Here is a 60,948-nt window from a genome sequence, read left to right on the forward strand (position 1 = left end):
TGTTTTCCAGTTTTAATTTCAGGGCAATTGTAGTTCAAGCATAGATTTAACTAAGAGCACTATTTTGACAGATAGTATTGCTCCTGGCACATTAGTGTAATAAAATGAGCTCTTAATGAAACTGGAGACAACTTGGGCAGCAGCTTTGCACTTGATTGAGAAATGGTTTGAAAGTAAGCATAAAAAAAAGTTTTACTAACGATTTGCTGGGAATGTACCCATTTCCATTACCTTATGATTTTAACTCACTTTCAGTGGCACTATCAGCTTCCTTGATGTAATAAATGGTGAAGATTCTACCTAATTACTTCCATGCCAGGGAAAGCTGTGGCACTTCTTACTGATACTGTAAGAAGTGTAGTCACAGTCACGATTTAAATTAGAGCAAAAAGGAATAATCTGTCACCATTATGTGACCCAAAGGGAAAACCTACTGTAACTCACAGGGGGAGCTTTGGTCTCTTCCATTAACCTCAAAGTTTATTTATCATTGACTAAGGTTCACTTTTAAATAAATAAAATAACAGTCCTGAACACAGTGAAACCAATCAACGAGAGGCTCCCTACAGCTAGGTCCACATCCACTTCAATTCAGCTTTATTTTGTAAAGTCACTTAAGTTCTTATTTATTTAAAAAAAAAAAAAAAAAGAAAAAAAAAAGGAAAAAACAGCTCAGGTTAAGAAGAAGCAAATGCTGCTAGGCTCTGAAAACTTGTTAGACTGCGGTGACTATTCATCAGGAAATGAAGATAAATAACAAACTTGTAGCTCAAAAGTCTGAGAATACCTTACTCAGTCCTGCTATAATTAAAATCATTGGGACTAAGACTTCCACATGGCCTAGGTATTTTCTGCAGGTTATTTTACATGGTTTCCTCTTCAGTGCTTTATTTAAATTTTCCATGTAGTCCTTTATATTTGTCTAGACTGTCTCTGTCGAAGACCCGAACTGAAGTGGAATTTAGGTTACAAAGACACTTAGCAAAAGTTTCCATAACACCAAATGATCTATATGGGAATTCTTTCCATTTTGCAACCAGTAAATATACCTCTTTAGCTGCATCTAAACTGACCTGCAAGAAAATGTTGTGTGCGCTCTGTCATTCTGGTCATCAGTTAAAACAGACTGGAGGACCTGTTTTGTCACACTTCAGCTCTTATCTGGATCACATTCCTTGCTTTTCTTTCTGGTCAAAACCTAGGAGAGAGTTGTTTCATGGCCAGATCATGTACTGTTACACAGGCTGAAGCTTATCAAAGCCATCATCAGCTAGACCTTGAAACAAGGATCTGAAGCTAATTTAGAGTTTGTTTCTGCCCTTTGCATGATAAAGCTTGTGATATGCAATTGCAGTTTTGACATGATGAGAATAAAAGTGGCATTCTTCCAGAAAGCTTGCAAAGAAAGATGACATTTATTCTCTATGGACCGGAGACAAAATATGACATAAGGGAATAATTTTGGAAGATCTGTTGGACTTCCTACCCATAGCTTTTGGAACAGGGAAAGATGTTAAAGAAATAATTGTAGGAAGATGTCAGTAGCAATATATCTGAAATAATAAGAAATTCTATAAGAACCTTTTTTTTTTTTTCTGAAAGCTTTGCGTGTCATAACCACCAAATTTGTCCCATGTTGATCATTCGTCATTGAAAATGTGTGAAAGAGACCTGAAAATATAACTTGCAACTTCTTATCTCAGTTCTCTGCTGAATGTAGAAAAATAGAGCAATTAAAAAACATGTTCCATTACTGAATATTCATGATTGGAATTTAAATTGGATTTCAAGATCAGGAGAAATAACGTAATAATGAGTGTTAGTATGCAGAAAGTCATAGAATGTTAATGGACTTTAAAAACTGACACATTGCTCTCTAAGAGCCATTAACACAGTCCTTGGCTTCATGAGAGAAATAACTAAAGGTAGATGCATTGAATTAATTAAAGAAAGGAACTCCCAGCACTGAGATACATATGTAAGGAATGACAATGATTAACTACGAATTAAAAGAAGAAAATAGACTATTATAAAGAAATACTGAATTCAGTCTACTTTGATAAAATTGTAACTCTTCTATTTAAGTTCAGAAGATTTTGACATTTCTTTTGAACACTTTTGAAATTTTCACTTCTGAAATTGACAGATGCAGTAATAAAACTTTAAATTTTTTTTCAGTTATCCCTCAACCTCAATTTTAAAGAAAAAGTAGCACTGTGGTAACATATCTGCATGTTTAATGACAGTGTTGCCCAAACTCAAAAGAATTCAATAATATGGTTGAAAGAGAAAATTACTTAGCTGTAATCTTGCCCTTTAATAGATGTCATTATACTGATTCTAATTATCAAAGCTCAGAATTCTACTGCTGGATCTGGAAAGACCAGACCTGTTCTGTTAACTTAACTGGAGTAAATGGGGCCTGAAAATCAATGGTGTCAGTGTCACCCTGTTGATTTATAGTAAGAAATAGTTTAACCTGATTCAGGACAATTAATGACAAAATTTGAAGTTTTGTAGCTTAGGATTTGCACAACAATAAACAATATATTACACCTGAAAATGTAAGGCAAACTATCAAAATACATCAAAGATACTTGGTAGTTTTTTTTCTCTCAGATTTTTCTTTCTGAAAATGATGGTTATTTTCCTAGTTTTAATAGACCAGAAGAAGAGACAGAAACATAAAAGTAATTTATCAATAATCCTGCAAATAATTTAGTTTTCTCACAGTTTGTTAACTATAAAATTATGTTACATGTATGGAATTTGATATCACAAACTTCAGAATGAGTCATGACACCTGATAAGAGCACAAAATACAACTCTGAATCAGGAAGAATTAAGCAATAATAAAGCAATGAAAAATATCCATAAGATCTATGGATAGAAATAAGATCATCAAAGATTTTAACACATTTTATTTAAACCACAGATAACTTATTTCAGAAAACAGGTGCCCAAACTCACCAGTGCTCCTAGAGAGGGCAGGTCTGGCAAACAGGTTGTGAATAAAGCTTGGCAACTGAATATAGAAAGTGATAAGTGCTGATATCTATAGTTAAAATTGATAAAATGAATAAAATTTCACTATACCTGACAAAATGATAAAAAAGGTTAGATCTTCCCTACAGCTTTCTTACAATTTCTTTTCAATTCTGAGCTTAAGAATCACGACATTACTTTAAAACTTTCTACACCTGGGAGCTATTTCAATTCCTTTGTACAGCTCATAGCCAAACTGGTACACAAGCAGTATTTTTAATTCTTCTCAAGCATTTAGATATCACATGCATGAGAAACAAGCATAGCTATGTTACCAGTATAAAGAGAGATTTGAATGTAAAAAGAATCTGAAACGGTGAGAAATTGCATTATGTTTTTAGTGGTGACTTAGTAATAAACCAGAAAATAATTGAAATAAGGAACAACCTTAAACTGGACATATTCTAAAAGCCAAGGAGTGGGGAATAACTAAATAGCAATTGAATAGAGAGCACACACATGGCTGGAAAACAGGAAAGGCCATGAAATAAATATCCATAATGGAATGAGATGAGCAAAGTCAGCTAAATAACAATTTACTTTTATGAAACCATTCTGCTTGTCAAAATTTCGTCCCTCAACAGGAGAGGTTTCAGATATATGTTACATGGTTTACATAGTCAAAGATCCTGGCACAAACTGTTATGACTTCCTGACTGTTTCAATGACTTTTAAAGAAAATATGCAGTTAGACCAAAGCAGGTATGAAAGTCTGCAGTTGCTCTTAGACAAGAAGCTCAGTGAGAAGAAAAAAGAAAAATTTTCTGCTGCTCTTCTGGAAGAACTTGAAGACAAACTGAAGGCCAAGTCAAAATCACCAGGCAAATCATAATACTTGGTGGCTTCATTAGAACAAATACTACATCTGCGAGTTCCCCATAGCAAGTATGTAAAGGTGCCACTATATGAAATTTTGTCTTTGTGATCTCCACAGAGTGCTATGATAAAAACTGAAGGCACAAATAAAATAATCTAATAAATAATAAATAATAAAATAATCTAAATAAATAATAAAATAATCTAATTTTTAAGACATTTTTAAAGTAACATACCTCTCATACTATCTATCTGTGTTAAATAGTATGAGATGTCATCACAGGCTGGGGTGGAATGTGTGTTTCTCATCTGTTCTGTATCTTCTCCAATATATTCTCTCATTCTTCTGTTATACCCATGCTCTGACTCAGTTCTTCAAGACCAGGGTTTGGTGTGAAAGACTGTCACTACAGCTTTTCTTTCAGGCTGACCCTCAGTAGTATCTATCTCTTGCATTCACAGGAACCTGTTTTGTCCATTTCAGAGTTTTTTATATCCTGCAAAACCTGAGCCTGAATAATCTGATTTTAAGTCTCTTACCAGAAGTGTTAAAAGTAGATTGAGATCTGTGGATTCATTCCTTAAGAAGTTAAGTGTGCCTTCCTTCCGTGGAAATCAGTTAACACTTTGCATTAATGTGGGATACATATAAATCATACAAGAAGTATTGTGTTCATTACTTAATAAAGTTGTAGTATTTCTTATATTTTAAAAACTTTTGTTTTGTCTTCTGTCTTATTTTTACAGGTAGATCCTATTTCTCATTTTAGCTCAGGAATTATACTTTTAGATGTATCTTTCTGTTGCAAACAAAATAAAGATATAGGAATTAAAAAAAAATAAGTACTTTGTTGTCACAAACATAATTGTACTTTATAATTTTGCAAAATATGCATAGTTTGCCAGATTCATTCATTCTCCTGAAGGTACCAGCATTTTGCAAGAATTAAAAGTTCTTATACACATAATTGAGAATACAATTTTCCACACAAGAACATTTCAGAAGTGGAAACCATGACAATCATTCACTTTGCCAAGGAAGGAGCTGGAGGGTCATTCCTACATTCTGTATGACCAGCAACACTCAGGTTGTCCAGAAACAAAACTATGGTATCTATGGTCTATAACAAAGGTATCATGGAAGAAATGCATTAAATAATATTGGTTTTAGTCAAATTTTGTACTTATTTTTGAGGTTTAGCAGCAATAAAAATTATTAAATGTAAGGTTTTTTATCACTACCATAAAGAGAAAGAACTGGCCAACTGTACATATTTCATACAAAATACCCCAAACCAACCAACCAAACAAACCAAACTAGAACAAAATCATTAATGCAATGGTTTAATATGGATTTTGCCTGAAATGTATTTTTTCCATAAAAAGTTTCGGCTAAGAAGGGCTATTTGAAATCTACTATAGCAGAAGTTAGTTAGGAAACCAGGTAATCAGGCTTTATGTTTGGTTTGTTTGGTTTGTTTTTCCTTTTTTAAACAGTGTGTGTAATTTTAAAATAGACTACAAAATTCAACATCATTGCCCATAATTGTGAAAGCTTGGCTACTGTATCTATTGCTTAGTTACACTGGCAATCTACTCTCAATGGCCACATTCACTCCTCACACCAGGAGCCTATGAGAAGGTCAATCATCTATGAAGATGAGATGTGTTCTCACAACAGGAGTACAATCTTTTGGAATAACTGGCAAATCAGCAGATTTTTTTTTGCTCAGCCTTCACAGAGACTCACAACACCAACTCTATTTAACCAGGAGAGTTTAAATTTTCAAACCTCTGCCTCTACAGAAATTGGCCACAGATTGCTCCTAAACTTGGCCAGCAACACAATAACCATTCAGTTCCTGCAACAGTGCACCATTATTATCTTGATTGCCACTTAATGACTAGATATGGTACGGTAATTTTTGATGGTATTTCATTCAAAGAGGTCAAATGGTAAAGTAGTTTGTAACCTTACAATTTTGGAAGGCTGTCACTGGAAAGTCTTTTCTAAGTGTACAATATTTTTTACATAAAGATACTTATAACAGTAACTAAAGGGAAAGAAAACTCCACAAAATCCTATTGGAGACATCGCAAGCATCTTGAATGCCATTATTTGTCATTATTCGCTGTAAATATTATAAGTGCATTGACTTTTTTAAACATTTTTTATTGAAAATGTTACCAAAATATAAAAATAAAACAAAATGTACATATAACTTGAATGAAAACGTAAGATGCTGTTTTTCCTCACCATTTTAATTCATGTTCTGCAAGATATCATAGCAAATGGTTTTTGCCAAGAAGCCAAATTGTAATAATAATTAATGGTCATATAAATCAGACTTGCACAATCTTAAACTGTGGTTTAAACCAGGTTCCACCCAAAGTAGGCTGGGTACAGACAGAAGAAAAGGATCTCCAAAGTCCATTATTTCTAGTGAAAAATGCCTAAAAGCATGAAACAAGTCATTATGTTCCTTCTTAATTTCTAACAGCTAAGTGACTCTGTGACATAAAATCACATTTCAGAGACTGTTTACTAATGGAAATACTCGTTCATGGCTTTCAATAGCAATAATTACAATGATTTTACCAGGTGAAATCATGTCTGAATCATTCTCACTTTGCTCTGACAAGTAACATATGTGATGGGTTGCACACACCCTCAAAAAAGCATCAACAGACTAGAGAGAAATAAGAAGGGTCTTTTAGCTGTGAAAAAGCTGTAATTGTAAAATCTGATATTGTAATGGACTATGTATGCAAAATGTGTGTGCACAATGATGACACCAAATGAAGAGTGTGCAGCTTCTCTTAGGGAGTGTTGAAATACACTGTGAGAAAAGCTGGACAAACAAGACAAGCAGAGGGCAACTGGGAAGAATAACTTTTGCTACTTAAGACGGTGATCTGGGGAAAGAATTCAAAGTAGAGAATCAATCTGCACTGAGATTATCTCTTTGAACTTGTTGGGGGAAAAAACATGAACTACCCTTATTGTTTATATGGCTTCATCTGTTGATTTTACCAGATTTAAGTAATTTCTATGTCTTCAAAGGAATACCATAATCAGCTTTTACTAGATTTGCAGCACATCCAGTTTTTGACACATTAGCCTGAAGTTCAAGTTAGCTGTCTGAATTGGAATGCAGCACAGGCCGTTAAAACCCAACTTGCCTTGCTTGCAGATTGCAAAGTTAGTTTCCCACTAAATTAAACACTAAGAATCATGAAATAATTTGTCTGTATTTAGATTCAGAAAGATTTGGCTGCATGAAAGGCAGACTTCTGAGATTTGTCATGAATGTTGAGTAAAAATCTGAGAATGCCTATTCTTTTGAAAAAAAAATATTGGCTAAAAACTCAAAATTCAAGCTTTGGGACTTGCAGAAATAATCTAATGTTACCATCATTGATGGTAATGATAAAAATATGTAATAAACAAAGCATATGACAGGATATATACTCTGTAGATTCTATTTTAGTAGTTTTTATCTGGAAAGACTAATTTTTATTTAGACTGTTTTTAAAGAACTCATCAGCTTAGGCATCCTTCTGTTGAAGAACAAAGACCATTTAAAATGGTTAAACATTAATAAATGATTTTAAAGAAGATAATTCTCTGGTTAGCTATAATCAATAAAGTTAGAAAATTCAAATTGTAATTTATGGCAATACTAGACTATAACAGAATGAATTGATCATACTTTAGAGTGCTGCAAGACACTTACATGTTAACATCAGAAACCAATACATAATTCCTTTTTGGTAGTAATGCTTATTTTATAGACTTGATTATCTTCCTATGCTCATGTAACTCATGAGTTGTTCTATTAAAAAGAATTTTTTTAACACTGTTAACTTGTTCCAGTTGAAGAAAACAGAAATAGTTTCTCTCAAAAGGGCTATCAGAAAGGTTTACAATAAATAAAAATGGGAATGTGAAGATGTATATCAGTGGATAGTACTAAATGCCAAAAAAAAAAAAGTTTACTCTTGCTCAGAACTTCAGCATTCCCATCATTCTCAGAATTACAGAGCATAAATGAGAAGTGCAGGGCAGTTTAGTTTAACAGCAAATTCTAAGTAAGAATTGCTCCAGAGGTGAATTCCCTCTGGAAAATAAAACTAAGAAACAAACAAACAAATAAATATTACTAAAAAAAAAACACTAATCAATACGAGTAAGCTGACCGATACGAGTAATGAAAAGTAGGAGGAAAGACATGGTACTTTGTTCTTCATGTTGTTCATGTTCCCCAGAAGAAGAAGGGCAGCAGAAGGGTTGCCCTAAGCATTGAGAAACATTTGGAGAATACAAAACTGCTCTTCATCTGAATGGAGGTAAACTGAACTCTTTTTCAAAGAAAGGAGAGAGACTTTGCACAAGCAAATAGTCTGATCTGAGGTATTCCTTTGGGATGTAGAAGATGTGTCTGAATTTCAAATTTCTTATTCCTGTTTTGTTTGATATAAACTTGAATTTGTTCTCATGAGCCCTAGAGAACATACAGACAAGGAAGCTATTGGATAGTTTGATATGTATGAGAGTACCTTTGAGTGTTTTTTTATATATAAATAATGTGGGTTTTTTTGGACAAGTGAGTACTCTGTATACTTTGGTAAGGGCACTCAGTTCAGCTAGTAAAACCTACATTAAATACTATTATCCAGTGCATAGTTACAGCATAGATTGCAACAGGTTTGACAGACCTCTGATCTGCAGTAACTGTTTGTCTAAAAAGAACACCCCCATGGTGAGAAATGCATTATCCAGCCCAGAATCTGAACAGACCTTAAACAAATGTCTTCTGCATGGCTTTTGAATGTTCTGATCTCAAAGCTATTTTCTGTTGCATGACAAGAAATTCTATCCTCGTTGTCTAGATTGACAGAAGTTCTATCATCAAGCTGAAAAAAAAAAAAAAAACGTTTTCACATGTAAGCTTTGCCAAGTCTCCTACACTAAAATAATTTGACAAAAAAATCTTTGTTCTTGACACACTAATGTTTAACAGAAACTAATACTAGGGTTTGCTACAATATTTTTTCAAAAATAGTTGTTAAGATTGATATACAGTTAAACAAGTCTTAGAAGACATCTAAGCTTTGGGTTTCTTTCAGTTCAGACAAGTTGTCTGCTTTATGCATATATAGACAAAAGAAATACAAACTGTCTTATTAAAGGTTATGTCAGTTTAAGTCTCTAGTTTAGAATAAGTGACTATTTTATTACTTAAATTGATCAGATGTAACTGTTTAAAATGCATCCAGAGAAGATAATTAAAATTGTATACTGTCTGTATTTTATTTCTCTCTTATTCAGTGTTATGCCATTAAATTTATTTTGAAGGCTGCTAAGTTTTTTTCATGCTTTGTAAAATATTGTGTATAATGTAGTAAGCTATGTTGAGTTTAAGACAGACTTTCATTATTTTTTTCACATGTATCTAGACCATAAATAAAAAGTTTATATATTCAATTGAATTAATTAATGACTGAATCTGAGGATCTGTCAATCAAATTTTGATGCCACGTCTGCACCTCTAATGCCCTTTTTGTTTTCTATTTATGCAAACAGAAGGCAGAATTTCTCAGACACTGCATTTCTTCCTACAGGACTTATGTATGTCCCTTTTCAGGACATATGTAAAAACTTCTTCAGTTTCTTATTCATCATTTGTAAAGAGTCAGTGTCATCACTTCTGCTTTAAAGTTAGTGAGCATACTGAAATACTCAATCTTTCCCTGGGTGATAGGAGGGTCTCAGTGTGTACAGAGATCTGCTGGGCATATGGCTCACGGTAACTTATTGTGCTTTGCCCTGTGTACAGTTTTCAGCATGTTAGGGAAAATCTGTCTAATATTCTGTCCAACTGTACCTCCAGTTTCATGTAAATATTTTCAGCACATCCACATTTGCTACAGGAATGGGTTTAGTATTACAGGAAGAAGAGAGTTTTAGAGTTAGCATACAGCAGGACATTGTATGGTAAAGGTCTCTTTTGAAAAGAGTACTGTGATGATACTACAAAATAGCTGCTGGGTGTAGTATTGCTTTACACACATAATACTGCTTTGTATTCCTTAAGTTGCACTGTGTCACTGACTGTATATGACCTCTCTTGGATGTAGTGCAAGGGCCAGATGTGCCAGATTAGGTGCTGTATGTTAATTCTGCAAAAATGCTGATATCTTTTGGGTCAAGGCATTCCCATTTGTGAAGAGTAGTGTACACATACTTTATTATAAAAGTGAAACAGCACCCAAAGAGTTGAGCTCACTGGGTAAAAGATTTTGCTTTGCTTTGTCTTCACAGTTTCATCTTTTCTTAATATTATGAAGGAAAAGAAAAAAAAAAAAGAAAGAAAAAAGAAAAAATGTAGTTGCGGGAAAAACTGCACTGTTATTGAAAGTGTTATTCACTGTTCACTAGTATTGAAACTTACAAAACCAATTATTAAATTTTGTACTAAAATTAAATTTAATTCATGCTAACAGCATGAATAACTAAGTTGTTACTAATTGGTCTGAAGCATGATTGACATTAGAGTTGTGTCACCACCTACTTTTTTTCTAAATTGAAGAGAAAGTAGTAGCTGTCATCACACTTTGTAGAGAATCATGATTGTTAGGCAAGCTCTGAAACTATCTACTGGATTTAGTGCTTTGTGTGTTATAGGTAGAGATGGTGGGGTACTAACAAAGGACTTAGTGCTGAGATTTGTCTAAAAAAAAATGAGAGCTTTTTGGTGGTGGTGGTAGGGTGTTTTTTATTTGATTGTTCGTTTTTTGTTTTTCTTTCTTATTTTCCCAGAGGATATTCAAAACAGGTAGTTAGTATGTAGTTCATCCCTTCGTATTAGTGAAAGTGGATAAGGGACCCTTAAGCTTATCTACTGAACCTTGTCCAAATTTAGTTATGCAACTCCAGTCTTGGACAGTGAAATTGTTTAGACATGGCCTTTGGTGATCCTGAAATTATGACTGGGAGAATAAAGTCAGTGATGTAGATTCAAGAGGCCCTTCTGGCTATCTTGATCTGACCCTTGTTGTGTCTGATGCTGTAGCTTTTATCCTTCACCAGTGTTAAGAAAAAGTAGTTACAGAATTGTTTAAATGCAATAGAGACATTTTGCACGTTTTTCATTTGAGAAAATATGAGAACAAAACATGCTATATGTGATGGCAGAATGAAAATCTGAGCGATGCTGCAGAAGTCCACACTGTACCTGGACTAACTATAGAATTAAGTGCACAAAGGAAAGGTCAAAATGTTTTCCCTGCAGAACAGTGAAAATGAAACATAGATGAAACATTTGAGAATGTCGTGTTGTTTTTTTTTGTCATTGTAAAAACTGTGAGTCTCACTGAGATCAGTCTCGAGTACTAATTGTGTTACTGTTATATACTGTTCTTGACAAATTATCTGATATAAGGAAAGAGGCCTGGAGTCCTTGCTTTTAATGGAAAAATATTGCTATATTACCACTCTCAAGTTTCATTTTATTCACTTTCAGACAGACTTGTGTAAACAAGAAGTATAAGCATCAGAGCACAAACTGTTATCTTTTCTTTTTTTTTTTTTACTTTTGTTTTCAGGGGATTTAAAGTCATACACTTTCAGCTGCCTATTAAGAATATGAATAAATGTTCTTCGTGTTTATCATTGTTGTTTTTAAGCACCAGCTGTTTTTTTATGGCTTTCTCTTTTGTGTTGTACACCATAATTGTGCTTCGATTAACAGAAAGTAATACCAAATGTATTACTTGTGTCTTACCTACTCTATCTTAAATTAAAAAGTGCATTAAGAATGCTGATGATCATACAGTTTCAAACCTGATAAATTTGAGGGCTTCCTGGGGTTAGATTGACCTGACTGACTAAGCATATTGATAAGAAAATACATTGTTTTACAGAACTGCTAAGCTGAAAGTAAAGAAATGGTAGAAGCTTTTTTTGTCAGGATATGACAAAAATCTGTAATGCAGTAGAAAAGCCTTTCTGAGACAGCAATTTAGAAACAATACCAAGTTAATACTGAGTCTAATTATTGGACAATGACAATAATAATTGCTGGAAACTGGCAAAAAATGGTTATATGAATTTCCTAGTTTCATTCTGCAGGAGTCATAACAGGCAAGGTGGTGGACATTGGAAGATGGAAGCACTAAAAAACAAAGTGTTTTACTAGGAACTATGGAGAACATGTACCATGTTCATGGTACATCTGGCCCTTGCATGTTAGATCCTTGTACTACAGACAAGCAAGATTATAGACAGACAGTGCAACTTCAGTCAATATAGGTGTAGTAAAGAAATGTATCAGGATATTCTGTATGACAAATATGTGAAACACTGCTGTGAGGCTGCTCCATTGAATTTGCTGGGTTCTAAAAGAGTCATTTTAAGACTGATCAGATTTTTTTTTTTTAATTGGAAACTTTCATTTACTTACTGATCCCCCTATACATATCTAAGAGTTACATGAAGAGAAATGGAAGTACAGGGGAAAGGAACATATATACTTAATATTACTTGCATTTTAAAGAAAAATCAAACATCTGAATAGTTAAACACCTAATATCCAAATCACAAACTACACCTCTTATGAAAATTCCTTAAATATTAATTTTCTGTAACTAACATCTGTAACTAATAAAAATATATTTTGCACTTTATTTAAACTTGACTTTTTAAATAGCCAATGCTCTAATTAAAATTCATTGTCTTTAACTGGATTTTCCTTTTCCAAGTGTAAAAATACCTGCAGATATCAGGTAGTTTCAAACTTTGATAGAAGACAAGCGAATACATGGCTTTTCAGGGCTTTTCAGAACCCCACAAACATCTATCCGGATACTTACAATAAATTATACTTGAGTAAATGTACTGGGTTTACATGGCAGGGTTTTGCTAGCAGGGGGCCTGCAGTACTGGCGTCTGTAAGAACAGACCAGGTGCAACCAGTTTCAGGTGGCTCTAAAATGGACCCACCACAACACACATCTGAGCCTGTCAGTGATAACGTTTAAAAAAGGGGTAAAAAAGCTCTGTGCAGCAGCTGTGAGAGAGAGAAGTGAGAAAAATGTGAGAGAAACAACCTTGTAGACACCAAGGTCAGTGAAGGTGGAGGGCAGGAGATGTGCAGGCGCTGGAGCAGAAGTTCCCCTGTGGCCTGCAGAGAGGACCCTGGTGGATCAGGGTGTCCCCCTGAAGCCCATGGGTACTGCAGTGGAGTAGATTTCCATGCTGCAGCCCACAGAGGAGCCCATGGTGGAGCAGGAGGTCTGGTGGGAGCTGCCACCCATGGGGAATTTGTGCTGGAACAGTCCACTCCTGATGGATGGACCTTGTGGCATAGACCCATATTGGAGCAGTTTTGGAAGAACTGCAGAAGCCACATTGACCATGAAGTCCATGTAAGATCAGTTTGGGAAGGACGGTATCCTGTGTGCAGGACCTCACGTTGGAGCAGGAGAAGAGAGTGAGGATGAAAGAGCAACAGAGAGTATTATGGACTGACTGCAACCCCCATTTCCTGTTCACTTGCACCACGCATTGAGGGGAATGAGGTAAAAGAACTGGGAGTGAAGTTGAGCCTGGGAAGGAGGGGGAATGGAGGAAGGTGGCTTTACTTTTCTCGTTTTTCACTATCCTACTCAATTTTTATTAGACAATAAATTAACCTTCCTCAATTTGAATCTGTTTTGTCCATGAGAGGAACTGATCAGCAAATCTCTGTCGTCTTGACCCACAATGTTTTTCATTTATTTTCTCCCTGTCCGATTTAGGAGAGGAACTGAAAGAGCAGCTGGGCGGGTGTCTCACAGCTGGCCAAGGTTAACCCATGACACAAACTTTTTTAAGAGTTCTACTCTTCACTTCTTTTCTTTACTCCTTTTTTTTTTTTTTTCTTTTTTCCATGGTCCATACAGTCCTCCAGTTTATTCATCTCATGGAGATGAAGTTACTTTCTTCAGGGAAAGGCAAAGAACTGTTCTATACTAAAAATAGAATCTGAGTAACACAAATCTTGGTGCAGAAGTCTGTGTGAAATTTTTGTGACATTTCATCCTAAGTAGTATACTTTGTTATGTTCCTGGGTTGATAGCTGTGATTTAGTGTTAACAGTGGGACTACTAATGGCAGCTTGCTAACAGTACTTATCCTTTGAATGTCAAGCTGCTAGTATGAAAACCAAATAATATTTTTTTTTCCTTCGATATCTGTACCAAAGTAACCTGACTGCTTTACTTGTGTAAATTTCAAAGACCAAGTTTTTGTAATACTGGATAATTGGATAAAATAGTGTTCGTTTGTTGAGGGGAGGGTCTTGTGCAAGAATTAATTTACCAAAGATTTGTACAGGGCATAGAACTGTGCTTTCTTTTTCTAAATAGCTTTTTGTTCTTTTCACATGGACTTAACTTTCTTCTCTTTGAACTGAACTCCAACAGATGTCTTTGTTTCATTGCATAGATATCACTAAGAAACAGTGGCTGATGTGTATACCAACTTCACAATTTTAACTCTATGTGGTACTATATTGGCACTGGCCAAACAGTAGCCAGTGTTTTCTTTAGGTGAGAAGTGAAAAATGCAAAATTTATTAATCAGAGTAATAATCTGACCCAGTGAATTCTTAATTCCCTTAAATTCTTCAAGAACAGAGATGGATTACTCTTCTGAGAGAGATTTTTTAAGTCAAATACAAGTTACTGAGATAACTAAAGATCTGAATAGAATTTGAGTAGCCTTTACAAAGAAAGCTGCACTAGGTTAAAGGTTGAAATGGAAATGAATAATTATGCGTCATAACGAATTATGGTAATATGGTAATGTCTTCAAACAGGGCTTTTTTTTTTTTTTCAGTTGGATTGTTATTTATCTAATCATTTTCATTGCTTGCCAGTAAGCATCTTAAACTTTTAATTCTTCCTAACCAATACTCAGTTAAAACATCTGTAGAAATATTTTCAAAATTTCATTTATACTTCTGTTATCCTCATGTCCTTCATTTTTGTTTCACACAAAACAATATGGCAATCACATATATATATATATATATATTTTTTTTTTTTTTTCATTCACAACATTATTTTAAAGGGAAAATCAGTTTTCACTCTCTGAAAAAATACTTTTTTTTTTCTATATTCTCAAATGGTTAATATTATTTGGCTAACCTGAACAGTTTCTGAATATGCTTTTTACCACTAAATTGATTTTTTTTTTTCTGCATTTCTTCTTACTGTATATATTAATGTTGGAAGATTCTGCTCATACATGAACCTTGATGCTGACTGCAGGATCTCAGAGATAGCACCATGGAATAAGTATTTGTAGATTTTGATGCTTGGATGTTCATTGTATTACTTCAAACGATTTTAAACCAACTGTTCTGTAGTTATATTGGTAGGATCTGGTTTAAAAATGTTATGGTACTCTGGGAAGTGTCATAATATTCAAAATTTTTCTGGTTTTGTCTTAGATTCTTGTAAAGGCACTAAGTACAAGAAGGCATGAATTTAAGAGCTGTTTCAAATGTCTGAAGGTCTTGATTAGGGTAATGAGAGCTGGTATGGCTGCTGAAGGAGGTGGAAACCTCAGCCTGGGATTCATCATATTTTCCAGCAAGTCTATTAATAAATGAAGATCCTTGGTTTTTTTTTTTCACTTTAGGCCATTACAGTTCCTACAATGTTTATATGATCATGTACAGAGAGGTAAGAATAATAAGTAATATAATCTGTAATACATTGTTCTCATGTTCATTGGAATAACTTTGACCACTAAGGTCAACTCCTTTTCCAGGATTTCTTCTTGCGTACTCTATAGTTTCTAAAAATTATGTGCATGTACCAGACTTGCATGTAGAAATTAATTTTTGAATGCTACCTAACTTTAAGCCCCAGCACACATTTGAATTTTTAAAGAAATTTATCTCTATTTCTAGAAATATTCTACACAGTGTTCTGTGGATTTTATTTGGTACAGTGTCACAGACCCAAGTTGCTGTAATTATTAATAGTTATGGTAAGAATGGGATGTGTAAGGAAATAGAGCACTTCTGTATTCATACTTCTCTTGTTCTCACAACAACAAAAAGGCAGTGTGGAATTTTATTAGGAAAAGAATGTAATAACTAATCAGTAAATAATACTGCTAGTAGCATGTATCATATTTTTGGTTTTACTATCTTTTGTGTTAATGCATTTTATCTTATGGTTCTAATAGTAACAAAATATTTCGAAGTATATTAGAAATGTAATAGTTATTTCTGATCATTAAGACCACAATTCACAGTACATTTTGAAGAAAAATATTTTTTCTCTTTTTTTTTTTTGAGACAAATTTCTAAGTAGTTAATTTTCATACCTGTGTATATATACATATGCCTGTAAGCAGCACAGATCAGCTTATGCCAACTAATGGCTTTATCTGGTCCAAAACCTGTAGAGAAATCCATCAGAGTTTGAAATGCAGATGGGAAAAGAGTTTGATTAAACAAAATCACCCTTTTAGGATCTCACAGCTGTCTGACTGGGATTTCTGATTCTTTGCTGGCCTTTGAGATCTGGTGCATGGTATTTTCAGCTATTTAAGTCTTTCCAGTTTAGAACGATGAACTTCTGAACAACCCAACAAAAGTTAATGCAACTTTTCTGACTTACATTGTAGCACTGTTGATTTAAGTGATGGAAATACCACCTGGAACATTTATTTCTTTTGTAAAGGGACTTATCTGCAGCCAAAAACAGTGCACAGGTGGGCATTCAAAGAGATATATGAAAGTTCATACACTCTGTTTACAACTTAGCATGGCATAAATCTGGTCTCCTGTAGCTGCACTGCAGTCCTGACAGCCCTGTGTGATCTGTATAGTATAAAGAATGTGTGGATTAATGCTACAGAATTAGATGCTATCCTTACCTCGGAGCACCTGGAATTCCACTGCTGCTGGAAGGTAATAGTTTTGAGTTTGCTTAGACTTTAGGCCACAAGCATGACTTTAAGATCATTCTTTATGACTTTTTTAAGCTAAATGTAAATTTTTGGCTTAAAAATGTCACATGTCACTGTTTTTTGTCGTTTGGTAGTTAGGTAAAAGATGTAAGCATGAGAATTTAAAGAAATAGCTTTAAACAGTGCTTGGTATTATTATCTCTTCTTTGGGCAAGTCCTCCCTGTCTTGCACTCAAGTCCTTTTACTAAGGTGATTTTTCAGTCTTTCTCAAAAGATTCAACATTTCTCAAAATTAATCCCACATCTGTGATTACTGTATGAGATGATTCTAACAGACATGTACAGCAGAATCCATAGTGTATACAGGTCCAGTGATGCAAAAATAAATAAATAAAAAGCGATAAGACAAAGGGGAAGAAAAAGGGGAAAAAATCATAATGAAGTAAAAAATTAAACCTGATAATGATGTTAAAAATTGTAATATCATAGAGTGATATCTCCCACAGAATAATTTTAACCACCTGCTAGGAGTAGTGATAAATTTCTTCAAAGCAAAAAAGTCTGTATTGCACTGGAGACACACACGAGCTTAACTGGTTCACTTGGGTCTTTCATGTAATAAAAAAAAAAAATCCGAAGTATATCTCTCTCCTGCTTTTGCCGCCTGACATTATAACCACCCCTTTGTTTCACTTATGTTGTTGCACTCTGGCTGTGTGCAAGAAAGACATGTGCTATAGATTGATAGAGAGACACCAATGTTTGAGTACACAGAGCAAATATATACATATTGACCACGACTCTTTTTGCTGCATAACTACCTTGAGAGGTCATCTCCTATTCTATAGAAAGGTTATAAATTCTTTGAGTCTAACTCTGTGTTGTATATCAGACTCACATGTATCTTAAGTGAAATGGTACCTATCATATGTAAAAAAAAAAAAAAAAAAAAAAAATTACCTCTCGTATGTAAAAATGTTAACAATGAACATGTTTAAATCAATTGTTTTTCCACTTAAGTAAGTAACTTTATCGCTGAACCTCTGGAAAAACTAAAGAACATTACATGGCTTGAGCAATCTTAAAATTTGCTGATTGGAGATTTGCTTTTTAAGTGATGTTTGTGTCCTGGTAGATCTCTGTCATTATGATTTTCATTAATCAACTTGTTCACGCAGAAAGTTATTTGAGTTTTATGGAGTATTAATTTATGGACTATTCTACCCACCTGCACATCCAGCTAGTTATTACAACTAACAATATTTAAGTTCATGCAGAAATTTGCTACCTAGGAAACATACTGTAACAGAATACCATGACTGATGTTGAAAATACCTACTGCACAACTAAGGCCCTGTTAATATCTTCTAGGAAGATAATTAGTCTTTTTTGACAAGACCTATTTTTTGCAAAGGAGTTGATTTTCATCTGTCAGAGAAACAGTACTTTAAATAGGTGACTATGCGTAACTCAACTGTCAGGCTAATTTAGTTTTTCCTTTATTTATATTCTTTCTGAATACTGGTACAATATTCAGGAAAGGCAACTCAACCCTGAATATCACTATGATATGGCTGGATCAGCTCACTTGATATGGGGCGTGGGCCATCGCAAGTGGTGCTATGGTTGGGAACAGAGCTGAAAATATATTCCCTCTAAACCCTTATCTTCTATTTCTTTGCTGTCTCCTTTTACTTTCCATAAATCTATGCTTGCAACTTCTGTATCCTTCAGTTGTTCTAGAATTTCATTGCCATATTTAATGCACTAAAAACTGACTCCAGTGAGTTTAATACTCAAATGAATTAGTGTACAGAAATCCTAAGGTTTAAGTTGTGAAAGCCTGCTATTTGAAAGCAGATGCCCTCTATAGTGCTTAATGTCTCTTCTGTGATTTGGAAAAGGTAGTAATCATGTGACACAAACAGGACAATTTATTGAAAACCTTTATTCTGTATCATTATTAACAATTTTAATACCCATTTCTCTGGAGTTATTTCAAGAAAATTTTGTTCCTAATCCATATACTCCTTTATATAGTATTAATTCTGTCAGTCATTGATTTTCTTCATTTCCCAGATATTTTTTCCTTCCCCATAACTTTCCTGAGTTTGGAAATACCTGTTCTCTTTGTTTCCAATTACTTCCTTTTTTGTGTGTGTGCGTCTGTTTGTTAAAAATGGTGTGTTTTTTTTTTTTTTAATTTCTTCCTCAGACTGGGCTTTTACTCACAGTTACCCTCTTTCTTTTAAACAAAAATGTTAAAACACTGTTTTCTGTTCAAATTTATGTATACTTTCCAGTTAATTTCACTAGTGACTTTCTTTATTCTTGAAAAATCAGCTCTTTGAAATACCAGCGCTGTGTGGGACTTTCTTCTCTTTGTCTACACTTAATACAATCAGGAGAGAATTCTTGATTCTTGGGCTGATACTCTTTCTGTTCTACTTTGTTTCCTAAAGGAGCACCATTATGATACATGGTTAGTAGACCACACCAAGGTTAAATAGTGAAATGAGCTGGGACTCTAGTCTAATAACAAATAAACTGGAGTTAGTCTTGACATTTCAAGAGATATTTTGAGAACAAGGTGGAAAGAATTTAAGCCCTGCACAGTTCAGTTTTCTGCATGTTGTGGAAAAAAATGAAAAATAAAAATCTACTGACTATAGTAACCCTGATGATAGATTATGATAGAATCATAAAATGGGGAAGGAGATTCTTGTCTTCAGCCATGACCTCTGATCATGGAGAATATGGTTTCTGTAATTTCTATAGCAGGATACTCCCCCACACCTCTGCTTTCTCCTTCTCTCTTACAAATTCACATGCACACAAGTGCAAATAAAAAGTGGACCTCTAACATCTGTCATGAGAGTTTGAAGATGCATTTATTCACTATTAAAAATGCAAGGAGAATTGAACATTTCCATACTACTTTTTTTTTCCTCTTTTGTAGATCACCTTGGCTTGAATAGACCATGGATTCTTTGAAGCAACAAACCCATTAAATCAGTTTAGGAAATCTTATCTGGAGGTAAATTTGCTCAACAACAAACTGCAGCTATTTCAGTCATCTTAGCAATAGTAAGAGGTTTGTGTTCATGAAATATGTTTCTTAAATCCATCCAGTGTCTCCTAAAGTTATTACCTGAGTGACAGAGCTTTTAAATCTCAACTTATTTTGGTCTGTTCTTGCAAACACTGTCCAGTAAGTAGAAACCCATGGTGATTTGCCCACCAGTGGCCATGGTGGTATAATTAGAATTTGTATTCATCTCAATTCCTTTGGCATTGTAGAAACTCTTTGGAATATTCTTTAACATTTTGGAGCAAATATGAACACTGAAGATAATGTAGGGTGAAGAAAAATTGTCAGTCAGGAGAGAGAATGATGCTTGTTTAGTGAATGACTGATGTAATGAATTTTCCTACTGCTGAAAATGCTTGCCCTCTTATAACACCTTACTGAATGTCCCTGCCAGCAGAAAGGTCAGGCTATACGACGTGACTAATACTACTGTCAAAGAGCTCATATATTTCAATGCCATTTTTATTGTGCTTTTTGATTGTCACATATTGGGTGAGAGCAACATGATTTTTCATCCGTTTTAAAAAGTAGATAATGGATAGCACTCGTTTAGAGGCACAATACTTTCATTAAAAGTATTCTGCACTAGATGGATCATATCTGTTTTCCTTCTTCTTCCTTTTTTTTTTCTTTTCATGTGGCAAGTTGCTTAGGGACAACGTACTAGAGACAAATAAAGATTTCCCAAACAAGGTAATATACAGAAGCCTGTGGGTAAGTCAAGTACTTCTTCCTTATTCATTCTGCTTTTGAGTCAGTATATGTATTGCTTACTGCCCTGACAGGCATCTTTTCTAAAAGTACCCTGAAGACAGTGTATCAGCAAATATCAAGTAGTGTGGGTACCCCTTTTAGTATGCTAACTGAAGGGGATTACTTCAAAATGGCAGTGTCACTATGATTGATATAAAGAGATCTTCTATGAGAAGGCAAGTACTTGGAAGATGCCTATAGGTATCTATTGCAGATAAATCACATCCTTATTTCTAACCATTTTTTTGAAGAACATGACTAGAAAACTATTTGTTGTAGTGTCCAACTAGATAGAAGTGGTTTTGGTGAGACCTGCATTCAATTACAGAAGACCTAAAAGTAAGAAGAAAGAACAGCTGTCCTGTCCCAGAGAAGTTTCAAGTACATAAGTTTCTTTGAGCTTAGAGATCTCACAAGGAGAACTGGATGTACCCTTATTCCTCACCAGCTATATAGAGAAACTAGGAAGTCCTAGATCCAGCCTGAAAAACAAATTTAAATTTGCAAACAGCCTTGCTTATGTGTACAAACAAAATCATTCAAAGTCAAAATTTATTTTTGTTTCTGTGAGAAGACAGCTTTTTTTTTTTTTATCTGCTCTTTACTATTCTGTTCTGTTTTGGGAGGAAGGAAAGCTAGTGTAAGAGGATGATAATTTGAAAGTGACCTCTTTTCTTCTTCCATCTTAGCAAAAAAATATCTGTGCAGACGTGTGTTTATCATGTGCAATGCTTTTCCCTTCTCCATTATCTGTTCTGCTGATATCTGTTGCCTAAAGCAATGTGTGTGCAGAGTGTGACGAGAAGAAGGTAGTGTCACTGTGTATAATAATGTTACTTACAAACACTGTAATTATCTATTATCATCCATCTGAATTCTCACTGAAGTACAATAATGCCTTGAACTGTAACTACAGTAGAAAAGTGATTGATGACAATGCAACACTGGACATTTTTAAAATAATCTTTTCTATTATCTCTCAGGGTTCTGCTATTAGTTCAGTGGAGTGGAGGTTTGGGTACTTATTGACTTAATTTCCTAGATTAGTTTTATTTTTCCCCCTTTGGTGGCTCCAGATGTCTGAACATTTTTATCTGAAAGGTAGGGAGGTGTGACTAAAAGAATTGCAATTCATACATAGAATATGTGGTGGGTTTTTTTTTTGGTTTTGTTTTATTTGTTTGTGGGTGTTGGGCATGTTTGGTTTTGTTGTTGTTAGTTTTGTTTGTTGTTTGTCCAGTTAGTTTGTTTGTTTTTGGAAGTAATCAAATTCTTATATTTTGACAACATAAAATTTTAAGCTGAAAAAACTGTCCTGCCATGAGGACACATTGTTGACATTCTTGACACATTGTTGAAACTGAACTTAGTCTATCAAGATAAACATACACTTCAGCCTAATCTGTTACAAGGTCATAGACTTTTTGCTATGTTATATTAAAGAAAAATAATAGCAACATGTTGCATGTTTAGCAACTTCAGGCTAAAACAGAAACAGCAACAACAACACAAACGCCCAGAAGGATAAAAACATCTAACAATCATAAAATTCAAATATGGAGGTGCTGTCTCCAAGTAGGCCATTTTATCCTTACTAAAGATGTGGTGCCCTTTCAGAGAGAGAGACACTTGAAAATTTGACTAATTGTTGTGGTTTTAACCCGGCCGGCAGCTAAACACCACACAGCCGTTCGCTCACCCTTCCCCCTCCCTCTCTGGGATGGGGGAGAGAAACGAGAAAACTGAAGCCTGTGGGTTGAGATAGAGACAGTTTATTCGGATAGAAAATATAATAATAATAATAATAATATGTACAAAACAAGCGATGCACACTACAATTGCTCACCACCTGCTGCCCGCTGACCGACGTCCAGCCTATCCCTGAGCAGCCGGCCCTCCCACTCTGGCTAGCCACCCCTATATATTGTTTAGCATGACATCAGATGGCATGGAATACCCCTTTGGCCAGTTTGGGTCAGCTGTCCTGGGTCTGTCCCCTCCCAGCTCCTGCTGCACCCCCCAGCCTGCTCGCTGGCAGGACAGAGCGAGAAGCTGAAAAGTCCTTGGCCTGGTGTAAGCACTGCTCTGCAACAATTAAAACATCAGCATGTTATCAGCACTCTTCTCATCCTAATCCAAAACATAGCACCCTTCCAGCTACTAGGAGGAAAATTAACTCTATCCTAGCTAAAACCAGGACACTAATTTGCTGTGGAATGGAAGGAGAATGGAGTTAACTTGATGCAGCTTGCACTCTCAAAATGTGATTGTAGGTTTATTTCTCAGATTTCCACTTAGATCAAAGCTGATGATGATAAATTCTTAGTACAGGCAATTGAGTAACCTACAAGGAGAGGTGCTTTGCTGGACCTGATATTTCCAACCAAGGAAGAACTTTTTGGGGATGTGAAGGATGAGGTCAGGTTTGGCTGCAGTGACAATGCCAGGCTCATGATTGTGAGAGAAGGGAACAAGATAGATATCGACATCATAACCTTGAACTTCAGGAAAGCAGACTTTGGCCAGTTTAGAGATCTCCTTTGAAGAATCATATGGGATATGGCTATTGATAGAAGAGGGGTCTAGGAGATCAGGTGGATTTTCAGTATCACCTGCTGCAAGCTCCTGAATGGTCCATTCCCATGCACAGGAAATCAAACAAAGATGACAGAAGGCCTGCATGGATGAGCAAGAAGCTCTTAACTAAAGTCCTACACTAAAAGCAAAGCCCACAAGATACAGAAGCAGGAAATTCCAGCTGAATATAAAAAATATATATATACGTATATTTACTGTGAGAGTGGTCAAACACTGATACACAGAGAGGTAAAATCTCAATTCTTGGAAATACTTAAAGCCCATTTATATGTGATCCTGGACAACCTGTTCTTAGTGACCCTGCTTAAGCAGGGAGGTTGGACTGAATCATATCCAGAGACGCCTTCCAACCTTGTTGTTGTGGTTTAACCCAGCAGGCAACTTAACACCACACAGCTATCCATTCACTCTCCCTGGGTAGGATAGGGAGGAGAATCAGAAAGGTAAAAGTGTGAGAACTCACATGTTGAGATGAGGATAGTTTACTAGTTTAAAAAAAAGCCACACACAAGCAAAGCAAAACAAGGAATTCATTCACTAATTCCAATCATCAGACAGGTGTTCAGCCACTTCCAGGAAAGCAGGGCTCATCACACACAATGGCTTCTTGGGAAGCCATCACTCCAAACATCTTCACCTTCATCCTTCTTTACCCCAGCTTTTATTGTTAAATGTGACATCATGTGGTACAGAATATCCCTTTGGACAGTTTGGGTCAGCTATCCTAGATTTTTTCACCCTCAGGGCATCATGAGAAGCATGAGGAAAGTCCCTGTCTCTGTGCAAGCACTGCTCTGCAACAACTAAAAAAACTGCAGAAAACTGCATACTCTGATGATTTGGATTCAAATAACAGCTTATTAATAGAACATATAATATCTCTACATGTAGGATTATAACTATGTTGGATCCTCTTAATTCTAGTATTTTTTTCACTTCATTTTTTTTTACTTATCCTTCTCTTGATAAAATTGTTATTGTTTTGATAGTCACAGTTTGAAATACAAAAAAACAATTTGATGAGATTCCAGCTATTTTTTGTTTGCTAATTAAGAACTGCAGTAGGGGAGCAAATGCTTTGTTTTATATTTCTTCCTAAGAGATATGCCCCAATCAGTCATAGACATAGATTAGTTTATTCTATATCATCAGCATTCTTCCATGTATGTATCAATATATCCTGGAGAAAAGATTTCCATTCAATAAGCAAATGTTTGTATTATCCCATGTTGCCTATTAATTAATATTCTGTATTCCTGTCAAACATTGATAATGAACAATCTGAAAAAGAAAAATAAAACAAACACCAAATGTTTGAATTGTCTAATAGTGAATATACTCTGTTTTCTCAATCAAAGCCATAATCGTTGGTCACCAGTTTGAATCTAAGGACCTGTTACCATTAAACCTAAAAGCTTACAAGTTGTTCATAATACTCTGTTTAAAGAAGAAGAAGAAGAAAAAAAAAAAGCCAAGGACTTGAGGAATTGTTTGTTGAATGCTGATTGTTAATATGGAGAGTTTTTCAGAATTTTTATAGTTTAGATTAGAATTTGTTCTTACCATTGTTAAGGTGATACTTGTCACATGCTGTTTTGGAGACACCTGACATCCTTGAGCCTATATTGCATTACACTAATGACTGTTTTTATTTTTCTGCCCACATTGCAGCATTGGTTAGACACAAGAACTGTTCATACTCCACAAGCAGCCTCCAAAGATTATCAACATAGAACAGTACAGCAATGTTTCCATAAGAAGTCTGATGACGATATTGTAATGTTTGGTCTATGGTAACATCCCTGAAGGGAAGAGGGGCTCAAGAAAGTTGGTTAATATTCAAGGATCACCTCCTCCAAACTCAAGAGCAGTCCATCCCAATGAGCAGGAAGTCATGCAAAAATGCCAGGAGCCTGCATAGATGAACAAGGAGCTCCTGGCAAAACTCAAACATAAAAGGGTAATATACAAAAGGTGGAAGCAGGGACAGGTAATTTAAGAGACAGCCTGTGCCTGCAGATGTGCAGTTAAGAAGCCAAAGTTTACCTGTAGCTGAATCTGATAAAAGATGTCAAAGACAACAAGAAGAGCTTCTGTAACTACGTGGTAAAAGGATGATTAGGGAAAGCGTGGGCCTGCTGCTGAATGGGGCAGGGACATGATCCTGGGCAACCTGCTCTAGGTGACTATTCTTGAACAGAATGTTTGGACAATATGACCTCCAGAGCTCTCTTCCAACCACAGCCATTCTTCTATGATTCTATGAAATCTTATAGTCAGGTTCCAACTGCACTTTCAAAAAAATAGTTTCACTTTGAGGTTTAGGTTAGTGTAAAAACAAGTAAAAAGAAGAATATTCAGATTTCACTGAAACCTCTGTTCACAAACCCTGTCCCCTTCCTATTCTAAAAATAATCCCCATGTGTCAAGGTAAAGACAGTTTAATAAAAAAAGCAAAATTTGTGCGTACAAGCAAAGCAAAACAAATAATTAGTTCACCGCTTATTGGCAGGCAGATGTCAGCTGCTTCCTGGGAAGTAGGTTACCAGTATGCATAATAGTTGCTTAGGAAGACAAACACCATAATCACTAATGGTCCCCCTTCCTGCTTCTTTCACCAAGGTTTTATTGACATGCATGACATCATATGTTATGGAATATCCCTTTGGTCAGTTTGGGTTAACTGTCTCAGCTGTGTCTCCTCCGAGACTCTTGCCTACCACAGCCTACTGACTTTGGGGGTGAGGAAGAGAATCGCAAAATCATTTAGGTTGGAAAAGTCTTCCAAGATCATCAAGTCCAACTGTTAACCTAGCACTGCCGCTAAAATCTACCACTAAAACATCTTCTTAAGCACAACTGCACCTCTTCTGAATACCTTCAGGGATGACGGAACTACAACTACGTCCCTAGGCACCATGTTCCAATACCTCACAACCCTTTCAGTGAATAAATTTTTCCTAATATCAAACCTAAACCTCCCCTGGCACAGCTTGAGGACATTTCCTCTTGTCCTATCACTTGTTTCTTGGGAGAAGAGCTCAATCCACCAATCCTGCTACAACATCCTTTGAGGTAGTTGTAGAGAGCGATAAGGTCTCCCCCAGGCCTCCTTTTCTTTAGGGTAAATAACCTCAGTTCCCTCAACTGCTCCTAAGACTTGTTCTCTAGACCCTTCACCAGTTTTATTGCCCTTCCTTGGACATGCTCCAGCACCTCAATGTCCTTCTTGTAGAGAGGGGCTCAAAACTGAACACAGTACTCGAGGTGCAGTCTCACCAGAGCCGAGTATAGGGGGTTAATGACTTCCCTAGTCCTGCTGGCCACACTGTTTCTGACACAAGCCAGGATGCTGTTGGCCTTCTTGGCCACCTGAGCACACTGCTGGCTCATATTCAGCTGGCTATCAACCAACAGCCCCAGGTCCCTTTCCAAGGTGCAGCTTTCCAGCCAATCTTCCCCCAGCCTGTAGCATTCTCCAGGGGCAGGAGCTGGAACTTAGCCTTGTTGAACCACATACTGTTGACCTTGGCCCATCAATACCTCCGCAGAGCCTTTCTACCCTCAAGCAAATCAACACTCACATGTAACTTGGTGTCATCTGTAGACTTACTCAGGGTGTACTTGATCCTCTTGTCCAGATCATTGGTAAAGATATTAAAGAGAACTGTCCCCTATACTGAACCCTGGGGATTCCACCTGGCCTCCATCTGGATCTAACTCCATTCACCACAACACTTTGGGCCTGGCCACTCAGTCAGTTTTTATACCCATCAAAACATACACTGTCCAAGCCATGAGCAGGCAGTTTCTCCAGGCAAATGCTGTGGGAAACAGAAAGAGAAAACATGGACACTGTGCAAACAATGTTCAGCAGTGGTCAAAACACAGGTGTGTTACCAACACTGTTTTAGCCACAAATACTAAGTAGAGCACCATACAGACTGCTGTGAAGAAAACTGTCTTCATAACTTCATCCCAGCCAGAGTAGAGTACAGCGTCCTAAACTTCCACTGCTCTCACTATTAACTTGGTGGACTGAATATGGAACTGGAATTGAGGTGTGAGGCTTTGTTCCAAAGACTTGGCTGAAAATGGGATTCAGTCACAATCTAACCGTTGTGGTTAAAATATCAGTTATCTTTGTCCAGATTCTTCTCTCTAGAAAAAAAAAATAAAAAAAATAAAAAACTTTTTTTTTTTTTGAGTTGAGAGTGCTCATCTTCCATGGGGTAAATATAACCTAAGTGGAAGAAAGGTGCCTGTGGGAAAGTAAACCAACGTCCCAGAAGCCAATGGACAGAGCTGCAGTCACCCTGTAGAAAGCTTTTGATTCAGACACAGCACTGCTGGGAGACAGGAATTTTGCTCAGGAATCCATCAAGCAGAGAAAGGAAACAGAGCTCAAGTTCACATCCCACAGTGCTTGCCTGAATGAGGAGCAGGACATAGCAGAATAAAACCTAAGGAAACAACAGAACTGAAATACATCCCACATTTGGCAGCAACTAACAGTTCTTCAGGACAGTAGCTTTGAACTTAGGTATCTCAGTTAATTTTAAGTCATAGTAAAACTGAGTAACCGAACACAAGAAATGTCCAACTAGTTCTAATCAGGTCAGCACATCCTCAGTATGTAGCTTGACAGATGGTAGAGATACCTCTCAGAAATAACTGGCCAGGACAGACTGAAATTGCCTATACTTTGTTATATAGCTTCATACCATGTTCCATTAAATGACAGAAGCGTGTCTTAAATTCCCTTTTAAATGTAACAGACTGGATCTACCTCAGGTATGCCTGTACTGTTTTGTCTTTGTTTCAAATTCTTCATCTATAAAAGACTGATTCTACTTATAAAAATGTCTGCGTGGGAGTTTAAAATGATTGCTCTTTTGGGAGCCTATTTCTTTCTTCTTATTCCTCTCTCTCTCTCTCTCTTTAAATTTTAGGAAAATCTTGTGCAGTTTGTTCTAGTCTACTCCATCTTTTCATTCTGGGAAAACAAAACGAAAAAACAGAGGCCCCACAAAACCTCTTACATAGATTGTCCGATCTGTCAATATAGTCAGAAAGGACCATGGAAAGCATATTCAGATATTTACTTCCCCTTTCTTACAGCCAGTCCTGGGCATACCTTGGCGCTGTCCAGATCTGAAGATTCAGTTCACAAACAAAGCCACAAAGTCAAAATGAATCTTTTTAACAAAGAAAATTTCTGGATAGGTTTACACTCTTCTGTAATGAATCCTAATGGTAACCGGAGGGATGTGTTAATGAGTGTGGAATGGAGCCTGGGGTATCAGATATTCCCATGTTACTGTGCTGAAGTGGAAGCTACTACAAAAATGATAGTGACTGTTAATTAAACAATGACATCCTTGAGATCTGGACTAGCACTTAACACTTCTCATTCACTCTAAACTTCTCTCTTGTTTCACTCTGTAGTGTTTCCAGGCTGGAAAACACTATAGTTTGGGTCCATTTTTTTGGATCATCTTTTCTGAAACTGGTCCTGCAAATCAAGCAGTATTATAGGAGGCTGCAATTAAAAAAAATGTACTAAACTCTGTTATCCCATTCAATTTGGAACATTACAGTGAATAGGACTGTTCAAATTAAATGTTATGCAATATAATGTGTTGTGGATTACTGGAAAAGAATTAGAGACTTCTGAAAATGAATCCTTTTTGTTTATTTACTTTTGTCTAAGCTTTAAATGTTCAAAGGGAAAATTAAGTTCTATAAAAGTAAGGCTGAAAACAGAAACATAAACCTGTATTCTTCATTAGGATAAAAAAAAAAATCTGCTCATAAATGTGGAAACCATACCATTGTGGTCATTTATCTATTGTTGAAAGCAGCAGTTTATCAGCTCTCTTTTGTCCTCTTTGTTTTCCTTCTTTTTTCTTTCACTTTTTTTTTTTTTTCTTCCCCATTCTGTGTAACAAGTCAACTTCCCTCAGGTATTTGGCCAATGAGAGGGAAAAAAAAAAATTGTTCTGCTATTTATCTTCAGGTGAACATTTTTTCTTTACTCTGTTTTATCCTCATCTGCCCATTTCTGGTCATTTGATTTTGCTGTTACAACATACAATATTATGAAAAATTTGAACAGTTCACTCCAACAGAGTTTGCGGGAGCAACTCTATATGGCTTTCATCAGAAAAACTGTCCTTTCAATTATGTTTAGATTGAACTAACTTTTGCTGTCGAAACAATCCTGAAACTATCAGGTGTTATAAATAAATGTTTTGACATTGTTACTTCACAAAATTTCAATTAAAAATAAATAGAAATTAAAAAAAATCTATTGGCATAAGGCAATCCAGATATATTCTTGACTGAAAAAAAAAAAATCAGACTGTAAAGATTTCCAAAAGGATTGATTTTGGTTTTTAAATATTTGATTTTTTACAAAAGGCTAGTTCTGCAAAACGTGGAGTCTAAAGTAACATTTTCCAATGCATGATTCAGTTACAAAATATGAAACTTCAGAGACAGGACAGGGAACAGTCAGGAAAGTATAAAATCGTCCCAAAGATACTATATCTACATATTTTAGCCTAGAAGATTGAAGATGTTTGTGCCATCTCAAAAATACCAATTGCAATTTTTAATTTTTTTTTTCAACATGTCAAAATGATTTGATTAACTTTGTGTGGCAAAGACTGTTCGGTATGATGCTACTGATGAAATTTGTTTTCCCAGAAAAGAAAATATACATAAGGAATTTGATTATTGATAGAGGGTAAAGATGGAGTGTTTAGCAAAATCTGTGGAAATGTAAACCCTGAGATCTAAGAAGAAAAAAATTCGTGACCAGATTTTTTTTTTTGTTTCTTAATGTATTTTTCTATATCTTTTAAACTATGGTTTGGGGAATTATTTCAGCTGAAAACCTGAATGCTTTATTTTGAATTGTATTAAATTATGGTCATTTGCAAGACAGTTTTATTGTACTTATTAAATGTCAATACATAGTTTCCTCCATAGGCTGGACTACCCAGTGATGGCTTAATTAATCAGCTAATCAGTGACCATCATCTCATCAAATCACTTTCACAAGGGTCTATTCCTTCTATACATCTCTACCTAAAAACTTTGGGAACTTCTACTGGAAATCTGCAATGAGAGATTGGGTCTATTGAGTTTGATGAGTGTCCTTCAGCTCAAAGTCACTACTTACCTAGTCTACAATTCCTTTCACAGTGATCTGCTGAGGGATGGTCATATTGGTCAGAAAAATGCTGGGCAATCCATGCAGAGCTAATGGGGGTATAGAGTCAGCATAAGAATAAGCATTCCTTCTAGTATTGTCATTCCCAATGACAGAAACATTTGTACTACATAAATTTAGCAAATACTATATACATGCTAAAAAATTTTAGTATGTTTACAAGTGTTTCTCTATTGTAAACTAGAAGAAGATACTATTCTAGCAGTATTTTTTTTATTTTCTTATCAATAATAAGAAAAGTTCAAAATATTAAGGATAATTTTTATTTCAGGAAAAAAGGAAAAAAAAAATGAAGAAGAAGAAGAACTCAGTCCCAAAGCCAGTGGTATAGCAGTGTCAGAATTTAGTGATAATGGAAATTTTTTATTTTCCACTGTTCTCATCTCTGAAACATTCCGGCATGATGGAATCACTCAGAATAGGCCATCAAAGATGTCTAAGCAATGATTTACTTTTTGCTTCATAAATAAGTTCTCTGTTTCTGATTCTCTCTGTCTTTTAAATGATTCTGTAACTTTTTTTTAATTCCAGTATGGGAATTCATTGTTTTCTTTTTTTCCATGTGTGCGCTTTGTATCTAAGTTGCTATCACTTCTTTTTACTGTATCATGAGGATCTTATCTCAGATTCTCTGTTATTCAATTCTGATATAATGTACTGTGCCATTCAGAAAGATCATTCAGTCTCTTTACGACTTTTATGGATATGATAAATCACTCTGGAAGGCAGTTTTTCCCAGTTTGGAGCATTGCTGTCTTCTGTCTCTGCCTATTTTATTGATAACTATCACTGGATGAAGAGCTGGTAGGATCCCAGACTAGTTGAAGCTATAATAGTATTAATGAATATCTCAAAATGTAAATTCAGTACTAAAAATAAGTTTTTAAATCTAATTTTCTGTTAAGGAACCGAATAAACATTTAGACCTTTCTAGTAATACACATTCTGGATTACAATTTAACTTCATTTTACCACTGTTTTGGAGAAACACTTTTAAGATATCATAAAGCTTACAGAGTTCCTACAAGATGACTTTGCAGTAATGATATTTTAAACGTTTAGAGTGTTGGGTAAGTCAGATTTTTACTTGTGTGAAAAGATGACTATTTACACCAAGTGGAAAGAAATCTGCAAGAAATCTTTTTGATGTAAAATTTTAAAAAACAGTCTCAGAAGGGTGGATTGTCATTTCTCCAGTGACTTTAAGTGCACTGAGACATAAAATATTTGTGTGACTTTGTTGCATAAAAATTAATTGTATCTGTTTACCTTACTACCACTAGGTGTTACTAAAATATCACCACAAAATTGCCATCAGAATATAAAAACGTTATCTAATTTCAGCTCTGGAAAACTTTAAAAGATGCTTCATTTGGTGACAAACATTGAATGAAATAACGTTTTCAAAATCTTCACAAGCTTTAAAGGTTTTTTGTTTAATGGAGGCAAAAATATGTCTCATTTTCTACCTTTCTTATTTTTCTTTAAATCTTTGTTTTACCATGAAAAAACAATTTGGTAATATGCAAAGTGAGACAACTGAAGTGGGTAAAAAACTTTAAGATGATTTTTTTTTATTTTGTTTTGTTTTATCTTGTTTTAAAATTAAAGTGGACTTTACCTGAGATTTCCTTTTTTTCTCCTAGCTCAAGTACTGAGAGATATCTGTTTTCAGTGTACTTCATCTCATAGCTAAACCCTTTCCCCTTCTCTGTACACCAGAATCAGACAGAGACACTGAAGATGCATTACTAATCCAAACAGCAGGAAGTTGGAATTACCAACTTTCCTTCATTTCCCCTGTGTTTGTCTCCATAACTCTGCTGAATGGAGGAGAAGATGAGGTAATTAAGACTTGTCAGCCTAGCTGCCTTTCCAGCCACCAAAATCCCCTTCCCTCTGCATTGCACCAGTGAGGGATCAAAACCAGTGGAGAATCAAATTTCTCCATCTTTTGTCAAGAAGTACAAGTGGTTAGGCAGAACTGTTTGGGAGCCAAAAAGAAATACCAAAATATTGTTTTTATTTTAACCTATGAAAGCTGTGAGTCCCCTCTTATTTTGTATATAACAGTGATGTCTTCTTGCAAGCAAAGGTTAAAGTAGTTGCTGCCTCAATGTTTACTATATTGGTATGTCTCTAATTGGGAGGTGATAAGTTACCTGGTACATCACAGGTAAATTGGTGATACCAAATAATAAACCATAGAATCATAAAAAATCATAGAAGGTGACAGTGGTCTGAAGGAGGTTTTCTGAGAGCATAGAAGGCTACTATTACACAAGTGTGTCAATCATTCATAAATTTACCTATAACCTGGAGGCTTATCAGCTGTAGAATGTTTGCACATACTTTGGTTAATACCCTTCTCAGAGGCTCCAGTTAAGCTGCTGGGACACAGATGCTTGCTCAAAGGAAAGATTTTAACTGCAGCAGCAGTGGCCACAGCAGTCAACTCCTCGTTTTCCCCTTGTGTCAACAAAGGCACTAAAATCTGGTTACTAACTAAATGCTGTGATCTAAAGAAGCTGTAAGTGTCTTTACGGGAAGTGCAAGTGCTAATCTAAGCTACCCAGAGAGGATGTCAGCTTTCAGCATAAGGGCAGGCAAAAGAAGCAGTAGCTCCTCACCTGGAAATTGCAAAACTGCTTAGGGAGCAAGGTGCGCTATATAAGTGATTACATCTTATTCCCTTTCATATCTGGAGGGCATTAGGTTAAGAAGTAATCAGAAATACTTGACCCACCACAGTTATGTGATATATAGATACGATAGGCAATTACTTGTTGTAGCCAGAGAGCTTTAAATGTTTTCTCATCTGAAGCTTCCTGATGCTCTTTCCCTTCTGTTGTTGGGTTTGCGTTTTGTGCAGATGTGCAGAAATGTAGTATCTGGACAGGGATAACACACTAGTTTTACAACAACCTTTGCTTAATATCATATTTTCTGTCATCTTTCTGATTTCAGAAAGTCCACACCTGTCAACAAAACCTCAGCATGATAGCTTTTCCTGGCTAAGATGCTTAACACTGAGGTTACCTGCATGGCCTAGGAACTGCAGTCAAAATAGCTTTAGTTTGAACAACTGAGTTCAAGAGTTTGTGTATTCCAGTTTAAACATTTCTAGCATTTCAATCATTTCTAACATTATTATTAAACTAATAAATGTTTTAGTAACTTGAAATATCTCCAGACTTAAAATCCCGTGTTGGGTCCATATATTACAAACAACAACAGCAACAAAGGAGCTGACAAGTAGTGTGTTAAATAAAATTAATTTCCTCTCAGGTTCCCAGTGAAATCATAAACCAATCAGACTTTTTTCTCATGTTATACGATACCACCAGCACAAAATTCCTCAGTGAAATTATTTGCTTGCAAATCATTGCAGTCATTATGCTCAAGAAATATGTTTGTACGTTTGTTTGTTTGTTTTTAAGTGGGTAGTATAAAACACAAAAATATATGCTGCTGCTTTCCATCTACCAATATCAGCAGGAACCCTTTGGCTGACCTAGAGATGATAGGTTCTAAATACTGCATTGTTTTAAAAAAACTAATGAGTATTTGGTGTAGCAGAATAGAAAATTAATAAGAAAAAAATAAAAAGGAAACAAAACACAGGGATATAATAAGAAACCTTCACTTTCATTAGTTACAGTTATTGACACATGCATATTTTGACATTAATTGATGCTTACTTATTTTTTGTGAATAATCACAAAATAAAAAGATAAATATAGTTTCTCTCACTGAAAATTAGAGAGTAGATGTTCCTCATCCTAATCAGACACATCAGAATTAAGTATAGAAGGAAATCTACTGATCTGTTCCATCTGGCAAGCAAACCTGCATTCATTTAAACAATTTGCTGTTATCTTCTATGAGTGTGCTTCATGACCAGGAAAACACATTCCTATCCTGGTGATTTGATATAGGAAAATTGTTAGATTTGATCTTTGTTTAAATCAGAAACAATGCTGCAAAAATAGACATCAGAAGAGAAAGAAGGAAAGTCAATAGGTTGGTTCAGCTATGTTATTCCCCTCAACAAATGTCCAAAATTTTTACGGGCAGTGACAATTACTTATGGACATCACAGTGGTTAGTTGCCTCATAATTAGCCAATTCAGAACCTCTTTCTGGTTGCTTAGGTTTGAATAGTGACTGAGAAGCAGCAGGCTACAGTTCTTTTCCTCTGAAGAATTTAGTGTGAGATTTTTCTTTTCCAATGTAAGAGCATCCAGAATGAAGAGTCTGTTGTATTCATATCCAGGTATAGCATCTGCAAGTTCTTTGTTAAGATTGGTCATACAACTGTACTTTTGAAACACTGAGGTTAGAATTTTTAATGCATAACACGGTGGCTTTTGCCATGTAAGAAAAGCTTCCTGATTGTAAGCCATGTGTTTTGCTCTTTGCAATGACACATATACAATGCCCAAAAGAAAATTTAATATTCTTTCAAAATTTGATAAGAATTATTCGAAGGTGAAGGTTCTCCTATCTCCTTTTGATGCTTTATTAAATCCATACAAGATAATATTGTTTGCTTGATAACCTGAGTTCATGTTTGTTCCAAAGTTTAATTTTCTAATCATTTCTGAGAACATGAAGAGAAGTCTGAACAGCAGGAGTCATTTCCTTTCTTTCCATTGTCACCTATGGTTTTATCTCATTTGGAGTTACACTGTGACAATTTTGCCACTGCCCTCTGAAGAGGACAGCATCCAAGTGTCTTTTCTGAAAGGAGAAAGTTATTAAAATTGTACCTTAGAAAGAGCTAATCTTTCTGGAAGTTTAATGTAGAGAAAGATCCATGAAAAACTAACTATTCTCTAGCTATGAAGATGGAAATTATTCCTCCTTCTGAAGAACTAGCTCTTCTACCTGGATTTGTTGGAAGGGATTTACTGAAAACCTGCCTCACCCACCTTCATAAAATCCTCTTCACAAATACTACAGCAAGTGATTTCCCAAAAACGTAGAGCATAAGAAGAGAGGCTTCATCTTTTGTGTGTGCTTTGCAGTGCATTACGCTAATTAATAACTCAAATCAAAACTGGATTCAGAACTGCTTCTGTTCAAGATTAGACCAAATAACCTTGTGCCAGGTTCTCCTGCTTACTTTCCCAGTACATTCACTGAGCAGAGCTTCTTCCATGTGGTACTAAATAGTCCTCACTGCAGAACAGTGATAATAAACTCACTGTTCATTCATTCAGTTTCAGCTCCATGATGACAAGATTTTCAGTTCTCTAATTAGCTTATCAGAGCTGACTTGAGTATCTCTGAAAGCTGTAAACATGCTTTGCCAAAAACTAAAGATACTGTTTGCATGCTGGACATCCTATTTTAATTTTCTAGGACTTTCATATAGTATACTGAGAGTTTTTGTTATTTCAGAGTTTTGGAAATTGAGTGTTGTGGTTCTCTCAGGTAAGGATTTAAAATTTCTGTTGATCAAAGCATGAAGAAATGTTTGTGGAGTTCTAATACAGCATAACAAAAAATAAACTGAATACTCCCAAGTTAATCTGTTGACCATCACACTTGCCTAGCTGCAATATCAAGCAATAAGAGTGAGATTAACTTGGTTTAGTGAAGCTAAAAATGTTCATGTTACCAGAAAACTGCTGTAGATCATTGAAAACACACTGATTCACTTCTTTGAGTGAGAAATTTGGACAATGTTTTTGAAGCTTAATAGAATTTAAAACACATTAAGATTTCTTTTTCTAGGAGTCTGCCTACTGAATTTTCATTCTTTCTGATTGTCAAACGTCTCACTACTTCATAAATTATTTGTAAGGTGCCTGGAGGTGCAGTTAAAGAGGGCAAACTTGTATTATGAATACATGTTTCTTAAAGTTTTGCTAATGAATTGGTTTCCCTGTAGGGTACAGGATACAGTACTTCAGTCTAATGAATGGAAAACATTAAACTTCAGGCATCTTTTTACTACAAAAATACCACTTTTTACACAAAATTTTGAATAAGAAAGCTGAGGAAAGTGGCTTATCCTGTGTTGCTCTACTTCCCTAAATCCCTCCTTGAAAATGAAAGAAAAATATGAACACTTTCACCTGCAAATGTAAATTAGTTTGGTTTTCTTTTGCTTTGTTTTATATCTGGAAGCATCAAAACTTCAGTGATACCTATTGCTCCAATGCTGAAGTCCTCTGGCTGTTGATTTCATTTAAAGCTGTGCTGCTGTAAGTGGCTGCTGGTAGATCAAAGGAATTTACTTTTTCCTGATAAAATAAATAAATAAGTCCAGAGGAGAGGATGTGGAAAGGATTCTCAGTTTTGAACATGATTCCAACATGAGCATTATGAGATGGCTATTTAGAATTTTCTATTAACTGCATCTAATATCTAAAATTTCTTTAGTTTGAAGATTTGGGAATTCAAGTCTGCTGTATAAATATCTTGAAGCCAGTCCCTTATCATTCACAAGATTATCGACCTAGTCAGAGTGTTAAATTCTGAACAACATTATTGCTTACTAGAGTCATGTAAGTGGTAACTAATTGCACTTATGCAGCTACATATCACATTTTTATAAAAATACTTCCAGATCGCTGAGTAATTTTTCACCATCTCTTTCACAGACAGAAACATTTCAAAGAGACTCAACCGTGTCAAAATTGCTTTTTTTCTTTTCTTCTTGGTTTCCTCAGCCAATAAATCTTAGCTTCCTCTTGCTGTTTTTCCTATATAGCTTAGTTGTCAGTTCTTCCATTTGTTTTAATTTCTCTTTCAAACTGATAACATCAAGCATTCACAATATCTTTTCTTAGCTGTTTTTGAAAAACAGTGTGACACAGAATATCACTACTGGGCAAAACTATGATACAGGTGCAAAATAGAACAACTTTACATTTATTACTGAAAGATCAGGCATGGGGTATGGTTAAAAAGCTGCTGTGGTTAAAAAGCTGCTATGTGAAGTGCACACACCACCATAGAACATGCTCAGCTGAGTCTTAGAGGCAGAAATCTTGGGGGTAACTCTGTTAATAGAGAACTCAAAGTCAGAATGAATGCAAAAGAGGTATTTGTGAAAATGGCTAGTAGAGTACAGAAAGGAGAAAGGACGAACTGTCACGGTATACACAGAATTCATTCCTAATTAGTTAATTAGCGAGTCATTTTATTTTATATATGTTTCCTTACTTATGTGTCAAAAAGAGACTGATTCATTCTAATAACTGCAGGAACCTAAATTAGGGACGTGTCTGTGTGTGTGTGATAACTCACTGGTCAACAGGGAATGACAAATACTCTCCGCAAGTAATAGGAACCATATCATTCTGGATCAGTTGGTATTAAAATTTGGTGAATATTCTAACTTCGGTGCTTCATTTATGAACTAGGTGGAATAAATACAAGGCCCCATGGGTATATTGCATCTTAAAGAACAAAAAGAAACACAGAAAAAATATAAGTTAAAGGGAAAAAATGAGATGTAAACTGATAACATTGTTTCAGAAAATCTTCAATGTCTTACTTAATTACAAGATATAACTGTCAGATATAGTTGTAGATATGATCTCTAATAGATATATATTTTTTAAAATATAAATGTATATATATACGATAATTTTTAACACAAGTTTTTGAAAGCATCAAGGTAAGGGTAAGATATTAGACCACTTCAGAATGGAGAAGTATCATGGCTTCCTCTTTTTTTTTAGTTAACTTTATATTTGAAGAGAAGCAACAGCATGTAGAACAGTTTAGAGGCAGAAATCCTAAATCAACTAGAACGCAGCAGCTTTAGAAGAGGTTTCCAGAGTTTGAAAGCTAGTCCCAAGGTAATTCCCATTTCCATCTTTTCCTCCTTAAAATAGTGATAAATATAAAATAATCAGCACAAGTGATACAGGAGTGACTGATCCATCTTAAAAAAATGTATCAACCTCAAAACTAAGTATGACTGTTATGCTGTAAACTCCTATAACTCTAGGAACCCAGAAGAGTGGTTTAACAGGGAATATTTGTGCAATGTTTTTGACTGACTTCAAACACTTAGATAATCCAGCTGTTTTATGAGCTTGGATCATAAAAAATATTCTTGGATCAACAAATACTCCAAATATATATATATATATATTTATAGCCCTTCATCTTGTGTAAGCAGTTACACACTGCAGTCTCTCTTTCTTCCTCCCTCATACAGCATGCATCCAGAGAATTTTGTCCCCACCAAGCATGATTTGTTTTGACCTAGAGTTACTGATTACACTGGATATACTTCCAGTCTGGAATAGCATATAACAGAGAGGTAACTGAGTTAGCCAAGACCCAAATAAATACTATGCAGTGATTTTCAGCTCACAGCCAGACATAATTTACCTTACTAGACTGATTTTAGAAAGCTTAGAAGGGTCTTTCTTTTCACTAGAATGGTTAGACTGAATGTAAACTGTGATGGTAACATCTGCATGTATCTAAGTGGATTTACCATTTCAGATTTTGACTAGTTTAAGAGTTTGTGTAGCACTCTGTTTCACTGTTACTTTCAGTGTGTGATCTATGGCTACAAGAAACAGCAAATCAATTTTGAGGATAACTTGTTTTCAGGCATCTGAGGAGAAGTGAGATTCCATTAAGTCCATCAATCACCTCCTGAATCGTTTTCCCCTAAGGAATGGTGAAATAACTTGGTGTCCTGGTAGATGCTTAGGGCCAACACAGAAATAAACAGAAGGGAAAACCCAGAACAAAACATTTTTGTGGTTACTATTATTGTAGGAAAAAAAGACTCTCCACCTTTCTGGTCTACATCTAGATTTAGAGAACATTTTATCTATACATATATTTACATATATTTCTGTATCGTTCCAAGAGTAAAAAACAACGGAACACTTTTTTCCCTCACATTGCTGTTGAGACTTGAAGTGATGTTGGCAGATACCTATCATCAGGTATGGTCATCAAGAACTTTTCAGGATCACTTTTGTTCCCATCTTGTTTACTCATCCCTTGAGTTAGAGGCAACACAGTCTTTACCTTTCTTATGCCCTATTTATATCTTGGAAGTTATATGTACTATACATTTCTTATTAATATTGTTGAGCTCTAAGTAAAACAGAAGTGATAGTTGAGCATATAACAGTTTTAGATGGTGACTTTGTCTCAGATAAGTATATTGTAAGACCTCTGCATCTAAGCAAAGCCTATTTTTTTTCTTTGTTATTGTTCTCTGGTAAGGAGCGACTATTCACAACCTATTCACAGTCTACTTCATTCAATGAAAGCCATCTGTGTTGGAGATGCAGAAAAAAAAGATTGATTTGGATGTCTGAAAATTGCAGTCATCTTTATTATTAATGAAAAAAAAAAACACTTTTATTTCTGCATTTCAATGTGATTACAAAATTACCTTATAGGAATGGAAAAAAATGATATCTAGAGACAATCTTATGTTGTGCTGAAGACAAGATGCAATAAGTGAAAGAAAAGGAGCATTTCTACAACATTTTTCTTTATCCAGATAATATAAATAAATGATGAGTGAAGGCAGAAATAGTAGCAATAGCAATAAATATTTCTAATAAACAAAATTTGTAGTAATTATTTCAGAGAAATGGAGAGATCTAGACATGCTGCCAAGTTTTGTTCCACTGAATTTCATATGGTTTCATTTCTGAATTGTATTTTCACTTGTATGTTTTTCTTGCAATTCACTGTTTAATCAAGGTTTATTAAACAGTTGGACTCGATGATCCTTGTGGGTCCCTTCCAACTCAGGATATTCTATGATTCTATGATATAGACTTTGGATTTTCATATATAAATGTGTGTTTGTTTATTAGTCACACAGTAAGTGTGAATCTGTTTTTCAGTGCAATATATTTGTAAATTGCCAATACCAGTAATGTACATAAAAATGATACTCTTTTGACATACTAAAGGGGGACAAAATCTTATCCTTTAAAAGAAAGGCAAAGTTCTATAATGCTCACTACCTAATAAAAAGGTAATCTCTAGATTTTTTCCTTTTTTTTAACCAAGGAAGTACAGAAGAACATAAGTGGAATCAAAGGGACGGTCGGTGACTCACCAAGTACTACAGAGCTTAAGGTGTTATGAACTGTATAATTTAACCTACACTACAATCAAAACATATAGTACTTGATAAATGAAGTTATCTGTAATCTCCTCTTCACAGGACATTTGCTGGAAAGACCAATGAATGACTGGCTAGGAAGAAGGTAATTAGTTAACCAGTGCCCTATTTTCTGTTATTTTTTTATGCTTAACTCAGCTTTACAGTAGCTATTCCTTTCCCATTTCAAACATGATACCCTTCACTACCCCAAACACTTCACCCTTCAGTACAGTTTTATAACATTGTGTTTGTACTTCAGCACTTTTTCCTTTCTCCAGTACCATCTGTTGCCTCCTTGCTTTACTTTGTTCCTGCTAAGTTTCCTGCATACTTCAGTGCTGTACAGTAAGTCTTTTACCACTCATGGTACTCACACTGATAGATCTTCTGCTGCTCTGCATATGTAAGAAGAGGGCTTTCAGGAACTGAGAAGTCAGATTGCAAAGAAATGTTAGGAGCCATAATTCAGCTTACAAAACAGAAAAATATTATTAGGAAAAATAATAAACAAGAAAGGAAAACGTGCAGCAAAGGGAAGACCAATCTACTATACAGGTATTGAGTATACAGATACACAAATAATGAGAAAACAGCATTTTATTTGATGAGCTTGTTGAGGAAGGAAATTTTAAACAGCTACTTAATATGTCCATGAACCAGTAAATCACAATGCAAAACACAAGCTACAAGCTAAGGAAATTACTCAGTAAACTAGAGTTAATTTCTGTGAATGTAATCACACAGTGGACAAAAATGCTGTAAAAACTTTTGTCACTCCAATTATTCCATGTTAAACCATACTTCATTTTCATGCCTTTATCTTCTTTCTATTATACTTTTCTCTTACTCATCTGACCCCTTTTTAAAACACTTTTTTTTTTTTCTTTTGGTTTGTTTGTGTTTGTTCGTTTGCTTAACAGTTTTATACATTCAGTCAGAAAATGCCCTTTCATCTGAATCCCTTCTCCAGAAGTAGCTCTTCCTGCTCACAGTTCATCTACCTACTGCTCTTCCCTCTGAGCTCTTTGCCCTGCATCTTGCTTATGCTTGCTCTTTACCTCAGTTGAGGACAGTGACTGTATCTGGCAAATGTTACTAGTCAGATGAAGAGAGTTAGCACCGTGTGGAGTCCTGATTTTACCTGTTGTGTGCTGGCCAGGAGACCTGACCAGCTTGGTGGGCATAGCAGAGCATGACCCCTTCCATTAAGGAGCTGCACTCCAAGGAGATGAAGATGTGTGAGGAAAGTATGATAATGTTAATATCTGTTACTATCAGCATAGGGTCTGGGGTTGCTAACAAGGATGCTGATATGCAGGGTGAAACTGTGATAAACAGTAAACTTTAAACATGTATGATCTGTGAAAGAAAGGGCATCTTTTCTGGTAGTGTGAACCAGAAAAATGTTGCTTTGAAAGATTAGAAGAGCAGTAGAAGAATGGTAGCTAACAGGAGAATGCAGGGCGTTGGGTAGAGATGGCAGTGGGATACTGATGTTTGCACAAGTGGCATTGCAACTATGTAAATATGTACATCTTTCCACAGAACAGATAATAATGTGTCTAACCCTTCACTGGGTCCTACCTTTGCATAAGCAGATCTGTGCAAACTGTAGGTAAGACACTAACCCAATTATATCTTGCACATTCATAATGGCTAATTATTTCTTTTATGATTGAGAAGGAGAATGAACTAGAATATATCATGATTTAACTAAAGCTTTGTCACTATCACAATGCTATTCTCTTTAGCAATCTGAGTAACAGTCACAAGCCTGTAAAATTGATTGGATACCAGTAGCCACTGACTAGCTATCAGAGAGCTATTGTCAAAATGGAAAAATTTATTGAATTACATTTAATCCTTGACCTCCCCAAGGCATGATGCAGAAGGCAGGCAGTGTTTAGACACCTAGATGCAGCTGTGATAGCTATGAAGGGTGCAGTTAGCTCTATTTCACTCTAAAATGAGCAAAACCAGAATATTGTAAGGTGGCTATCACAATAGTCCCTCTGAAGTTTTACTCTGTTTTGTCTCTTTCCCAGTCAGTTGAATAAGCTGAATATGGCTTTAAATCAGTGATCATGTCCAAAACATGGTGAAATTCTGTGAGAGGTCTTGTATTTCCCATAGTTTAAAAGATTTTCTATGGTGGTATTAAAATGCAGTTAGAGAGTTTCCAGAAGGAGCATTTATTTTGGAAGATGTATGAAAAATATTTGTTGCATGGCTGTAGTGTTGTTATGATGTCACTGCAGTTCCCAGTCATTAGTGAGGCAAGGCATGCAAAAGGAGGTATGACATGAAAACAAATCCAGTATTCAGCACATTAATCCATTATGGAAGTGGTTTTGACTGCTGGATAAGTAAATAATGTTTTAATGAAAGGTAGAACTTGACGAGTGAGGAAAGAAAAGTTAGGTCCATATAAAGATGATGTTTTAGCATGGAGAAATTAATCGTTTAATTGGCATAACAGAATAATCCATTAAAACGAAGATTTAAAAGAGCTTTTTTAATTTGGCAAGCATGACAATACAGTACCACAGTTTGTGTTACTGGAATAAGGGAATGGGACCAAAGATGTATCTGCATTATGGTAGGAAAAAGGCTGAATTATATAAAGACAATATAGAAGGGAATAAAGAAAGTCTTAAAATACTTGTATGTTTTTGTCAAATACAATTTTGAATACATACTTTGTTAACACTACATTTTTTTTCTACTATTTGGACACAGGTTGCTGGAAAATAAGGACACTATCACAGAATGTTTAAGGGCACCTTACTACCTCCAAATTGAGTTGGTAGGACAATATCTCAAAATGTCAGAGGTATCTAAACAACAACCAACTGAAGTAATCACCTCTTGTCTGATGGAGACTTGTTGGCACAGATAACCTCTCTACATGCAGAATATTTCAATAAATTGTATGGAATCCAGTACAGATCTACTGGCATTTCTGGTTCTGTTAAAAACACGTGAGTTTATCTTTCACGTGGTATTAGAAAAAGCTTTGTATTTTTTCCATTCAAACTCAGTTAATACATTTTTCCCCAGATTTTTTTTTTGTACATAAAAGCATTCTGAAGTACACATTATTTCCCAATAAACCAATCAAGGTCAGGTAGATTCTTGAGAAGACGAAATGGTTCCTGGTTTTGGCTCTGCATTTTGACAGGTGCCTTTAACTAGATATTATAACAGCTTTCTTTAGTTGCTGTGTAGTGAGGAGTCTCTAATCTTTCTTTAGAGAAAGCAGCTGATGGAGGGGAGTGATGAGGAGAGAGACATGTTGAAATAGAAAGAAAAGATTACCTGACTGTCATATGACTTCACAGGCAACAGTCAAGTGATTCAAGTGAGTGGTTTTTTTTGTTTTTTTTTTTTTTTTTTTTGTTTGTTTGTTTGTTTGTTTTTTAACCTTCAGCAGAGAGGCAAGAGTAGATGCTTGGCAACTGCAGCCCGTTTTGCTCAGAATTAGTGCTATGTTTTGTGTTACTTCACCAGTTTTTCTATTCGAACTCCTGAGTTAAGGTCTAAAATAGATTCTGGCTGAGAGGGAGAGAGAGAGCAAAGTCATTAGTTTAACACTGGTTTATTAATGTGTGGGCATGCTGTTATTACCAAGGCCAATAGTGGCAGAGCACCAGCAATTTTACTTGTCCCCCCCACCACACAATTTGAGAAGATAGATAGTGCCATTGATTCACTGTGTTATAATTGTGTCCTAATGCCTTCACAGTTTCAGCTTTCACTCTGAACTCCTGGGGCCTCTCTACAGTCTTTTCCATTAGTCATACAGTTGTTCTTTCATTTTGAGGAACCTACTGAGCATCTAACCTTCCCGATACCTTATCGCAGCAGTGTCCCCAATGTGTGTGGGTTTTTTGTTTTTTTTTTTTTTGTGTGTGTGTAAGAGAATGCTTACTTTCACCAGTTGTAATTGGTATCTTGTCAATTTTGCTAACTGTATTCATTAGGACAAAAAAAGTAGAGAGGTTTATCTGTTCATATTCTGAACTAATATTTATTAGTTCAGGAACATACAAGAATAATACAAAGTAAACAAATGTTGTTTTTGTTTCCATTATGTCTTCTAAAGGTTATATTGTTCCATGCTTACAACAAATTTCTTACAAACATGTCCTTCAAATGTACATATTTCTGTTTGTTTGTTTGTTTGTTTGTTCCCTTTTCGGGTGATAGCCAGCAATAGATGGGTATGTGTGGGTTTAACACAAGATAAAGATAAACAAGATAAACAAAAGAACATTACAATACCATATTTTTCATATTCAGCTTAATATTTTCAGTATTTCATTTTCACTAACTTCCCTTTCTTTGGACAGTTAAAGTATACTCAGTGTATTTTTTAAATTGTTGTCAGCAATCTCTGTATGGAATTTCTCTCCTGAATGGAATAACTCATTCAGAAAGACGCATTTTGAAGTGCAAAATCTTTCAAACGTGTTTTGCAGTGCAGTTGTCTACATTGTCTTAAATCTGTCATTTTGCTCTTCAGTTACCTAGTTTTATAATCACTGGTTGAAATTCCTCATTGCCAAGACTGCAAATTATTATGTATCACTTTACAATTTTGACATACCACATTTTGCTGTCTTAGTGCTTCTTTAGTGTTAGATCTTTTTGAAAGGTTGAAAACTGACTCTTCTCTTCCTCTTCCGTCTGTGTGAGATGTACTGATAACCATGTTCTGCAAATAAGAGGCTCTGTTTTGAATTTATCATACATTACAATTTTCTGCTCCCTCTTGTTTTGTTGATGAGAATTACAGCAAATTGTGAAAGTGTGAGGGTGTTTTTTGTCTTTTTTTTTTTTTTCCAGGAAAAATATAGAAATTACCACCGTCTTATCTGATTATATAGTTTATGTATAGGAACCTTTCAGAAATGTAGTTACTGGATTCATGAACTCCAAAAGCTCACATACTGACAACTTCTTGCTGTTTCTGTTTCCCTGCTAGTTACCTCGTGCACTCTTCACAATCATTTTAAGCATCAGAACATAGTCAGGCTTACTTTTGCAAATATAATTAGAGTGCTTTAAGAAATGATTTCTCTTTAGGTGATCATGCACCTTCTGTCTCCAGGTGACTGAACAATTCAGAAGCCTTATGTAGTAGAGGCCCAAATTATGTTTGTAAACACATACACAACCAGGCACAGAATGCTTGACTTCAGTTGTCTTTCAGTAAAAAATTCTTAAGGTGTTTTGAAGGTATATTTTTTAATGTTAACATTCAAAAGGTTAATATACAGTAATAATGCAAAATATGGTCATGTAGTGCCTCTGGGAACAACTCTTGGGAATGTCAAATAGGAGGGTAAATTCAATTCTAAATAGAAGTGTTTTTACTATAAGTTTTGACATTTCTTACAGCCAATCTTACATAAACATTAGCCTATGTTAATATGAAATTGCAGAGTAAGAAGTCCATTTTTAACGTGATTTATATGACAGTAGGAGTACTGATCTAAATTAACTTTTACGATGCTTTTAAAAATATTACAAAGTGTTTATATAGCTTTTCACATTTATGTTAGAGAATAGAATTTGTTTGGCCTGCCAAATAGATAGGTGCCAAATACAGTGAATAGTAGGTGTATAAAATGCACAGAAATGATTTCTTTTCCATCTGGAATCCATTTTCCAAATACATTGAAAACTGGTAAACAGCAAACAAACAAAAATAAAACAACCACTAAAAACAAACAAACAAACAAAAAACTAGGCCATAGTTTAAGAGCTACCTTTTACACTATTTGAAAGGTGGATTTGGAGTTTAAATTATTATGGAAACTGAGATCAGTCCAGTCACAGAATAACAATGCAATTTTCTTGCTCCTAAGACCAGTAGAGTTAAATAATCTTACAATACCGATGCTATAGTGGTTAACTCATTACATGTGTTGCATTTAACAGATACAATTAAGCCAGCTTGTAATTCTCTTGAAAAGAGCTTAAATAATGAAGAATCTCAGGCACCTCTGCAAAGGACTGTTGACTTCATAGCTTCTTCCTGAGCTAGAGGATCCTTTTGTAAATCCTGAAATCTCCAAAAATTTGATGGGTATGGCAACAGTGATGTAATGGGGACAAAAGTAACGTGATTTCTTGGTCCTTTACATTCTATGAGACCAATACAAAGACATATCTGAAACAGAAATGCTTAGGTAAATGCATGAGAGCAACTTCAAATATTTGTCAGTTCTACTTCAGCATGGTCTCAAATTATACCAAGATCTTGCTGTGCTCTGCATAAGTATGCAATGTGGGGGGAGAAAAGAAATGTTCCTTTCCCCAGATAATTGGCATTTTACAGGAACGTCTACATTGCCATTTGCAAACAAACGCCAGTTTGAGTGCCATTCTCACAGCAAGATACACCACTGAACCAGAGACCCCATAGCCATGCTGCCTCACATTGTACCTGGTAGCATAACCCTACCTGAGACCCCCCATCTATGGTCGGATCTGTGTTTACCCTAAGAAAATGACAAGAGAAAACATACCTCCAGCAAGAGCTTTCCCATAATCTAGCATAGCAGTAACAACTGGCTGAGCCGTTGATCCAGTATAGAAGCAGTCTTTTGTAAGTGGCTTATCAGACAGATGTTTTTTCATCCTGAGATGAATCCTGCATCAGCTTGTTTGTTTGTTTGTTTTGAATGTATTGTTCTACTTCCAGAGAGGAAATGTGATCTAGCATTTAGTATTTTATGATACCACCTGCTAAAAACCTTATTGAAATTTTTATTCCTATAATATATATTGAGGGTAAAAACAGGGAAATATTCATCAATAAGAGTATACCAGTCAGTATACAATTAACAGCATAACTCATTAGGTGTATAAAGATTAATCACTTAGTACAAGGTGCAGTACTGTTCGTTAATTTTTGCAAATGGTAATGCATATTGAAGCCAAAAACCTTTGTATGTAAATAAGACAAAATTGCATGTCACCTTATTAAAGTTCTCTTTTTTTTTTTCCCTAGCTCTATAGTCTGAAGGTTAATTCTGATGAAACTTGAGCTATATGCAGTCTGTAGATAAGATTTAATTTTCAACTGATTCTAGCCTATCAATCTTCACAAGCATTAAAACAATCCTTATAATAATTATGAATTAAGATAGGCATCAAGTAATGCTTATGTTCTTAATTTAGATGATTTTTCAAAGCCAACTTTGTTTAAAGCTTGCTTCCTACTAAATGACATAATCATGTTCTCATATTAATAAGTTTTTTAAGGTAAATAGCATATAAACTTACATTCAAATATTCATGTCAGAATTTTAAGAAACAAGATACTTAAATTGAGTGCCACTGAACAGAAAAAAGTAATCACTGGGAGTGGATTATTTCCAAGTTAAACATACAATTTAAAATCTACTGGACAAGATCATGGTTCACATTTCTTTGCTGGTGGTTGCATTTACTTCAAGAAAAGTGAACATCAAGTGTGATTTGTTAAATCTATACTGCTGGGATAGCTTACCTGCTGTCACCAATTCATATCCTGCTGTCACCAATTTGTAATCTATTTCTCTTGGATTTAGAATCCTCAGTTAACACACACATTCTTTACTTTTTTTTTTTTTTTTTAACAGACAAAATATTTTCAGTGCTATAAAAGTTTTTATACTTCAGCATAAGCATTAATTAGATACAGTGAAAGTAAAAGTCCTCCAAAGCCAAATTAACACAACAGTGTTTCCATTCTCAGCCTCATGTAATTCCTTCGCTTGTTTTTGCACTTTGTCATTATCTTGTATCTTGCAGTTTTGAAACCAGTATCTCCTCTGAGACCCAAACCACGGAGTGCTTTATAATATCTGCACACAGATCCTGACAGGCTGCTGAAAATGTCTCCATTTCATTTGAGCCTCATGACATGCTACTTAAACTTGCAAAAAGATCCTTACTTATTCAAATATTATGATGGACAGGAATGGGGTTACAGGTAAGTAGAATTTCTTACACATTACCTTGGAATTTTTATTTTTTTTTAAACTATTTTGGTATTTTCAGTTCAGACCCTTAAAAGAGCAATGGTTACCACAACAGCAAGTATGATCTTAATATTATTCTACAGGGAAAACAGAAAAAGCTGGAGAGAAACCTTGACAATATTGGAAGAGGTTTAATGTGCCTAATCTTGTCTTTATTGGAACAAACTGCTGTGGATTATGTCACCTGTCATGGTCATAGGAATGCAATTATAATGTTTCCCCATTTACAAAGTTTCCCTGAATCTACCTTACAGCTACTTACAGCTGTAATCTGTAAGAAATCTACCTTACGTTCCTATTTACAGCTGGGAATGAGATTATGAATGATATGAATTCCACAACATTTTGTGCTACATCTTATTTTGAAGTATTATCACCTTTCCTCTGTGGGTGGTAGTAAAAAAAAAAAAAAAGCAGATGCAACGACTTTGTGTGCATGTGTGTGTGTGTGAGAAAAATGTAGCGCTAAAAAAAAAAAAAAAAAGTCATAAGCAAAATTATCATTTAATAAAGTAAAAGTTAAAATTGATTAGCTTAACTAATTTTGCTTAGAAAACACTTTTCCTAGCTGATATTCATGCTCGGGACAACATAATTCCTTAGCAAAAATAACAGATCAACAAAGAAACAAGGATTTTAAATCCTCCTCCTGAATTTCAAAATGGACAAGAACTAAAGCCACAGATTCTGCCTGTCTCTTAGATTATGTCAGGCAGCACAACTAGTCCATAGGTACAATTAACAGTATAAATAACTTCATTGGATAATATAGTTGCTTCAGTGGGAAATCTGCCCACATAAACTTGTAAAATCAAGGAAAATTGCCAGAAGAGCTTGCTTTAGACATGCCATAACAATGACACATCACATCAGTCACTCTGGGAAAGAGTCTGCCTCTGTACGAAGAACTTTATTTTGTTAATTCCAAATTTTAAAAGTGTGTCCCAGTATGTAATGCTCCACGCACTAGTCAGTTAGGGAGAGCCTGGGGGAAGTGTAAGGGATAGGCCTGCTGGTGGCCTCTCAAATGAAGACATATGATGAGAAAGACTCTTAATTAGCACGTTATTTAGTAGAGTTATTATTATTATTATACTTTTAATTGGGGATACCTGTTTGTCAAATGTGCCTAGTGACCGAACAGGAGAAAGGACTTCTGAAGTTGAGATGCAGCAACAGAGAAGTGTGAGATGGAACAGAAGCTATTGGTAATAGCAGAAAAAGATATGGAGCACCATAAAGCTATAGAGCATGGAAATACAGAGTTATAGAACAAGATTTATATATTTCTTTCAGCCACTATATTGCTTACTGTTGATATTCCCATACACCGTAAACTTTAAACTCAGACTACAAGAGAATATCAGAAGCAGATATTAGGAAGCATTTCATACTTTATCAACCTTGTAGTCACTTCGTGCTCTGTTATCAGTTATACTACTACATCAGCACATCTGTCACCATTCCATATCTTCGGAAAACTATTTCTGTCTTAAAACTGACAAAGTCAGATATCTTAGACTCTCCTGCAACCAAATCAATTCTCTATGGGCTAAATGGGCAATGGGACACTCCTCTCTCTCCCTTTCTCTCTCACTCACTCATTTTAGATAGTGAGTTACACCACAGAAATGTTGCAAAAATATATATTTTACTTATTCATGTTAAAGTTTTAAGAGGATTGTAATTTTAACAGACCATTGATTTAAATAAAGCTTTTCACTATCTGAATTGAATGTGATCAAACAATCCTTCCATAATGCACAACGATAGGTCACTGAAACTTTTTAGAATTCATTTGGCATTAATGGCAAGAGCAATTATTAAATCTCTTCTGGGTAAGCTGTCAGTGATCTTGACAAACATGTTCATCACATGTTACACATCAGTTTACTAGTTAGCAGTAGCTCATGGTGTAGTAGAAGTACTGGGTTCTATCTTCAGGCTATGACAGAAACGTAAAGTTGTTAGTCAGGACTCTGTATGTAGTATATAACCCTGAAAACCCTGCTCTGACGAGTAAGGTGGTAGTTTTTCATGATGCAGAAATGTAGTAAGTTATTCAAAATACAAAGTCAAATATTATACCTTAAATTGTGTTAGTGAAAAATATTCTCATCTCATATTCTATTACAATTCTATAATTTAGTTTATAAGTTCAAATAAATGTTCAAAAGTTCAATCTAATTTGTGGGCTCACATCAACAAGATCTATAAAATAAAAAATAAATTAGCTCTTAAATTGAGATCTGTAGCACACTTTTAATACGATTTTATACTCAAATCCTTGTTAAAGAAAGGCTAAGCCTTTAGCTCTTTATTTATGCTAAAGAGAGCCAGATGGATGGAAGACTGTACACCAACTGAGAGCCGTCTTTTGGTTATATGGCCCAACTGGTAACAGTAGAATTACCCTTGTCAAATGGAAGACTAATAAAATTAACTAAACATGAACACTTCTTTCTGCTTCGTGTTACACAAATGAAGTAATCGGAAACATGACAGTAGCAAAGATATGGGGAGGACTCGGGGAAGGCTGTTCCCTATATGGAGAAACAGATCCTCTGCACTTGATACATTCAGAACAATGGTAGGGGTAATGTCTTGCCCTTCATTTGAAATTCCTATCCTGTCTGAGATTCTTAACTAAGGTCTGAACTGAAAATAACTGCACTGAGATATAGTGAGTGTCTTACAGTACAATATGACGGGCAAGATTTTAATCCCTTTTACCTTAAAAAGTTAACTAAGCTGCACTGCAAGTTGTATGCATATGTACATACATTTTTAGATATATGTATAGTTATATATGTTATATATCTGCATATATATCTTTCCGGGGGGGATATATAAATCTTTTTGAAGATCTACACGTGTGAACTTTTGAAGAAAAAAAAAAAAAAAAAACATGCCAGTGATATAGAAATTCATTTAATTAATATGGAAATTTCATAACTCATCTTTATTTTATGTTTGTACATATGTACATAATACAAGCATGCACCTTTTCTTTTGTAGAAAATAGAAGCTTAAAGTAAATCTTTGTTATTTTTAAATATCATTTTCCACTGGGGAAGATAGAACTGTTTGCATATTTATTAAATATATTTTACCCAGAAAATTCATAACTATGATGCCACATCTCATTGAAAGTCTATTTCTACAAGAAGCCAAGGTCATTAAGTAGAAAATTCTGTACAAAAATATAATATGTATTGGCTACATTTAGAATAAACTATAATAGGAACTGGTAGAGATTTTGAGCCTTAGGCCATAAAATTCAACAAATACAATCATTCTTCTGGTAGCACTAGCATTAACTCAGTTTTGGAAAGCTGAGTAACCAGGCACACTGGTCATCTCCTAAAAGTCAGTATTTCTTGATAGTTACAACATAATTGAATCTGAAATGTTTCATTTATTCTTTATTATGCATGGATGGTATGTCAAGTCAGTATGATTTGACTGCATAAATTCTGACATTTTAGGGACAATGACTATGGAAAAGAAATCATGAAATGTTGTGGCATTTTTCAAGTTTGGTAGTTGCCTGTTCCAGGTTTGATTACAGACCTTCTGTGGGTGGAGCAATGCCATAGTAGCAGATCAACTGGTGGAAAAGGTGAGGAAACAGGATATCATAATAGATTCATTGGAAATATTCTCAAAAAGGCATGGTTAAACTGCCAAATTGTTCTCTCAGGAACTTGCCTCCTTTTCTTACAGTCTACTTTCCTACTTCTACAGATGTAGAAGGCTACAAGCTGATAGCACAATAGGACTAGTTTCTGCTTTCCACTTCCATGACTTTTAGAGTCAGGTTTTTAAAATATTTGTGTCTGGCCATGAAGACGTGCACCTGCTGGGATGTATAAAAAAACACACTAACCCTGAAGAGCTCATTGGCAGAACTGCTGACCTCCCGGTTCTGTACTGGCAGCTTTCATTCCCACACTTGGACAGCATGTGGCTGTCTAATGAGGGAGCCCCTAAAAAAAAAAATAAAAAAAAAATGCAAGGAGAGATAAAGAGCAAAGCTGGGTAAAATAAAAAAAAAAAATCTACTTTTTCCTTCTTTCTTGACAGAAAATCTGTGGAAAACTGCATAGCATGAGATAAAAAGAGACTAGGTAGCAGTAGAAAAATACCTCAGGATAGAGCAGAGAGAAACATATTGTCAGGAATCTGTCTATTCCAAAATGGGGACTCAGATGTGAACACAAAGGGTGCATATGTCACTGCAGCAAGGCAAGCACTTTTGTACATATTCAAACATATGGTCTAATAACTGATAGCCAGCTAAATACTTAAAAAGAGCTATATGTATAAGGAAATCAAATGATAAAGTGTGGAGATTACAAAAAGAAATGTGTCATTTTTATAGAGCGGGATAGATCACAATACCATTTACAAGAACATGAAGTCACTGAAATTACAACGGTGCGAGTTAGATGGAAACCTGACAGGAGCTCTGGCAAAAGAAACTAATGTTTTGGCTGCAGCCAGCAGCTAAACAAAGGGAAGGCACCAACACATACAGCAGCTTTGTCTGCAGCCCCTTGCAGCTGGTTGTACAGAGATCAGCCCAGCTGTACGGATGCACCTCTCCCCAGCCACTGCTCTCTGTGATTCAGTACACTTACTGCAGACATCCCTGTATCTCTGAATGCATTAGCTGGAAGAATAGGATTTGACTTTATGACTAAGATATTTACAGTCCTGTCAGAAACCCGACTTTCTTTTGTACTATTAGGAAGAAGTACATATCCTTCGGGAGGGTAGAAGGCTCTCTATGAAAATGGTTAACTCAACAGAAAGATGCAGTGGTGAAATATAGGCAGTAAAAAAGGAATTATGGTGGTGAATTCTAGTTCTTTGTGGCAGAAACTGATAGCTGTCAGGTTGATCAGTGATGATGACAATGACCACAGGTCTATGTAAAGGAGTCCCAGAGCTTGCATCACTCTCAGTATCTCAGTGACTTGACAGGTATGTGGTTTTTGATACATCTCTGAGTATGACTCTGGAGGTAGTTGAAGAACTTATTTGAAGCATCAATCTTTAATGAACACTGGGAATTTTTCCTGCAGTCTAGAGAAAGATAAGTTTTTATTTAAGTTTTCCAGGTTCCTGACATAACACATCAAAGTTGTCCTAATAAAAATATTTCTGCCCTTTCAATACATTTTTCAAAATGTGTTAATTCACTTTTATTCCCATACATGAATAGAAAAACAAACAAGCAAAAAATCCATGGATTATTCTACCTGCTCTTCACCAAGAGGGTGGTCATACAGTGGAACAGGCTCCCCAGGGAAGCAGTCATGGCACCGAGCCTGCCAGAGTTCAAGAAGTGTTTGGACAATGTGCTTAGAGATACGGCTTAATTTTGGGGTTGTTCTGTGTGGAGGCAGGAGCTGGAATCAACATGGGTCCCTTCTAACTCAGCATTTTCTATAAAATGTTGTACCATTCTTTTTCCATCAACTGCATCATATTCCCCTTGGTCACCTTTTCTAATTTGTCTCCATTCAAAAACAAAACAACAACAACAGCAATTAACATGTATAGTTACAAAAACAAAACAAAACAAACAAACAAAAAAAGTTGGGACCCTGAGTCCACTGAGAGGTTTTCACCTGATGAACCCCTCCTGGGAGCCCACTCCACATCCCTGGGAAGAGGAGCTCCCTGCCTGAGCTCTACCATAACTCAGTCTCCAGCCCTGCCTCTGCCCATCCTGTCCTCAGACCTCTGTTTTAGTTCTGTCTCCTGCTGTTCATGAACAGGGCTCCCTGGAATAACCCTGGACCTGCTGCTTGGTCTTGCCTTCTCTAGGACAGCCAACAGACCCGCTGTTGGCACCCTGCTCTGCCCTCTGTGCTCTGATATACTGGGAGTGTACTCTGGCTGGGGGGAGCACTGCCCCTCTCCATGCCACCCTCATCTCGCACCACAGAGTCCCTTATGGAGCACCCCCATTCCTGCTGTGTCCTGACAAAATTTTAGGCATGGCAAAGAGCTGTTTGGAAAGCAATAGGCTGATGCTATGCTGTGCTATGGTATTGAATTCTTTTTACTTCAGTGCAAGTTAAATAGATTGTGCTTTTAATATCAGAGAAGACAAAATATCTGCTATATTCCCATGCTTCAGTGCCTTTTGTACTACTTGTAACTAAACACAGAAGTAATTTACACAACTACGTAGATTTTGTGAGACAGCATTTTTAAGAGATGGAGTTCATTTTGAATTGGATCTCTTATGTCCAAATTTATACAAAATGAAAAAATCCAATTTCTGACTAGTGAATTTTAAAGAAAAGATGCTGATTTTACAGTAGGATTATAAACATTATTTAGCAATGCATGTAAAATCTTCTGAGAATCTTCAGGAATCATAAAATATTGTCTGAGTTTGTCATGACATATCATTATGTGACGTCAATTCTTGATGTAAACCTCTACTGCAGGCAAGTTGTATTCTGGATGTTATAACATTACAATTTCACAACACATGAGAGGCTTCTTTAAAGAAAGAGCAATATATCTATATCTATATCACAGAAACACACAGAATCACAGAATCACAGAATTATAGTCGTTGGAAGGGACCTCGAGAGATCATCAGGTCCAACCCCCCTGCCAAAGAAGGTTCCTTAGAGCAGGCTGCCCAGGTAGGCGTCCAGACGGGCCTTGAATATCTCCAGAGAAGGAGACTCCACAACCTCCCTGGGCAGCCTGTTCCCGTGCTCTGTCACCCTCACCATGAAGAAGTTCTTTCTCATGTTGGTGCGGAACTTCCTGTGCTGCATTTTGTGGCCATTGCCCCTTGTCCTGTCCCCACAAACCACTGAAAAGAGGTTGGCCAAATCCCTCTGTCTCCCACACTTCAGGTATTTATAAACATTGATAAGATCCCCTCTCAGTCTTCTTTTCTCCAGGCTGAACAGACCCAGGTCTCTCAGCCTTTCTTCATAGAGAAGCTCCAGGCCCCGTATCATCTTTGTGGCCCTCTGCTGGACTCTTTCCAGGAGATCCCTGTCTCTCTCTAGATATGAGTGGATATAGCTGAGGAGGCAGTTGCCATGTGTGCCTGAACTATTAGGGATTCTGGGAATACTGCATCCATTGGGGGTCTTGGGGCCCCCAATGCAGGGTTAATGCACACTGCAGTGAGTTCAGCAAATGGCCCCCAAGCTGGCTAGGAACAGTTGCCTTGAGAGCAGTGGTTAGGGGACTGGGCTTCTTCAGCCTGGAAGAAAGATGGTTTCAGAGAGAACCAGCAGCCATCCAGCATCTACAGGCAGTTATCAAGGAGACGGGGCAAAGCTCTTCACAGACGTGCCTAATGGAAGGCTGAAAGACAACAGACACAGAAATGAAACTAGAGAAATTTGGGTCAGATGTAAGGAAAACCTTGACCCCCACACAGACAGCCAAAAAGCCTGTCCACAGAGATTCTGTGCTCTCCCTCCTCAGCAGTTTTTTAAATTGCCCTGAGCAATCTGGTCTGAGCTCGGAGCTGGCCCTGCTGTGAGCAGGAGATTGGACTGGAGACCTCCTGAGGGCCCCTTCACCCTGAGTGCTGCATTGGTCACGCTTCACTTTTCATATAACAAAGCAATAATATTATTATTATAGCTGGCAATAATATGTTTCAGAATATGTTGTTCATAATAATATGGCTCATATAAATCAATGAAATTGATGTAATGATCAGTGCAATGTCTCATTTTCGACAAAACCCACCAAGGTTGGACTGAGTCTTTCTATTAGCCTAACACACGGCCACAGAGTGGGCAGGAAAGGGATTAAATGAAAAACGGAGAAAGTATGTGGTCAAAATCCCAGGTGCAGAGAAAAAGACTGTATTTTTTATTCTATGTTTAAGAGGAAAAGATTTTTGAGTCTCAGGACAGTACTGTCCAAGACAGCTAAAATGTTTCTTTGACTTGTCAAAAGTTGTATCTTAAAGTGAAGTGTCTGAAGTGTCATTTTAGATTTAAAATAAGAACTAGAGCAAATCATTTTGTTGCAGAAACAGGGTGCTTTACACATACTGAGTAAACAGTGTGTAACAGCTTAGCATTTGAAATTTCAAAGAAATTGTTTCCTGAGAGTTATGCCAAGGACAATAATAAAAAAAAAGTCAGTCTACTCTAAGAGTACGTATTTAATACATTTACAGTTTTGGAAAGCTCCGAAAAAGGGTTGGGAAATATTTTTCTTAATATCCAGCCTGCAAAATTGGCAGCATTTTGTTCATTCACAACTCCTAAAAGATTAAAACTTTTTCTCTTCCTCAGTCTCCCCTAAAGCACTAATTTGCTGCTTTGGCTGACTTTCTAAAGCTTATAATTGGACCAGCCACAGGAGCTAATCAGCTATCACAAAAATCTGTGCAGATGAAGATCAGGGAGACATGTTCGTGGCTGAAAAGCATACATTAAAAAAAAACCAGCTGCCTTTTTATATACATATATAAAATGAAAAAAAAAAAAGCACAGCAATTAAAATTATCTGATCGGTTTAACTTTATCCTTTTCAAAAAGCTTTAAACTCTGCTTGAGCGTGGGGGCGGAGGGAAGGGAAAAAATAACGCGGTCCCGCAAATCACCACCATTTTACCCCGAGGAGGAGCCGAGCAGCCGGCTGCAGCCGCGGGTGGGCTCCAGGCGGCGCTGCAGCACCGCGGATGGGTGCCCGGCAGCGGTTCCTGCCGCTGGAGCCTCGTTGGCTGTTCTGCTATGCCTAACTCTGCTACTGCCTAACGCCCTCGACCCATTTCATTCCTTACCTTATAATGCCAGGAGTTTGAAAAGAGGTGCTCTAAAACCTTTATTTTCTGAGAGTTGGCTTTCCGATATATTATAGCTTTCCTGTCCTCACATCTCCCACCCTTGCGCTAACTTAAAACGTAGAATTAAATTCGAGACACTTTCTGCAGCTAATTCCATGGCTTGTATTAAAATGATGCAAACTTTTCTGGAGTCATAGGACAAAGACTAAAACTGGCTTTGTCTGCTGATTTATTTATATCTTGGTGGTATATTTTTGTTTGCTTGTTTTTCTCTGTATCATGGAGTGCATTTTTTTTTTTTTTGAAGAGAGCACAAAATAATCTCTCTTTCCATAACACCATTTGAAAGATTTTATCATTTGTGGATCTGTCTTAAAATGTTGTTAAAATGAAAAGAAAATACTGCAGCAGCTGAATTAGCATGACTGATGAATTAGCATGAGGTTTTTTAAAAAAAATTTTACTTGAATTTCATCCACATAAATAAGTGGTGTACTTGCAAACCACTTCTGACTGCACCCCAAAAATAAATTGATGTTTCAGATATTCTGTCCTTCTAAATAACATAGTATGTTTACACATTTGACAAGTACTGTTGCATATTTCCTGGTAACCATAAAAAAACAGTAGGAGACTATAAGGATACAGAATTTCTGGGGATGCTAGTTTCTTCCGTTTTTCTTAATGCCAGCTATCTTCATGTTCTTCTAAATTTGCCTCACAGCTGTAGATTTCAACATATACAATGGATTTATAACGCAGCATATTCCAGTGTATTCTGGATCCGATTCAGGTATTTTCGTGGTTTGTTCAAACACACTATGTTGCAAGGAATGGATGTTCAACACCCATGGCTCTCAAGCAGCTCTGTACAAACTCCTCTATTCAGATCAATAAAGTAAAATGGGCACAAAACATAGAAGAGTGTTGATCTGTAACAATACAGATTAAAATCAAAGTCTAAATTTCACCCAAACTGCCTTCCTTTTATGTCTTCTGTGACCCAAATGCACTGGCACTCCGTTAGCTTTTGGATTGTCTGATTTAATTTTGCAGCCTCACTGCCTGGTGAAGGCTAATCTTCTTTGTGAAACACTGTCCCCAGCTGAGGTAGAGCCAGGAACAAAGACATACATCACCCGGGGTCCAGAGTCACACAATCTCACAATGCACAAATCAAAAAGGTCGATCTCAGAGCATCTGCTGGTGGTCACCTACACTTACAGCAGAGAGCAGGAGTGCTTACTGGATGCTAGAAAATAACAAATGGAGATGAGTACCACCTCTGATCCCAAACTAATTGTGATACTCTATGATTTAAGATCGGAACAGAAGACTGCTATTGATTTATGTATGTATTCCCTTAGCATTTATACATAGCAAGTTTCTGTGTGCTAGCACTAGTAACAGATGTTAGGAGTATAATGTAGACTTTCAGGAACTGTGAGATACACCTACAATCCCTCATTTAGACTAGTTATGAGAAGTTATCCAACCTTCTTTTTCAAACTATATAGAAGAAACAATAACAGCTTCCATCTCCTGTGTTTGGACATTCATGTGCCAGTATTATATGAAGCCTTAAATGTAGAAATGTGTGCCTGGGGAAAACATGTGCCTAAGAGAGAAAATAGCATACATAGCCAGTAAAATGCTGGAACACAGGAGAATGGCTCTGAGAGTCTTAAAAATAACAGAAATTAGGGCCAGAAGGCCCTCAAGAAGTTGTTTACCCTTTTTCACCTGATAAATGTTTGTCTAAAATTTAAGATAGGAAAAATTTGCCCTGGGTGCCAGCTTGAAAGGTTTTTGGAGAAATGATGAAGGAAACTGTTGTTTGCTTTCTGCAGCAGTTCAGAAGCTTGCCCATTCTTTCTAAGTAAATACATTACATCAAAGACATCTGACTCCATCATCACCTTCCTCCTAATGGAATCAATACACAATGCCCTGAGCTTTGACCAAGTACTCTGGTCAAAAACAGTAAAATTACTCCGTGAAACTTCATCTTCACCTTTATTCTGCCAGAAGATGATTTCAGCATTTTTCTGCCAGACAAAGGTGACTAGTTGTCTTCCCATCTCAGAAGAGATGCCATAGTTACAGTTTGTAGATGAATGAAAACTACAGGGTAGTGATAATTCCTGACATTAACTGGATTCTGGCTGTGGATCAAGATCCCTCAACTTAATCTGTCTTGCACCATTAACAACTTCAAACTGACTATACTTTGTAACAGGATCTGCACAGTTTTTCCATGATGCTGTTGCTTTTAGATTTGGTGACTTTTGTTTATGTACAGGGTAAGCCTCTGTTAGCACTTCTAATGAAAAGTGTTTGTGTGGCTCTTCATATGGCAGTGAAGAAAGATGGGAACATGTAAGGGCAGTATTCCAAAATATTTTAAAAGCAGAAGGGAAGGCTTCTGCCATTATTTTAATAAAACATAGGTGTTGCTGTTTTTTAATCTTCCTTGTCTATAGAAAAAAAAATGCTAGTTTGTAATAGCATTACCTTTAAATAGTACCTTTTCTTGTTTCAAAAAAAAAAAAAGCTTAAAAAAAATAGTAATTTGACAGTGATCTCCATTTCTATGCTTCTTTCTTTCTCTCTTTCACCATAGTTGACACTTGGACCAATAACGTGTACTAGCTTCAGCTGACTAGACTTTTCATTTCCATATTGTTGCTCATAGCTTCTTTCTCCTAATGCAGCTTCAGTTTGCAAAGTACTGGTATTCTTCTGTTAATGCTCCACCTCCTTTGAAAATGACAGTTCCAAAAGGTATCCTGGTTCTCTTGCAGCTATTATACTCATTCGATGGTTGCTTTCACAGACTCATACTCCTAAATATAGCCTATACTAGGTGTTGTTTCCTATACTCCACAACTGCTTGTGTGGTATAATGCCTCGGCAATATCTTTTGCCATATGGAGCACTGCAAGCCATTGATAAGCAGTATCCATGAAAACTTGTTCCAAGGATGCATCCTTCTGAGCATATATTTAATGTTAAACTATAGAAAAAAACTCAGATTATAATACCAGCTGATTGTACAGATTTACTCTAGTGAGGCATCAAATGATGTAAGCATTTCTTTTGTGTGTCAGAATGGAATAGTTTGGTTGAAAGAAACCTTCAGAGATCATCAAGACCTACTGTCTGACCACTTCAGGGCTAAAAAAAAAGTTAAAGCATATTACTGAAGGCATTATCCAAATGTGCCTTGAACACTGACAGGCATGTCCAACCTGAGCCTCCCCTGGTGCAGTTTTGTGCTGTTCCCTTGCATTCTTTGTTTTTGACATGCATACATTCACAAGAACCTAGCAAACAAGGTAAATTCACCAGACTGTTCAGTGTTGAATAAAACTGGCAACATCCATGACTGTCAGGAAAAGATGTGGTTCTTAGATGTGGTTCTCAGCTTTTCTAGTCTGTAGAGAATTACATCCAAAAAAGCGCCCCCCCCCCC

At 35.9% G+C, this 60,948-nt stretch overlaps 1 protein-coding gene and 1 long non-coding RNA gene across 10 annotated transcripts; both read left to right on the plus strand.

The window, feature by feature from the left end:
* Positions 1–12,876: 12,876 nt before the first annotated feature.
* LOC310899037 lies at positions 12,877–21,026 on the plus strand. The gene is made up of 3 exons (XR_014583933.1): positions 12,877–13,443; positions 19,795–19,872; positions 20,572–21,026. It is a non-coding gene; the product is annotated as an uncharacterized lncRNA (long non-coding RNA).
* Positions 21,027–32,727: 11,701 nt separating this feature from the next.
* LOC310898717 (uncharacterized protein) lies at positions 32,728–50,778 on the plus strand. 9 transcript variants are annotated; one of them, XR_014583581.1, is made up of 8 exons: positions 32,728–34,793; positions 40,541–40,609; positions 40,698–40,740; positions 40,916–40,982; positions 42,183–42,252; positions 43,377–43,998; positions 48,444–48,624; positions 48,757–50,778. XR_014583581.1 is itself a non-coding variant. In XM_083834113.1 (5 exons), the coding sequence occupies exons 1-5, from the start codon at positions 34,766–34,768 to the stop codon at positions 43,534–43,536; spliced, it is 387 nt and encodes a 128-aa protein (XP_083690239.1). In that variant the 5' UTR covers positions 32,734–34,765; the 3' UTR covers positions 43,537–46,587. The 9 variants fall into 9 exon arrangements, 1 of the variants encoding a protein (XP_083690239.1); XR_014583582.1 differs by lacking the exon at positions 40,541–40,609; XR_014583583.1 differs by lacking the exon at positions 40,916–40,982 and having other exon boundaries at positions 32,730–34,793.
* The last annotated feature ends 10,170 nt before the right edge of the window (positions 50,779–60,948 follow it).

Source organism: Anser anser, assembly GCF_964211835.1.
Source record: "Anser anser genome assembly, chromosome: 4".
NCBI lineage: Eukaryota > Metazoa > Chordata > Aves > Anseriformes > Anatidae > Anser > Anser anser.

What these genes read in the sequence shown, in the direction of transcription:
- LOC310898717 (XM_083834113.1), top strand. Translation starts at nt 34,766, where the DNA reads ATGAAGAGTCTGTTGTATTCATATCCAG. An exon ending in TCTGTTGTATTCATATCCAG is followed by an intron (nt 34,794 to 40,697) that starts GTATAGCATCTG and finishes TCCTCTTCACAG; the next exon opens with GACATTTGCTGGAAAGACCA. An exon ending in CAGATCTGTGCAAACTGTAG is followed by an intron (nt 42,253 to 43,376) that starts GTAAGACACTAA and finishes ATTTGGACACAG; the next exon opens with GTTGCTGGAAAATAAGGACA.